The sequence below is a fragment of the Hyaena hyaena genome, unplaced genomic scaffold, assembly GCF_003009895.1.
Source record: "Hyaena hyaena isolate Hyena2069 unplaced genomic scaffold, ASM300989v1 scaffold_602, whole genome shotgun sequence".
NCBI classification, from domain to species: Eukaryota; Metazoa; Chordata; class Mammalia; order Carnivora; family Hyaenidae; genus Hyaena; species Hyaena hyaena.
Window position 1 is genome coordinate 194050 of NW_024081229.1, and position 71117 is coordinate 265166.

Consider the following 71117-nt stretch of genomic DNA (forward strand, 5'->3'; position numbering starts at 1 on the left):
CGCCCCCACGCGATGCCCACCTGGTACCTGGTCTGAGGAAGGGACCCGAACCCCAGAAGGATGTCAGGGTTGCTCTGAAGGGAGACTCTGCTCCAGCAGCCACCCGACAACCTGGCCAGCACCTTGCCAGCCAAGGTGGGCAAACACGGCCACCTAAATTTGAGCGAACGGTGTCCACAAAGTGAGGAGGCGGTTCCATTCCAGGATCCAGATTCAGCCAGAGAGCAAGGGGGAGGAGACCAGAGGGAGCCACCCCCACGGCCCGTGAGGCCTATGGGCCACGCGCAGACATGCGGAGGCTGAGTTATGCCAGGAGGGGCCCCGGGCCCGGGCTGAGCGTCCATGCACTGCCCGTGGCTGCAGGCTCCTCGGCCACTGCCTCGGCTGAGGCCCTTGTGCTCGGCCCACACTCTTCCAGGGTTTCCTGGCCTGCAGGAGCTGTCCCGGCCGCGCCCCCGGGGGGCGTCTCCGTCTCCGGGAGCCCCTGCGCCCACGGGCACGTCCGTCCTCTGGGAGTGGTGGGCCCCGCCTCGTGTCCTGCGGGCTCCTACGCCTCTGGCAGCCGCACAGCACAATGTTCCGCCTGCCCCAGTGGCCACTACTGTGTCCCAGGGCTGAGGCCCCAGCTGTGCCCGAGGGGTGAGTGTCCTGCCAATAGGCCGGCTGACTCAGCAAAGGGTCCAAAGCAAAGGGAGGCATGGGCGGGGCACTTAACCTGCCTGTTATCTTTCTCCGCTTCCCTCCGAGGCCTGGACTAGATATTCTAATAATAAGGTGGTAACTCCTGGATTTACAGAGCATTTTCATTTCCCGGGCAGGAGCCCTGAAGCAGAGATGCCAGCCTCCATGCTGGCCTCCAGTCCAGTGCCCAGAGCCCACCCGCCGCAGCTTCTTCCCATCCCCCGCCTCCTCAGGCCCTAATCTTGGCCCTGCTCCCTTCCCAGGTTTCTACTGCCCTGAAGGGACAGGGCTTGACTGGCAGCCCTGCCCCCCAGGCACCTACGGCCCCGAGCGGGGACTGGGCAGCCTGCCAGGGTGCCACGCCTGTGACAGGGGCAGTTTCTGCCCCAGTGCCAATGCTACAGAGGCCGGCGGACAGTGCTGGGAAGGCTTCTTCTGCTCCAGAGGGTCCACTCGGCCCAACCCGGAGGCTGGCACTGAAGGTACAGGGCCCTCCCGGCTGGACACTGACCCCCTACCCCTTTTTCTAAACCTCACATTGGGAGGTTGGGACCAGATTCAGATCTCTCCATCCATCTGTCAACCCAGAGAGGCTGATGAGCCTGTTCTCTCCGAGCGATCTCGGGTGCCTGTCATGGGCTCCCTGTGTTCCTGGACTCTCGCTCATGGTGGAGGGAGGGGGGCAGGGCAGGCAAGACATGGGTGCCAGCATAAACAGTGCTTTGGCGTTTGTCTCCACTACCCACTTTCCCTCCTTGACAGGACACCCCAGGAGCTCCTGTGCCCCCCGCACCCCAGGCCGCGGGCAAACACCAGGGCAGACCCGAGGAAGCTTACCTTGTGGGTCATGGGGAAATTCCCTTCAGCTGAGCCACGCATTTGAGCCAGCTGGCGCATAATGATACTGAGGTCGTGGGAGGGCCAGGCCATCAAATCTGAGATTGGTGGCGGCGGCCCATGCCACGTGTGGTCAATATGCCAATCCTCCCAAGTGGTTCTCATTGTATGGCCGAGAGACTATTCCAGTGGTTTTGATCTTTTGGGGGCTCAAGTCGTCTTTGGAATCCAGGGACACAGGGCAAAATCCCATGATCCAGTCCAATCCCTATTTCCGACAGAAGGAAAACTGAGGCTCAGGAAAACGGTCTGCTTTGCCTAAAGGCACACAGTCAGTAGCCAACTTGAGGGCTTAGGCCCACTGAGCCCGGTCTAGCTTTCTGTCACTCTGCAGCTGCCGTTGGGCCCTAAAGGTCACACATTCTCATGGAGGCCTAGATTCTGGTGAGGACATTGAGGCACAGCTCATCTCACCAGCTCCTGACCCTCCAGCTACAACACCCCTGTCTACTCAGCAACAGCCCAGAACTAGCTGGTTTCCATCTCCAGTCACCAGGTGCTCCTAGTGGCAGGCGTCTTGGAGCAGAGCCCACGTGGGTCAAGGGAGAGGAGACAAGACGCAGCTAGGCACCTCCAGAAACTAGACAAAGTGTTAAAATGCCAACCAGCATGAGAAGGTCTGCAGAGGCCTCTATAGCAAGAGCCGGAATGGGTGCTGGAAACCCTGCCTCAGTCTCAAAGGCTGTCTCTCCATCCCCTAGACCCCAGGGCTTAAGCCTTCCAGAAAGGCCCTGCCTCCCTCGGATGCCTGCTTCCTTCAAGAGCCCCTCCCACGTGCCACCGTCCCATGTCAGGAAACGCTTCCCCTGACCTCTTCCCGTCTGCAACAGCAGCACGGGGCTGGGGTGGCATAACCAGGCGCAGAGGGGGTGACTGGCAGGAGGGGACCCGCAGCCCAACTCCAGGGCCCCGAGCCTGTTCGAGGGATGCAGAAGGAGTTGTTTGGAGCTCCTGCTCCTCACCACTTCCCAGGGGCCAGGCTGGCTTGTTTCTTGGTTCCAGAGGAGGCTGGACCGTGTCCTCAGGGACACTACTGCCCCAGGGGTTCAGCCGTGCCCCAGCCCTGCCCACCTGGCACCTTCAGCGCGCGCATCAAGCTCACCTCAGAGGTAAGGAGACTCCCTCCAGCCTGGGAGGAGGCTCGGTATGGGAAGGGCCCTGTTTGGATCTGGCCAAACCTCGCGGCCGAAGGTTGTCATGGGGACTGAAGAACAGGGCCACCTGGCTGTCTCCTCCTTCCTTTGGGTCTGTACTTGAAAGTCGCTTTCAAGGGAGATCTTCCCTGGCCCTCCTGAGCACACACCTCAGTCTTCTATACCATTTTACTTACTGGCCTTATTTATTGTCTGTATTCTTCACTAAAATATAAGCACCACAAAGCCAGGGAGTTTTGTCTTTTGCTCACTACTCTACAGTCAGAATAGTGCCTGGCACAGAGCTGGCTCCCAGCGTGTACTTGTTGGCTGCCTGAATGACTGTTCAGGCTGACTTTGGAACCTCAGAGGGAGCAGCACCCCCTTGTGCCAGGTGCATGTTGGGGGTTGCAGGGAGAACAAGGAGGGTACGTAATGGGGGGGGGCAGAGGGAGGTTGGAGAGGGAATGAGGAGCCAGCGATGCAGCACCTGGTGCTTTCCTTGAGGATATGAGTGAGAGAGAGGCCAAAGTAGGGTCTGAGTAGAGGAGTGACATGAGACGTTACGCTGGGTGTTATGCTAAGCAAAATAAGTCAGGCAGAGACAGACAAAACCATATGTTTGCACGTATAGGAGGATTAGGAGGAACTTAACGGAGGACTGTAGGGGAGAAGAAGGGGAAAAATAGTTGGGAGAGAAGGAGAGAGGCAAACCATGAGAGACTCTGGAATGCTGAGAACAAACTGAGGGCTGATGGGGTGGGGGGAGGGGAAGGGGGTGATGGGCACGGAGGAGGGCACTTGTGGGGATGAGCACTGGGTGTTATATGGAAACCAACTTGACAATAAGCTATTTTTAAAAACTAATAATCCATAATTTATAAAGGGCCACCTAGGATGCACAAAATTCTATTTAAATTGCCAGATTCCAAAAGCAACTGTAATATCTGGCTCTCTTCACAAGCCCTTCCATCCAAATCACGGTTTGCAGTTCACCATTCTGAGACCCTCCTGTTGTTAGAGAAACATTCCTGGCTCGTGCAAAGGCTCAGGAATGCCAGCTCTCTGGACTGCCTGGTCCTCCTCACCCAAGTGAGCCGAGAGGCCGTCCCTGGAGGTAGAGCAGAAGGACAGACTTCTGCTGTTGTTACTGGTCAAACTACAAAAGAACATGGAAGTAAAGAGAAAAAAAGCAAGCAAGCAGAACAACATACCGACGCGTATGTTTTGGCGCGTTAAGCCCCGACTTAGGGAGTTTGTGCCCCACCTGGAGAAGGTGCAAGCAGAGTGGAGCAAGGCCTGTCGGGTCCCGTAGAGGAAGGCAGGTGAACCGGGACAAGAGTTGTCTGACCTGAGGCCCCTTCTGCTGCGGCCCCTGCCTCCCCGCCCTGGCTGGAGCTGGGAGCTGGCATCTTAACTGGGGCCGTGTCCCACAGGCGGCCTGCTCCCCGTGCCTGCCTGGCCACTACTGCGGCTCCGCAGGCCTCACCAGCCCTTCTGGGCCCTGCAGCGCAGGCTTCTTCTGCCGCCATGGGGCCGCCGTCCCCAACAGCCCCCTGGGAGACGGGACCAGTGGCCCTTGCCCTGCAGGTACCTCCAGGGGCCGGTCCGGGGAGGAGCCTGGGGAGGTGGGAAGGGAACAGGCTCCAGGGCCGCCACCCACACAGGGGCCAAGGGTGCCCTGGGCCCTGCAAGAACTGGGTTCAGGACGGGGCTCCTGTGGCTCTGACCTATTGGGTCTGCTCCCTTTCAGGGCACTTTTGCCCCCCAGGCACTGCTGCCCCAAGGCCATGCCCAGCAGGCACCCACAACAGCCTGGTCGCCCAGGGCCACTGCGAGTCTTGTCCTGAGGGGTGAGTGCTAGGAGGCCGTCCCGGGGGCTCACGGGTCCGGCCGGGCGGAGCGTGCACTCCTGCTACAGAAGGCGGCTGGACCCGATGCCGTCTAAGGCCTCTTGCGACCTGAGTTCCTGTGACTGTAAGAAGTCCCTGAGGAACTTCAGCACCGTCTAGCCACCTTCCTTTATGCCTCTTGATCGCTTTATTGGGTATCGCTGGGTCACTCCTAATTTCAAACCTAGGTCTCTTTTGCTGCAATTTAAGCCATTTAAGCCCAGCCACCACCCCCGCCTAGCCCCCTGTGCCTTGGCTGGAATGGAGCTGTGTCCCTAGTGGGGCAGTTACTCCCGGGGCCAATGATGGAAGGAGAGCCTAGGAGCCATCTTTGCCCCAGTTCACAGCCTTGTGAGCATCCTCCTCCCTGCTTGTCTTGCCTGTAGTTTCTTCTGCCCTGCAAGTACCTCCTCTGTGGTGGGGAACGAGTGTCCTGCTGGCCATTACTGCCCTGCCTCCACATCCTTTGCTTCTCAGTTCCCCTGCCCCCGGGGCACCTACAGGCCGCAGAGAGGGGGTGCCCGGCAGTCAGACTGCACACCCTGTGAGCCAGGTAAGGGGACGTAGCCCCACCCCAGCCGTGTTAGGCCACATCCTCCCCGACCAGGGACGGCAGGACTCAGCCCTGTCTCAGATGGGCGTGCTTTGCGCACAGCCCACAGTGCACACGAGGTCCGCCCACATCTGCTGGCTGGGGTGGAGGGTGCCCCGATCCCTCTGCTCCCCAAGCCTGAGGACCCTGTCTTTCCCTCTCTCCTGCAGGCTCCTACTGCCTCCTACCTGGGCTGGCAGCCGTGTCCGGGCCTTGTAGCGCAGGGTTCTACTGTATTCAGGCAGCAGCTGTTCCGAATCCCACTGATGGGATCACAGGAGACCTCTGTCCTCCAGGCCACTTCTGTCCCCAGGGTAGCCCCAAGCCTGCTCCATGCCCCCCAGGTGAGTTACTGATGGGGTGCGGTTGGTAACCAGCAGTGCACGGGTCTGCTCCAGACCCTTGACGGGGAAGGAACGGAGGTCCAGCCTCCGGGAGACATCTTGGGAAAGACCCAGAAGAAACCACCAAACTGTACTCAAAAGGCAATGTCCATCCTGCATGCACACTGCATGAGGCTTGGGGGTTGACTGATGAAAGGTGATGAAGAGCTTGGGCCCTGGCTCTCTGGGGGCGGCTTGAACAGGGAGGGGTGTAGACAGAGGCACAGCACGAAGGGAGTGATGCCTTGCAGCTCAAATGGGGGGATGAGATGAAGCTCAGCTGTGTCAGGGCCCAGACCTCCAGGCGACGAGGCAGCCCAGGAGGCTGGGGAGCCCTTCAGCCACCGGTCTATGAGGCTGAGCGGGCAGAGCAGGATCACGACTCAGTCTGACAGGCACCACCCTGAGTCTCCGTGTGAGAGAGAGGCCCCCTGGCGGTGGCCATGCAGTGTGTACCTGCAGGCTCCCTCCTACCCATCCCTGGAGCCGGGTCACCGGAGGACTGCCAGCCGTGCCCAGCTGGCTGGTTCTGCTCCAGGGCCGGCCTGAGCTTCCCGGAGGCCCCATGCGAAGGAGGCTGGTTCTGCCCCAGGGCCTCTGTCTCTGGGCATAGTCCAGGTAAGAGCGGTCCCTCCTCACCCTCTGGGTAAGGGAAGGGCATTATGGGACCCTTCGTGGGCTGGCCTGGAAGGAGACATGCCCGTGGGCTCGCCCTCTGTATTCAGCCTCCTGTGGCCCAAATGCAGTGAGACAGGCCCTTGTGATCTGGAACCTCCGTGGAAGGAGCTGAGAACACCAGGTGTTAGCAAGGCTCCTCGTGCATCCAGACAGCAAAAGGGGAGCAGGGAGACACTGGGGATGGGAGTCATAAGAAAAGGAAGAAACAAGAGGCCTTTTAAAAAAAATCGGTCAAAGATGGAGAATCTCCGTGGTTGGGAGAAGGAATAAAAATACTCTAGTGATGTGCTACCTGGGGTCCGGCAGACAGAAGAGGGAGAAGCTCAGACCCCTAGGACGAGGATGCGTTAGAGCTCCCCTTAGCAGAGCTGGCACAGTCCTGTCTTCCGGGGCCTCCGTCCTCAGCTGGGAACCAAACCCAGGTTGGTTGTAATCAGTTTTGGGATGTAAGTAATTATACGAAAGTATCGGTGTTTACATCAGGCTCCTTGTTTTGATTACATGGTGTTGAAAGTTGGCTCTCTCGCTTCATTACTCAGTTGCATTCTGACACTCTTTCCTGTGACAAAGGAAAGCAAGGTCAAGTCACTGCTAGTTCCTAGGAATTGTGCCTGGCCCTGAGAACTTTTAGCAAGTGTGCTATGCAAGCGAAGGTCAGCCACTAAATGCAAAAAAATGGGCCTGGCCAGGACACAATCTTTGCAGACCCACACCAATGGCCACCAGAATAACAATCAAAGAAATTTGGAGGGGCATTAAGGAATGCCTCCTAGGAGTGAGGATCATGTTTGCAGGGCCCAGGCCAGCTGTGAATGCAAAGGGACCACAGTACACATCAGGGCTCAAGGAAAGCTGCAAATCTAGGCAACTAAGTTTAAAAGATTAGATTTCTGTATAAGGCAAATAAAGCCCCTCTGAAGGCAGACCGAGCCTGCAGACCACTGGTCTGCGATCTCCATGTTAAAGCTCTTCCAACCAACAGCCACTGAGCACGACCTGTGTGTCAGGCACTGTCTGCAGACAACCAGGAGGCTCAAGTGCCTTGCTGTCACCGAGCTCACAAGCTGATAGCACTCAGTGGAAAGAAGCTCCTCACCGAGCAGGGAGGCTCCCTCTGATAATACAGGCTCGCGGGAGGGCCACCCCCTGTCCCCACCTGAGAGCTCTGGCTTCAGCATGGACACAGACCCAACCCCAAAGCACAACCTATTTAGGACAGTATCTCCAAAAAATTCATTAAATATCCCAAGAAATTAAAAAAGTGGATAAACAGTTTCATCCTCCAGAATATGAATAAAGAGCACAGGCTTCTGATCCTGCTCCATCTCTTCCCATGGCCTGTCTCCTAAATTAGCTCCCCTACAACCTGCCTCTCATGCCTTCATCAGTCAAAGGCCTGTGGGAAGCCAAGTTCATGAGCATGGACAGGCTTCCTTGTGCTTGTCAGTAATCTGTATGAGGAAGAGCACAGGGACCTCCAGGAGACTTAGTTGACGCAGCATTTCCCAGATTTATATGTCCAAAGAGCCTATGGTTTAAGAAACATCTCACAGGACTCGAACCCCTGGGAGCCTGGGGCTGCCTCAGGTACCGTATGAGGTTCCCAGCGCTAAGTCCCAGGCCGTGGAGAGAACTCTCAGTCCCGTCTCTACAGACCTGGCTCCTTCCCCACAAGGGACCACCACGGGACCACCTGGAGGTTCCTATGGCCTTCCACACAAGGCTCGTTGTCAGCTGGAGCCTCCCCTTTAGGCATCTATAGGACTAAGGCAGAAGGAGCCAGTCCTGGGAGTGTCATCCATCACGAGCACCATGAATCACATGCCGCACCCACTCAGCCACGCAGGGAGTAAGAATCACTCTGGGCTCTGGCTGGAAGGAGATGGGGAATCTCCCAAGAGGGAATGATTGTCTCCCATGGCTTTTCTAGGCACTCTCTGCCCCACTGGGCACTCATGCCCCCCAGGCAGCCTGGAGCCCCAGCTCTGCCCCCCAGGGCAGTATCAGGATGAGCCTGGACAGAGTCTCTGCAAGACATGCCCTGCTGGAAAGTGAGGAGCTGTTACTGGGGCTGGGGTTTCTCCTTTATCTGGGTGACACCTGACCTTTCCTGCTCTCTCTGAAAGTAGAGGGACTCAGACATGCTTCCGGGACTGGTGGCCATGGTACCGCAGGCACCGCTGCCTTGTAGAACCCGATGTAAATAAAACCCTAACAGCGATGCAGGGGCTGTGGAGGGCTGCAGACTTTGTGCGCGAGGCTCGTGAGACAGGAGGCTGTTTTCCTCCTTGACGCCCATTTCCTCTGACCGCAGATGGTCCCGGGGTGGCGGGGCGGGGGGGGTTCGCTTCTGCCCAGATCCTCCATGCCCCAGGAGCTTCCTTCCTCTGGACGATCCTCAATGCCTAGAAAACCTAGAGATATAGAAGGCCCTGACTCCTTCATTCCTGACCACCTACTGTCTGTTTCCACAGGTTCTGTTCCTTTGGGATTCCGAGGCCAAGCGCCAGCCCTATTTGGCCAATGGACTGTCCTGCTGGCTACTATTGCCCTTTGGGTACCTGGAGCCCCACCCAGCACCCATGCCCAAGGGGCACCTTCCGAGAGTGGCCTGGCGCCCGCAGTGCTGCGGATTGTAGGCCTTGTCCTGCAGGACAATTCTGCTCAGATTCAGGTGACAAGAGCCATCTCTCTGGGATTCTGAGAGGTCCTCTTAAGATCCATTTGTCCCAGAGGCACTTAGCCTGCCTGAGGGTGACACCTTAGGTCCCCTCCATCACATATGACCTGTGGTCCTACATAGGGGTTGCTACCTGAGGCCTGAACATGGGGATGGGATGGGAAGGCAGAGGTGACCTGGCTCTGACTCCTAAGAATTCACAGTGGGGAAGGGGATGGAAAGAGACAAACAGGAACATGAATCTCACAACCCAAGCATGCTGATTTCTGGCAGACGAGACGCTCTGGATGTCCTGGGCAGGGGAGGGGACATCGAACCCACAGGGGATTTGAAGGTAATGGCCCTGTTCAGGAAGCAGGGGGTTTCTGTCCAGAGCAGCAGGGGGCAGGACTTCCGGGGGACCCTGTCATGACTAAGTCAAAGGACTGGGGAGTAGACATAGCAATAACCATCTTGCAAAGAAGAGGAAGACAGCAGGTTTGCGTTTGTCAATTTTGGCTGTCGGCTCCATTTATGCAGAACTCGATATGATAGGGCAGCGAACAGACTAGCGCACGGTGCTAGGAAGCAGAAGCGAGGTGTGAATTCCCACAAATGGTCCCCTGAGGAATCTCCATAGGAGCATAGGTGTGTCACCCCAGAATAAGACTAGGGATGTGAGGCGTTGGCCCATCGCCCGCAGCCAGGGTGGCAGAGCCCTGCACGTCTCCAACTGCCACCGCAGGGCCTGTGTTTCTAGGATCCTAAGTGAGCACTCGTTCATTTTGGCTCTACATGATCCTGTGGGATGTGACCAGACAGGCCTTTTAAGCTCACTTATCATCACAATAGAGCTGCTATTTTACAGATGACAGACCTGAGTTGAAAGCGGCCTCCTGCATAGGGAGCGAGCAGCAGAGCTGGGAGGCGCTGCAGAGTCTGGCACCTTGAACTTCAGGGCACACTACACTTCCAAGCTTAGGCACAGCTCCAGGCACCCTTCCAGGTCCCTCTTTTCCCTTCTTTCTCGTCTGAAGCCAGGCTCGCTGTCACAGAGTCAGCCTGCCTTCACTCCCTCTCCATAGGATCCGGGAAACCCTTCCCAGATGGGCCGTGCTCAGCAGGTTACTTCTGTCCTCCTGGCCAGACTTCAGCAACCCCTACATCTTTCCGGTGCCCCCGTGGCTTCTACTGTCCGGAGGGATCTCCCCAGCCACGGGCCTGTGAGAATGGAACATTCCAGTCCCAGGAAGCCAAGGGGTCTTGTGAGCCCTGCCCTGCAGGATTCTACTGTGACGCCTCAGGCACAGGTGGGCTGATGAACACAAGGCCCCCACATGGTCCTGGGTCCCAGGGCAAGGTTCCAGTGGTTTGAGCCCCTATAGGAATGATGCCTGATGAGCAGGAGTTCCCCTCCCTTGTCAGAGAGAGAGGAGAGAGACTAACCTGAGGTGGTACAGCACATCAGCTCAGCACAAGAGACCCCTGGTACCCTCCCTTATGCATTCATTTGGGTTTGGTGTTAGAATGTATCTCAGGCATTCTTATGTCAGAAGCTTGGTTATAGTCATAGTGTTACGATCCACATAAAGCCCATGACAACTGGCATCAAAGTAGAGGGAAGGGGACCCTGAAACAGTCCAGGTACGAGGGAAAGGCAGGTCAGGGACTTAAACCAAGAGGAGGGGTTGCACGATGACTCATCAGGATGTGCCCAGCTCAGGACATACATGCAGGACAGGAAAATCTGAGATCTAGGGCCCTAGGATCTAGTTGGTCGTAGCCTGACTCAGTTTCCACACTTGAGATCATGCTATGGCCTTGTTCCTGTTTAGAAATACACAGGCGGCTACTGGCCCAGCAGAGAGGCCAGGAGCAAAGCGGTGGAGTCTGCAGACCACAGCAGGGGTGGTGGGCCTGGTTGTGCCCAGCACGGGCAAGTGCCACCTTCCAGAGAAAGAGAGTTTTATGTCGACAGTCAGCCTCAAGGCTGGAGATCTCAAGAGGCTACAGAGTTTCTTGGGCAATATACCTTCTACTGGGATGACAGATGGACAGCCGTTGAGGGTCCCCCTCTCAGCCAGCATGCCCAGGAATTAGACAAAGAATAAAGCACCTTCACTGAGCGGCTGGGCTAGGGCAGCCTCAGAGCTGGGGGGGGGGGGGGCGGTGCACGGGGGGAGCGGTCTCAAGTCTCTGACCAGGATGCTCAGAAGGTAGGGGTCCCACTGCAAGCTCAGGCCGACCCTGTTGTTGCCCCTTAGGTCGCACAGCCGGTGGCCCCAGCCTGTGCCTCCAGGGCTACTTCTGTCCCCTTGGCTCCCACTCAGGTACTGCCCACCCATGCCCTCGGGGGACATTCGGGCCCAGGCGAGGGGCCAGTGCAGAACTGGACTGTGAGCTGTGCCCAGCAGGTTTGTTGACTCTGGACAATTAGCCATCGGAAAGCCTAGACTAAAGGGCTGAGGAGAAAATAAGGAAAAGTAGAAGGAAGGCAGGCAAACAAATCTATGAGGGAAGGTGCCTTGGGCCCCTGGGCCCATATTGCCGTGGCAGCCCCTCACATGTCTAACAGCGGGGTCAAGGTAAGCAAAGCCAAGTCCAAACATGGGCCAGGGCCCCACCGGCCTCCTATAGGCCCACAGCCCCCATCATCCTTTGGATTCTCCAGGCCTCCTCACACCCTGTGCTTCAGCCCACTCAACATGCACCTCTAGGGCTCAGGGCAAGACCAACCCCATGCTTTCTTCAGAAGGTAGGGATGGAGAAAAGTACTGCCCTGATCAGGGCAGCTCCATGTCTCTCTAGCTCATTCTGCCGCTCACTCCTGACTCTGCCTGGCCGTCATGCCAACACCCTGTGCTAGTCTGAGAGCCTGGGGAGGGAGGAGACGTGGAGCATAGCCCAAGAGAGGCAGGGCTGGTGCCAGAGCCAGAGGGAGGTGGGGGGTGTTCTTCTGTCACCTGCCCCTTGGGTTTGCTTCTTCTAGGGATGTTCTGCTCATCAGAAGGACTGTCCCAGCCATCAGGGCTCTGTCACTCAGCCCACTACTGCACAGGAGGAGCAATGTCTCCCACCCCCCTCAAACACAAGGTATGTGACACTGGGCACATGCCCCAGACATGTGTCTTGAGTCTACCCTGGAACGGTGACTTTTTTCTTTTAAAGCATTTGCCTTCCAGTGTGATATCTTGGGTTTGATGGCATGTGACAAGAAGAGCAGTAACGTAATCAGAGCCTGTATTCGGTACTGGGCAGTGTTCTTGTGCTGTATACGTGTTGACTCAGCATTCCTCGCCAGACCTGTGGGAGAACTCAGGGTTACCCCACTTAAAAAAATTTTTTTTTTATGTTTTATTTATTTCTAGGAGAGAGAGAGAGACAGTGTGAGCAGGGGAGGGTCAGAGAGAGAGGGAGTCACAGACTGAAACAGGCTCCAGGCTCCGAGCTGGCAGTCAGCACAGAGCCCGACTCGGGGCTCGAACCCACGAACCGCGAGATCATGACCTAAGCGAAAGTCGGACGCTTAACCGACTAAGCCACCCAGGCGCCCCAGGGTTACCCCACTTTAGACATGAAGAAACGGAGAAGCATGTGGAGTAATAAATGTTCTCAAAGCCATGTGGTGAGAAGGCGACCATCAGTATGTTAGATTATTATACTGTAGAGCAGGGTAGTGGAGAGTAAGTTGGGTGGATGGACTCATGGACCTTCTTGGACAGACAGATGGGCAGATGTGTGTGGTTGTTAGTTGATTGTCTCTGGTTCTCATTTTGTTACTGACTTGTGGTGTGACCTTGGACACACCTGGCCCTTGCCCTCTCTGAACCCCAACTTCCATTTTAGAACATAGACTGCCCCTTTTGGAAGTCACCAATTCTACATTGATTCCACAGAGAAGAGACTAGGTCAGGGGATGAGGAAGAGAGGGGAGGGAAGCCAGCACTGTATTTAGGAAGGAAGAGACTACTCCAAGACCTCCTAGTTCATCCTCCATAGGCCCTTGGCTGGCACAGTTGGAAGCATATAGTAATGGGATGATTTTGCATGTAATGCTCTTATTTGAGGTCTCCCTGGCCCCAGGTGCCAGCAGAGGTATTTGCAACCTGAGACCACAGCTCTAATGTAAAGGCCTTTCTTCCTTCTCTCTGACTGACAGGTGGAGGGCCCAGGACTTTCTGGGAATGACATCTGCCCTCCTGGCTTCTTCTGCCCCAGGGGAACGGGCTCTCCAATGCCATGCCTGCCTGGGTTTTACTCCTCCGCCCCAGGCCTGACCAGCAAGGACCAGTGCCAGCCGTGCCCCCCAGGGCACTACTGCAGCCACCCTGGGCTGTCCCATGTCCCGGAGGCAGGCCTTTGCGATGCAGGGTGAGGGGCCCCTGACCCTGAACTCCTCAGGTGCGAGGAAGGGGGAGGGTCCCTGTCAGGCCTGACAGGGCCCCCAAGTTACAGAGTAATCCTAAATCCCATGGTCTCTCCTCAGCCCCTGGAGCCTGTCCCCCAGGATATAGGCTTCCAATGTGTGGCCCCTTTGATACAGGGCCTAACTGATACCGGGCCCTCCTAGCACTGACCTTCCAAGATGCAGGGAGTGCTGGTGTGCCAGGCCAGCTCTACGGTCCCGCTCAGTCCCAGGCAGCCTCCACAGCCCCTGTAGCCACTACCAGGCCTCGGTCTTGACCTCGCTGGCCAATAGCCAACTGGTCTCCGAGATTCCTGACAGGTGCATTTTCCCCCCACTGCTGAAAGGGCTGGACACTGGCCACCAGTAAGAAGGAAGTCCTGTCCCATCTGTTCACAGGCCGTGAGGACAGAAAAATCTTGGAGAGGGGAGCCGTGCTTATCCTGGAAAATGTTTGACTCTTGCCAACACTGCCTGAGCCCCTAGTGTGTAGTTTCCTATTACGGGGGCAGAGGCATGTTTTAGAGTCGAGGGCCAGGGGACCTCCTTCCATCCCAGGGATGACCCTTGGCTGTGGCCACACTGGACTTGCCCTCAACACAACTCTGATAACCTGGGGCTCCAAGGCTACCCCTTTCTCTCACCTTCTGCCTCTCCAGGACCCCATCATCATGCTGGAGGAGGTTTAGCCGTGGTTCTGTCTCCTCAGGTATGTCTGCCTGGGAGGCAGTGCTGTGCCCTCACCTTCTGATGGAACCCACGGATACAGATGCCCTCCTGGCTTCCGCTGTCCCCCAGGGGCTCACAGTGAGCAGCCCTGTGAACCTGGCACCTTCAGCCCATTGCCTGGGGCAGACACCTGCCTGCCCTGCCCAGGCGGCACCTACTGCCAAAAGGTTGCAACTGTGGAGCCCACTACCTGCCCAAAAGGTAATGAATGCCCTAGTGTCGGCCTCTGCCACCACTCTCAGGGGTAGAGGGACACTGGACATGACTGCAATGGACAGTGCACCTCCGGGTTCAATGTAGCTGACACCCCTGGCTCCCAAAGCTCGTCTCTGTCCTGGAACTGAAAGCTTGGTGGTGAAACCTCAGCCCTCCCCAGCATCCAGAAACCCACATATAAAATGAGGCTAATCGTGCAGCAGAAGGAGGACACGGGGTGGAGGTTGCTGAGGACTCAGGGCCTCCTTCACACGGTCCGTGACCGGCCTCATATGTCTGTCCCTTCCTATCACCGCAGGTTCCCAGTGGGTGCCCAGAAGGTGAGGGTGCATTTACCATGGAGGGAGGAGCACAGGTGTGAGAGGCCAGACATTCTGCTCAGTCTCCTCCTGATTCTAAGGTGCTGCTGTCCGCGGACAGCCACAACCTGACCGCAGAGTGAGAGCAGAGGACTTTGAGAACCCCACCCCGAGAGAGCCAAGTAACCCCCCTCCCGAGAAGGCTACAGCATGTCTCTTGTGAGACGTAACCAGGCTGCCTGTTGGCGTGCTCCTAGGGCAGCTATTTCTTGAGTGGGAATACTGGGGGGTGGGGGGTGTTTGAGGTGCACATGACCCCCCTTTCTCTAGCACAAGAACTCTTTCTCCCAGGCCTATTGAGACAGACCACACCTATTACTCATTCTGTCTACATAATGACTCCAGAAACAGTGCTGAAGTCCCCACGCACACAAACACATGCACGCACACACTCATACCTCTGCTGCCTGCACAGACCCCCAAAGTCCCCACCCCACGAGCATGGACCCTAACCCTCTCCGCCTTCTCCCACCACGCGGGCCAGTGTCCTCTTCCATGTGTCTCAGCCGTGCTCTCCGCACCCCTCCCAGGGCTTCCCTCACTTCTCTGCCATAAATGATGAGGTTGTAGGGCCTAGGGGGCGGCTGCGGGGTTGGGACCCTTAGTGTCCACTTACTCATACCTTCCCCACAGGTCACTATTGCCCAGAAGGGACACCCTCCGCTCTTCCCTGCCCAGAGGGAACCCGGAACCTTCGGGAAGGTGCTCTCTCCCCTAGGGCCTGTCAGCCCTGTCCTGCAGGGAGATTCTGCCCTGGTGAGGGCAGCGGGCAGACTGAGGGTAGGTAACAGCGACCCAGCAGGGCTCCGTCCCGGCCCCACTGCAGAGCTGCTCCCGTGCGCCCCTCGGCAGGGCCTCAGCGTGCGTCTGGGTCTGGCTGCCCACCTTCGTGTGGCCTCCTAACACTTCGTCCCTTCGTCACTGTTCCTCCCTCCCTCCCCCAAAAGTCCTCAGCCTTATGGCCAAGAGTAGGTTCTCATTCTAGCTCTGAACTTAGTGCAGGTGTGACCTTGGACAAGGCACTTAACCTTTCTGACCTGTCTCTTCCCCCTGTAAAATGGGGGTGATAACTGTACCCACCTCCCACAGTTGCTATGGGGGGTGTGGTCCCTACAAACATGAGCTCAGAACAGCGCCTGGCGAACAGTAAGTGCCCACACCTCACCCTAGATCCCATGTGGAAGCCGCCAGCTCAGGGCCACAGACACCATAGGTACTCAGTAATGCCTTGTTTCCCTGAGTTTTCCTTCCTTTTACTTTAATTTCCATGATTCTCTGGGGTTTAGGATAGCAGGCAGGGGCCAGGGAGGAGGCAAGATATGGGCCTTCCATAGCACAGGCAGCTGGTAAGGCTTCTGATGCTGCCCTAAAATTCTAGTCTTTCTGTATCCAAGGACCCTGCTCAGCTGGTTACTTCTGTGAAGGGGGAGCTGCCGGCCCCACTCCCCAGAGAAACTCTGCCTTCCCCCTCAATGGACCCTGCCCCCGAGGCCACTACTGCCCCCAGGGGACTCTGTACCCTGTGCCCTGCCCCATGGGGACAACGAGGAGCAGCCCAGGTGAGCATCTGCCCTGTGCTTTCCCATCCTCTCCCAGCTGTGGGCCCGTCCGTCTTCAAATCCCAGTGTTAGCGCCGTAGACACAAACAGCACAGCAGAAGTATCTGTTTGTCAGGATTTCTGGGGCTCCCACTAGGGTGGACATGAGGCTGGAAGACAGGCCGATGCTTAAGGGTGGATGTTAGGGCTTCCCACCCAGGACAAGGACTCCTTTAGTCTATGCCCAGCGCAGGGCTCTGTCTGCAGAATGCCAGGCTGCGCCTTTGGCCAACCAAGGCAGAGATGCCCTCAGCAAGGCTTTGATCAGAGGTTACTTCATTCTGAAGTATTGTGCTAGGCTCCATTCTAGTACTGGGAAGCGGCAGCAAGCCAAGCATGGAAAAGGTCCCATCCTCAGGAGCCGATATTCTAACATGGGGACTGAGCTTGTGAACTTTGACCTCCTTACCCAGGTGGCACCTCCAGGGGGAGCTGCAGGCCCTGCCCAGCAGGCTCCTTCTGCCCTGGCCTGGGCCTTAGCTCTCCTGTCAGCTCCTGTGTGGCTGGCTCTGAATGCCCCTGGGACGTCAGGACCTCCAGCCCCTTGGCTGTCCTCTGCCCTCAGGTACCTCCCCGGGAGCTGCAGAGGCAGCCCAGTCCCCAAGGCCTGGGGAACCAGGGATCCCCACCCAAGATTCAGGCTGGAGCCCCAGCTCTCGGTGCCTTGTAGGAGGGACCGCAACACTCCAATCTCCCAGGCCCCAATTCTTTTTCCAATGACCCACCCAGTCTCCTGGCGTCCTGTACTCCAGTCACCATGGCCTGAACCACCGGAATGTAGGATAACTCCATGACCTTTCTGAGCCCCTGAGCACTCAGCCATACCCAACCTGGCTCTCAGAGGTGCCATTTTGTGTCCAATGCCCAGGGTCACTTCTGCCAACAAGGATCTGCTTGGCCTGTCCCGTGTCACCAAGGGGAGTACCAGCCCTCCCTAGGCTCAGACACCTGCCTCCTGTGTCCACCTGGCTTTCACTGCCCGCGTCCTGGCACCGGAATATCCAGGCTCTGCCCAGCACACACCTACTGCCCAGCCGGTATGCCCAGGGACTCTCAAGTGCCCATGCACCCCAGGCCCTTATCATTCTCCCCAAGACCCTCATCTTCCTTCCTTCGTTCCTTCGTTCCTTCGTTCCTTCGTTCGTTCGTTCGTTCCTTCCTTCCTTCCTTCCTTCCTTCTCTCCCTCCATTCATTCATTCATTCAAACTCCATGGAGTGCCTACTGCGTGCCAGGCTGCTGCGTGCACTAGGAATGCCGATGGGGAAGAGCACCTGCACAGCTTGCATCCTCCCCTCACCCTACCCCACGCCCAACCTGCCCCACCCCACTGCTTTTCTTCTCTTCGGCTGTTGACTCACTCATGCTTAATGTCCTGCCTCTTCCTTACACTCAGCCTGGGGGCCCAGGGTGAGCACCTGGATCGGGATGATGGCAAACAGATGTCATTACCTGCGCCAGTCTGGGCCAACAATCTGGGAGCAGCTTCCTGAGCACAGCATGGAGAAGGGCTCTGTGGTGGTGCTGGGGCAGGAAGTGGAATCTGAGAATCAGAACGTGATGCCCCAGTGACCGCGAGTTTGCTCTCCTCAAGTTTGAGTCCAGTTATCCTGAACACACTGTGCATGAGCCCATGCTCACACAAATGTTTGCATGCACATGTGAATATATACCCACATGCACAAGTGTACATACACAGGCTCATGGTGCACACATACAAACTCACATGTGTGCACACACATACAGATGTGTACACAGTATATACAAATACATGAAAATGCACACACACACAGGCGTACACACATACATATGTTGTCCCCAGGCAGCCTGGCAGACAAATAGGTTTCCGTAAAAGTTCATAATCTTTGCCATATCTTACATAAATTTGGGGAAAATCTTCCTGACAATATTAGGAATTGTGAGTATGTTACCTTTGCAAGTATTTGATCCACAGGTGATCCATACATTTGTTCTTCCTTTATATATGTATTTATTTACATATACGTATACATTTAGTATATGTTTACTGTTTATTTAGTTTTTTTTTTAAATGTACCAAATTTCATCACTGTTTATTTAGTTTTTTTAAAAAAATTTTTAACATTTATTTATTATTGACAGACAGTGAGAGACAGAGCACGAGCAGGGGTGGGCAGAGAGAGAGGGAGACACAGAATCCGAAGCAGCTCTAGGTTCCGAGCTGTCAGCACAGAGCCCGACGCGGGGCTCGAACCCACAAACCGCGAGATCATGACCTGAGCCGAAGTCGGACGCTTAACCGACTGAGCCACCCAGGCGCCGCTGTTTATTTATTTTGAAAGACAGAGAGAAAGAGAATGAGCACAAGCAGAGGAGAGGCAGAGAGAATGGAAGAGAGAGAATCCCAAGCAGGCTCTACACTGTCAGCGCAGAGCCCAGTGCAGGGCTTGATCTCACGAACCTCGAGATCATGACCTGAGCTGAAATCAAGTCAGACACTTAACCGACTGAACCACCCAGGAGCCCCTACCTTTGTTCTTCCTGTGACTATGTTGTGAAAGGTCTATGTGTCCCTTTTAAATGAGTGACCTCTTACCCCAGAATATTTACATTTCAAGTTCAAAGAACTTGGCCTGTTGTTCCCGTGAGTACGGGTTGTATTAGTCACACACACACACACACACACACACACACACACCACACAGGAAGTACAGCTGCCCTATGGGAAAGAACTGTTCACCTGGCTACTCAGCCCACTCTTGCTGAAGTCCTGACTCTCTTACTTTAACATCCCCTAACCAAATTCCCACCTTTAGCTTTTTACTTCCTCTCTTGGTCAGAAATTTCTTTTCAGTAGATCCAGCCTCTTTCTTTAAACTTTTTCCCTGCAGGGGCGCTTCCTCTCTTTATTTCCCATCCCGGCTGTGTACCGGGGTGCACCTGGCACAAAGCAGCACAGCTCGCATACACAGGGAAATGCTGAGGTTGGCAAAGCCGGAGGATGGCGCCCAGGCCACTACAAGGGCCGCTGATGTAGTGCGGTTGGCGGGTGACCGAGTTAGAGAGGAGGGAGCCACAGCCAACCAGGCCAGGCGGTAGAGCACCATGGAGGCGGTGGCTAGGAGGGGAAGGCGGCTCCCAAGAGACAGATGTACTTAGTACGGACTGACTGGTTCCAGCTCAGTCCCAGAGAGCCCGGTGTGTGATACACAGAAGGCAACTCCCTGAGCCCATTGCCTAGATTAATAGCCCCTCGCCCTCAAATAAGCTTCACTGCCATGCGGAAATCCTTCGCTAGGGAGTTACTCTTTTGTAAGAGGACAATGATCCTATGGGGAGAGACTGAAGTCGCAGCCATTTCAGCACTTTGAAGACTCTGAGAAAGCAGGAAGAATAACTCAGCACCGTGGGGACTGCGGGATCCTGATGGGGGGGCATCACTAATTACCCCAGGTGTGGAGGAGGGGGGTCCACGGGCCCTGATGCGACTTGAGCCCTGAGCTGCCCATCTTCACTAGCTACCCTCTCCTCTCCAGGAACGTGGTCCCCTTTTCCATGTCCTCCAGGGACCTTCACTCCCCAAGATGCGTCAGGCCTCCGGGAAGAGGGCGACTGCTCCATCTGTCCCCCCGGTAACTACTGCAGGTCAGTGATAGTCCACAGTCATTCACCCCCTGTGCTGCCACCAAATTCCACCCTCCGGGTGAGGAGGCCCCCCTGGCCTGCCTCAAGGCCCCCACGTTATTCACGGGCAGCCCAGGTGTGAGGGCAGGGCAGTGTAAGACTACAGTCGCACCTGGCCCCCCAGGTCTGAACAGGGAGTCAAGCCTGACAATCAGGTGAAGAGAGCCAGGACAATGCACACAGACGTAGATTTTCTTCAAAAAATAATAAGTACATTCAGATTGAGCGTGGGTCGGTATGAAATGAAAATAGCTCTGCTCAGTCCTGCCTGAAAACATGGGGAAATTCCTTATGGGCAAAATTCTTTGTGCCTGTAGGTAATACCAGAGTTCTGCACATACACTCAGGGGAAAAGATGAACAATCCTTTCTATCTCTATCTCTGAATTTTCTACAATGTGAATAGCTTTTGTAATCGTTGGGGCTAGAAAGACAACGACTGGTACCCACAAACAGAATAGTCAGAGAGCAGACCTCAGGACACCCCAATTCTACCTGAATGTCCTACGCTTACTTGTTATGTGTGTATTTGTGCAGTAGCGGAAGAACTCTGTCCTTGGGATTCAGAGACTCACAGCCTCCAGGGCTGGGTAGGGGTTACTCAGCCTCCTCTGAGACCCTGGAGACAGGCCTCGTCACTCAAAGTGGCCCTCGGCCCAACTCCCCCTGCACAGCCAGACAAAAGGAGAGCACACTGAGAGTCTCTGATCCAGAGGAACTCCCAACTTTTGCTGAAAACACATACCTCCAATTTTCTGGGACTGGAAAGAGGGGTCGTCAAAAGAAGAGCTATTCCATTTCACGCAGAGATGAACCTGCTTCAGAACAGATTATTTTCTCCTGAAAAGGTGAAAGTGGAGAGTTCCTCAGAGGCTCTTTCTGGAGGATCGTCTCCCTCTACTCAGGAAGTTCACCCTTAGGTCTAGCCTAGCCTGCTTCCTGCTGGAGATCAGGCTGGTGGCTATCAAAGCTCGGCCCGGGCCCGGCGACCCGCCAGGCCCCAGGCGCTCCCTGGAGGCAACGCAGGAAGCAGCCAGGACACGCCTCCTCATCCCCACAGTGAGTGTGACGGGGGCACAAGTTTCCTCCAGAAGGAACCCGTCCTGCTACTGCAGCCCTGAGTCCTCGTCTTTATCCACCGAGCGCCACAAACTCCGTGGATAAGAGCATCCAGGAATCCGTCTCCTCCTGAAGGACGTGCGGGGGTGCTTCAAACCCCGCACTGGGTCCAGCACCCCTGGTCTGAGCCTCATGTCCTGTATCACATCCTGTTTCTGTCATAGATGGGGGTGTAGCCATGTGTTCTCCTGGGGCAGAGATTGGAAGCATGTCACACTGGGTCAGAATGAAACGGTCTGAAACAAGGGCCTGGGTCTCCCCTGGTCCTGGGTCATTGGGCTCAGATCAGCCCGCCCACCCTGACCTCACTCTTCTCCCCTCTCTGTGCTGTTAGAGGCGGACAGGTGTGGGGGAAATGTCCTGCTGGTTATTTCTGCCCCCCTGGGACCTCCGAACTGATGACACAAGATTCCAGGGAGTCTCAGAGCTCGTGTCCCCAGGGACAGCTGTGTGCCAAGCAGTGCCCACCAGGTAACAGCCCATTTCTTTTCCTTGGGGTGTGAAAGAGGCAGAGAGGACTACCAGACCCACTCAGGGAAAGGACTGGATTTTTTTTAGTCAAAAACAAACTCTAAAAATAGTTGACAGCCACACTGCCTATCTCAGTCAGTAGAGCATGCATGCGGCTCTTGATTTCAAGGTCGTGAGTTCAAGACCATGTTGGTCATAGAGCTTACGTTAACAAATCATAAAAAATAGTTGACCCCCAGTGTTATACACCTAATGTGTATCTGCATATGTGTGCGTATGTAATTACACACATCATATGCGTATAATATGAACGTGCACCTAATGTGACTCAGATGGTTAGTGACGTGACCAACATCTTGTGTGGAGCCCAGACTGGCATTCAGACTTCCCAATTCCTGGGCCAGTAGAAGCCCCCAGGCCACCCCTGGATACACGCTGTTGCCAACCTGCGGTGGTGGAGCAGCCTCCCTGCCCTCCACGAGATCCAGTGTGACCCCACGTGCTTCAGGTTTTTACTGTCCAGAGGGCAGTGGACAACCCACCTTGTGCCCACCTCACACCATGGCAGCTGCCCCGGGAGCCAAGCAGCAAGAGGAATGTGGGCCTTGCCCTGCAGGGCGTTGGTGCAAAGCCGGTGAGATACCTGCCCTGGGAGGGCGCTGGTCCTGAGCAGGACAGAGGGAGGCCCTCTGGGCAGGGGGAGAGGACAGCAAGTGGAAACCACCTTTTCTCTCCAGGAGACCCGGCCACCCACCCCTGCCCTGCTGGCCACTACTGCCCTGGAGGGAGTGAGACCAGCCCAGGACGCCCTCAGGCCTGCCCTGAGCATACCTACCTGGCTGCAGAAGGAGGCCAGAGTCTGGCAGAGTGCCTCCCCTGCCCTCCTGGCTACCTCTGCCCATCCCCAGGTGAGAGGCTACCCCTAGGCCAGAGGCTGAGACCTCTGTGGAGGAGAGATGAGAGGCCACCTGGAGCCCCATGGCAATGACTGCTGTTTTTGCCCCCAGGTCTCTCTTCCCTTGAAAACCACCTGTGTCCTCCAGGCTACTGGTGTCCAGGTGATCAGGGTGCCTTTCTCTGCCCACCTGGCACCTTTCGAACAAAACCAGGGGCATCATCAAAAGAAGACTGTGAGCTCTGTCCCCCTGGCCACTACTGCCCCCAGGCTGAGCTGAGGGGTCACGCAAATGTGTTTGCAATCCCCTGCAGAGCTGGATCTGAATGCCCTGCAGGTGACACTGCCTGGCCTGGCCCCCCCTCCCCAGCTGCTGCCCCCATCCCTTGTGCCCCCTGAGGCTTATGCCCCCTGAGGCTTAGGCCGGGTGCTCAGGCAGGTCTTATCAGCACAGGACGCATCACGCAGGCAAGGCATGGCCACCTGCTAGCTTTAGCAAGTCATTTGCCCAGACCCGTGGCCCACTCAGTCTTGGGTGGGTCTGTGCCTCCTGGGAACCCTCAAGACCAGGGTGCCCAGGTCTGCTCCTGTCTTCCTCAGGTGCTGTGGCTGAGGTCACCTGTAGGGCTGGCTCCTACTGCGAGGGCCAGACAGGGACCCCCCCACCTTGCCCAGCGGGCTATGCCTGCCCTGCTGGCTCCTCCACCTACACTGGCCCAGGGCAGCTGTGAGTACCCCCCCCCCCCCCCCGGTCTGTGTGTCTCCGGCCCTGGGATCTCCAGAGAAGAGTCAAAGCCCTGAGTCCCAAGGACCCAGAGACAAGTACTGGGTAACCCTTTGCGTGGACTTCCCAGCTACGGTGTCCACATGCCCCAGTCTCTGTCTCTGTCCTTAAAAAGGAAGGGAGGGCGAGGATGCAAATCCCACGGAGATGCCCTTCAGTAGTTTCCAGGCCCTTCTGTGTGGGGCGGCCGTGTTTGGTAAATAAAAATACAGGAAAGCCCAGTTAAGTATGAATTTCAAATAAACAACAAATTTTTAGGATAACTATGGCCCATGCAACACGTGAGAGTACTTATTCTCATTGTTTATTCATTGTTACTTAGCACTGTTTATCTGAAATTCAAATATGACTGGATGCAGTGTACTTCCGTTGGCAACCCCAATCCTGTGTCTAGGACTGACATTCCCAGCACCCCCACTGGGTCCCCGCCCCCACGCCCAGAACCAGTCAGATTAGTTCCCCTTATTCCTTTGCCCAGGGTGAGGTGGGCAGGGAGCACCCGTCTGCCCACTGCCCAACGGCCTGGCCAGTGGGTGTGGCTCTGCCTCCTCCAGGATAACACCTTGACCTACCTAGGCCTCATCGGACACACGGCCGTCCCACGACCCCATGTCTGGGATAGTATCAGAGCTGCCCCTCCCCCAGCCAGCTTAAGGCCCAAACATGGGGAATGTTGGTGGGGGGCTGAGGGGAACCTCGCTGGTGAGATGAGAGTAATAGCCACACAGCCCCGTCAACACGAAACTAGGGTCCTGGGCTCTGTGTCTCTGTGCAGCTGCCTGTTTCCCTCTTACTGCCCCCTGGGCAGTGCCTATCCACGTGCGTGCCCTGGGGGTTCTGAGGCACTGAACAAGACTGGCCTCAGGGTCTCAGAGGAGACTTGCTGCCGCCTCTGTGAAGCAGGCACCTACCGCGGCCCGGCTCTGGACACCCCAGCCTGCCAGCCCTGTCCCCCTGGATTCAGCTGCCATCAGGGTGAGCTTGGGAAGTCCGGATGTGAGCAAGAGAGGGGAGCTGGGGCCTCGAGTCAGCACTGGGCAGAGCCCAGTAAGGAGGGTCGAGGTGGCGGGTGGGGAGTTCCCACAGAGCCCCTGGGAGTGGGCAGAGGAACGGGCCTGTAGTTTTTCTCAGCGAGTCCAGCCACCTGATAGAGAAAGACCCAAGCACGCGGGGAAGACACAGGGGAAGGAGGGGAAAGTAGGTGCCACACCTGTCTTGGTGTTAATTTTGTAAAAATTACAGACTGTACATAACATCATGCAAATTAGTTGGAGCGAGTGGTCCAGGTGCTCTGGAAAACAGGGCAACTACTGCCCAGTGTGTCAGCAACGCTGGGTGTCCCGCTCTGTGTTTGCGAGAGGGATGCAAGTGCGTTCTGTGGTGCCCCAAGGTCAAGGAGGACTGTTTTGGGGGGAGGGGTCGATACAATAAAGCGCGGCGCCTCCACTGTCCTCCCTACAATCTGAATTCTGCTCTCAACAGTATTTGCCCTCCAGCTCTCTACCCCACCCAGACCCCGAGTTTATTCTTCCCCTGGACTCTGCCATTGCTAAGTCCCTGCCTGAGCTAGAGTCCCTGGCTCAGAACTCCGCCCCCCCCCCATTCCCCTCCAGGAGCAGAGAGCTACCACAGCCAGCCCTGCCCAGTGGGGCACTACTGTCCAGCCAGGACCCCCAGCCCCAGGCCCTGCCCGCCAGGAACCTTTAGGAACAGCAGCCGGGCAGGGGCAGCTGGAGAGTGCCTGCCATGCCCCGAAGGCACCTTCAGTGCGCGGCCTGGCCAGGCTGGCTGCCTCCCCTGCGGGAGCTCTGCTTTCTCTCCACCTGGTGAGTCTCCACCCGTGCCCACTGGCATAGTGCCCTGGTATCCAGATGTGGGCTCCAAATACGCCATTTCTCCTGCCCCCTGAAGTTTTGAGGGTCAGCAGCGTAAGGTTTCAGAAAACCACACTATCACCAAATACAGTTTTCTACGAAGCCGAAGTGAGAGAATGGGTGACGCTGTGACTCCCATGTCCCAGTGTAGTGTGTGTACATGCGTAAAATAAGCGTGTGCAGTGACTTCAACAAGCAAGTGAGTGAATGTGAGCGAACGAGCTCAGAGAGGTCAAGCAACTCGCCCCAGATGATCCATCTAATGGAAGAGCTGGGACCCTGTGCCGAGACTGGCTAGCTGGTTCTAATGTGCTGCACGTGCTTAAAGGGGGAGGGTGGGCAGCCACATCCAGTCCTCTCAAGCCCAGCCTTGTCTTAGGGTCTATGCAGGGGGATCAGGCACAGACATGAGCACAGCACTCAGCACTCAGCACACCCCTGGCTCCTTGCTGATACGTATCACCAATCCTCATTTCAGGGAAGTGATCTGCACATGGATTCTGCTGGGTGAAGCACTTGTGCATGACCCACAGTATAAGCAGATAATCCAATAGTGGGAAATTCAGTCATCAGAATCACCTATATTTAACCTCAGGTCTGACCCCAGATCTCCACATATGCCGGGTACCAGTGTAAGTGCCACCCTAATACCAAGCCTCGTGATCCTCATACCAACTCTGTTAAATAGGCTCAGCTACTATCATTCTTGTTTTACAAACATGTCAAGTAAACTGCAGGGAGTTTAAATAACTTGCCCACAGTCAGTTAGTGGCAGAAGCAGGATTTGAACCCAGTCTAGCTAACTCTCACATTCCTACTCTTAACCACCATGCGATGCCCTTTCAAATGGTGTGATTTGAGGTTTCTAGGGATTCTACCATCATTTCTTGTCTCTGGCATTCTATCTCCTAGGTGGCAGAAGCCTGAATCCAGTGATCCCCCTGGACCTGGAGATCAGGGGCTGAGTGAAGCAGATCTCAGTGTTTGTGTTGTCTAAATGCAGTACACTGGCTTCTACAGAACAATCTAGTACAATCCGTTGCTTTAGCTGTTGAGAAATATGTCTTAACTGGTTTATCTTGGAAAGATCGTGAGGAAATTAGAGCTACACCTTCTATGGACATGGGATTGTGATTTTTGTGGTAAGATGACCTGTAGGTCACACTACTTAAATTTTTTGGGGGCTGAAATTATTGCAGCCCTTCTCTGTGACATAGAACCCTGGGCTATGGTAGTCTCCTTAGGCTGCCATAGCAAAATACACAGACTTGGTGGCTTGAACAATAAAATTGTATTTTCTTACAGTTTCAGAATTAGAAGTCCAAGATTAAGGTTTGGGCAGATTTGGCCTCTTTTGAGGTCTCTCTCCTTGGCTCTCAGACTTCTCTGTGTCCCCACATGGCCTTTCCTCTGTGTGCAAGCATCCCCGGTATCCCTCTTGTGTGTCAAATTTCCCCCTCGTATAAATATACGACCCTAATGGCCTCACTTTAACTTAATCACCTTTTAAAGACCCCATCCCCAAATACGGTCACATTCTGAGATACTGGGAGTTCAAACCTTGAGAATTTGAGGGGACACAACTGAGCACAGAACAGGGGACTTGATCACCTCTAGGTTGAATATTGGAGTAAGCCAACATTCCCTTCACGGTTGTGTTCTGATTAGCCTTCTCAGCTTTTACATGAAGTAGTCTCACTCCAGTTAATATATTCTCCCTTTTTATTTTCTAAAAGTTGTGTTTACTTTTTGCGTAAGATATGAGTTAGGAGTCAAAATTCATCCCCCCCCCAAAAGAAAAATTCTATTGGAATGGCACCTTTATTGTCTACAGCCATACCACCCTGAATACACCTGATCTCATCTGATCTTGGAAGCTAAGCAGGTTCGGACCTGGTTAGTATTTGGATGGGAATGACACCTTTATTGAAAGACCACTCATATCTGTCATCAATCAAACATTCCATATATATGTGGGTTTATTTGGGAATTTCTATTCTGTTCCAGTGGTCTTTTATCCTATCCTTGTATAAATATCGTAAACCTTAATATCAATAGTCTTTGTCTTCCAACTTTGTTCTTTTTAAGACTGTATTAGCTCTTGTGGCCTTTGATTTCCATATAATCAGATCATATCCACAGAGATGCTTATTAGAATTTCTATTGGGTTGCATAGAAACACCAAATCCTTTGGGAGAGAAATGACATCTTTATTATATTGAGCTTTCTAGTCCTTGAACATGGCTTAGATTTCCTTTTATTTATGTCTTCTTTACTCTTATAAGACTTTTGTTTTACTTTTATTTCTGGGTAGAGAAATTTTTTTAATAAATTGAAGTTTGTGGCAACCCCGCCTTGAGAAAAATCTTTTGGTGCCATTTTTCCAACAGTGTTTGCTCACTTTGTGTCTCTGGGTCACATTTTGGTAATTCTCTCAGTATTTCAAGATTTTCATTAATATTGTATTTGTTATGATCTGTGATCAGTGATTATGACCTGCTGAAAACTCAGATTATGATTAGCATATTTTAGCAATAATGTATTTTTCATTAAGGCATATACTGTATATGTATTGTTTTTTAGACATAACGCTGTTGACACCTCATAGACTATAGTATAAACATAACTTTTTTAAGAGAAAGAGAGACAGAGCATGAGAAGGGGAAAGGGGTAGAGGGTAGAGGGAAAGAGAGAGAGAGAGAGAGAATCTTAAATAGTTTCCACATTCAGCACAGATCCCAACAAGGGGCTCGATCCCATGACCCTGGGATCATGACCTGAGCCAATATCAAGAGTCAGATGCTCAACTGACTGAGCCACCCAGGTGCACAAGGATACCAAAAAAATTCATTTGAATTGCTTTATTGCAATACTTGCTTTATTGCAGTGGTCTAGAACAGAACCCACATTGTCTTCAAGATATGTCTGAAGTTAACATATTTTGAGGTTATTGTAAATGCTATTAGGTTTTTCAAATTGCGTCTTCCAGTGTTTTGTTTGTCTTAAATTTCTTTTTCAGCTTATTCTTGAAACACATTTTAGCTAAACATAGAATTATAGCTTGATAGTTGGGGGTTTTTTTGTTTTTGTTTTTTGTTTTTTTTTTTTTAGCATCTCAAAGATAGACTTCCATGGCCTCTGCCTTTCATTATTTTTGTTAAGAAGTGTTACATAAGTCTCATATTTGCTTTTAGGAGGTAAATACCCTTTTCTCTCTGGTGCTTCTAAGATTTCCTCATTATTTTTCATTAAAAAATTTTTTTTATATTTTATTTATTTCTGAGAGAGTGAGAGAGAAAGTGAGAGCAAGCATGAGCAGGGGAGGGTCAGAGAAAGAGGGAGATACAGAATCTGGAACAGGCTCCAGTCTCTGAACTGTCAGCACAGAGCCCCACGCGGGGCTCAGACCCACAAACTGTGAGATCACGACCTGAGCCGGTCAGACGTTTAACTGACTGAGCCACCCAGGCGCCCTTACTTTTCATTTTTTGGAATATAACTACTATATTCCTATATAACTACTAAACTCCTATAGCTTTTCTTTGTATTTATCTTCTTTGATTTATTTTCTTTAGCACTTCTTGTATCTATGTTTTGATGCACTTCATCAGTGTGTGAAATTCTCAGCCATTACAGTTTTAACATTTTCCCTGTTCTACTCTCTTTTTTCCTTTTTGACTCTCCAATTACACGTTATCTCTTTTCACCACACACATGTCTCGTGCACCACTTTCTGCATTGCTCATCTTTTATTTTCTCTTTCTGAGATTCAGTCTGAGTTTTTTCAGATCTATATCCCACTTTATTAATTTTGTCTTCAGGTCCATACAATACGTTATTAAGTGCATCTATCAATATTTTTTTACTATTGAACCCATCAAATGTAGAATTTATATTAGTCTTTTATAATTCCCTGTTGAAATTCTCCTTTAATCTTGTCTTTTGATTTATCAAACATACTAATCACAGTTTAAAGTACATGACGTGTCTTAAAACTCCAATATTTGGATCTCTTGAGAGCTTGTAGCTAGCATCTGGGGTGTTGTTATTGTTCTCTCTCTCCCCTTTGATTTCTTAAAAATTCTTGCTGTTTTGCATGCCTGTTTTTTGTTTTGTATCTTTTGTTGGTTTTTTTTTTTAATTGAATGCTGCATACTGTGAGTGAAAACTATAGAGAAAATCTGAAATTCTGGATGTTGTTACCTTCCTCCATAGAAGAATTGCTTTCATTCTGGAGAGCATGAGTTCAGTTCATCAGAGATTCAGAACATTGGTGCTAGGTTCCAGGTATTGATAACGTTGGTTTCCTTACAGTCAGTCCACACTGAGCGCAGCCCTTCAGTGGTCCAAACTGAAAGCATATGATGTTTACCAGAGACCCTTATTCTTGGTGGGCCCAATTTTTGTCCCCTTAGCCTTATGAGACGTTCTGAAGCTATTGCTCATCTCAGCCTCTCAATGGCACTTTTGAAGTGATAAATGCCTTTTGGGAAAGCGTGGTGCCAAATGTGGGGCTTACCCCTTTGGATTTTCATTCTCTCCAAAATTGTTTTCTCCTAAGTCCCCAGTTAAGTTCTTCATTCCTTCGAACAGGTTTTCTATGTTTTTTTCTTGCTTTTCTAGTCATATAGGAAGATTGACTCAAAATAAGCTACTCTGCCGTTGCCAAAGGTAGAAAAAAAAGTCTTGTAAATATATGCATTTTTGTAAGCTGCCTTTTTCCCTTTGAGGATGAGGTAGGGAAGCTTTTTAGTTAATTTATTTTAGAGGTTAGCTCACAAACACCAGCCTCCAATTACTGTTGTTAGTGCCACAAAAACACTATATGAAGACAAATATAAAAGGAAGAAAGAAAAGAATATATAACAAATTGGCAGAAGCATCATGTGCCATAAGAAAGAAAAAAAACAAGGAAGCCTGGATAGTTCAAACTAAGAATTGCAGAATCAGGGAAACTTATGGGAAAGCTTGTATTTAAACAGGAACTCAAAAATAAGTAAAATCTTGTTGAGTTGAGATGGCTGGGGAACAATATTAAACAATGATTCTTTTAATACAGATCCATGATTATTTCTATAGTCATATATGCCAGGCCAAGAGTTTTTAAAAATAGTTTTTATTTAGGAAATTAATGTGTAACATTAAGCAAAAGCAGAGTAGCCCAGATTGAACAAAGGATGAGGTCTCACAGCTGCTCCCATTGAGTCACTCGTTCACCCAAGAAGTCCCCAAGGCTCCCCTGTGGAACTACAGGTTCCACAAAGCCAAGTGAAAGCCCAATGAGACATGGAAGACTCCTAGATCTGATCTGATAGTGCCAGGGAGTCAGCAGGGAGCTGGTCCAGATGAGCCAAAGAGGATACTGAAGTTCAGGATATTAGAGAGGATTTGACCATCTATAAACTCACTGGTGAGAGTTCTCTATGTCACTTCAGTATTGAGTAATTCCCTTCCTTCTCTACAGTAGAAATAACTATTTCTCTTGTCAATGGCCCCTAAATTAATTTGGGGAAAGAATATAACCAAGTCAGGAAAAAAAAAAAAGTCAACTTTCAATCCATTCAACAAGTTCTGCTGAGGGGTCTTTGGATTACTATGCAGTGTATGAATGATTATCTTCAGGAAGCTGCCATGTGCTAAACTTGCAATGAGTTTTTAATTCTTCCTGAGCAGATGACAGTCCCAACAGAGGCAAACAAGCTGGAATTGCAATGAACTCTAGTCAATTACAAGGTCCCAATCTCTACCTCTCCCCCAAGTGGCTCTCCCAGAAGAACGTTCGCCTAGACTCCTTTGGTTTCCCATATAAAACACGAACTTCCCCACTTATCACTTTCTCCTCTGCTGAGAATCCCTGTTCTCTTGGCTCTGTCTATCCAATCTAGACCATCCTTAAAGCTCCTTCAGAGGCCTTCAGTCTCTGCACCACCCTCTCTTTCTATTGTCTGCAGGTAGAGGCCTATGTCAGCCCTTTAGAATTGACCCCACAAGGCTTTGTGTAATAGAGAATAGGAACAACACTCTCCATGAGGTGTCAAGTGCTTTCAATTACCTCAGTAATTCTCAGTCCCACCTACACATTAAAGTACTCAATGGACTTTTTATTTTTATTTATTTTTTTTAATGTTTTATTTATTTCTAGGAGAGAGAGAGAGACAGCGTGAGCAGGGAGGGTCAGAGAGAGAGGGAGTCACAGACTGAAACAGGCTCCAGGCTCAGAGCTGGCAGACAGCACAGAGCCAGACGAAGGGCTCGAACCCACGAACAGCAAGATCATGACCTAAGCGAAAGTCGGACGCTTAACCGACTAAGCCACCCAGGCGCCCCATCAATGGACTTTTTAAAAAGTAGATGTTCTGGCTTCACTTCAGAGATTCTTATTTAATTTGCTTAAAGGAGACTTGGACATCAATGTTTCTCAAAGCTTCTCAAAGTCAGGGTGGAGAATCATTGACTCAGTAGATTTCATTAAATCCCCAGAAAGCCTCCTAAGGTCAGACTCTGGGAAAGGTGGGTATCTGATCTCCCTAACCCTAACCTTAATCCTAACCCTAACGCTAGTCAGATATCACCCTGTGGACAGGGAAAGAGAGGTTGCTCATATCTCTGGTTCACTGTTAGGTGCCTGTGATGGGCTATAGCGTTTCTCTATCTCCAGGTGCCTCCCACTGCACATGTCGGGGCCTGAACAGGGTCTTCCAGAAGTCAGATGGCTCCTGCATCTGCCAGGCAGGACATGAGTCCTACAGCAGGAGGGGCCTGGAAAGTGAGGAGAGCAACAGTGATGAGGACTGTCAGCCCCAGGTAACACCTCAGGCTTAGGAAAGGAAGGCTTGAGGAGAGTGAAGGGGAGGTAGCAGGTATGGGTCCCTCTGCGTGCCAGCCACTTTTCACTGGCTGTTGGTTAATGTTTACTCCTTTGTGCTGGATGGGTTACCTCCAATACGAATGAGAACACTTCAGAGAGCTCACATGGTAAGACACATTCCACCTTATCATAGACCCACAAGCTTCAGCATTCATTATAAAGGATCCTAGGAAAGCAATTCAATCATTCTACCCAGTCTCCCTAGAGCTGGACCTCCCGGTTACCACCCCCAGGCAGCAAACTTGTCTTCTCTTACTCCTGTAGGTCCCCTCTACCCTCAAGCCTAACCCTAGTCTTAGGCTGCTGACTAAATGACCTCTCAAAGGAGCCCGGTTCCCCAGAGGCCCTGCCATGGCCCTGGAATGTTCTCTGATACTGAGAGTGCCCCCACCCTGGGCCTGCAGGGGGTGCCAGAGCCAGGACTCTTCTCCCACACTCTCCTACAGGTGGCTGATCGCTGCTCAGCTGGAGAAGTACGCCTGGCCGCCACCCGCAAGTGTGTGTCCCCCCAGCTTCACAACTGCTCCTCTGTCTGCCACCCAGTGGATGGGAAGCTCAACGGTGAACTGGGCATGTGAGTGACAAAAAAAAACTGCTGAGAACAGGAAATTCACCATCTCCAGATAGGTCCTGACTGTCCCCAGAGAACCCGTCCAGAAAGGTTGGGCAGGACCCAGCTCTGATGGGAGACTGAGCCAAATACAAGCTCCTTCCAGAAGCGGCCAGGTCAGCATTTCCCAAGAAAGGGAACCAGGCCAACCCCAGCCGAGGCAAGCAGCCCAGAGCTGAGGAGGTACCGGCAGCAAGGCAGAGCGTGCCACACCCCATGTCCCTGAGCCAACTGTTCAGGTGACCCTGGTGATGCCAAGCTGAGAGGGGCTCTGGTTTTGTCTGGCACTACAGTCCCCCACCTGGCCTGTGGACTGAATGGTCTCCCCCAGCAGGCGGGGCCAGGGAGCCATTGTGCTAGGAGGTCCACTGAATAGACCATTCCAGGCTGAACAACTCTCTCCTCACCCTTGCCTCAGCAGGATGCCCAAAACAAAAATGCTGAGCTTGTCAGCTAGGATCTGTCCCAGGCACTGCTCCCATTCTGGAAGATGCCTCGCTGGCACAGAAGCAGGGGCCAGAGAGAGTGCATTTTAATGAGTCATCATGGACCTCCATTGAAAGTGCAGTCACTGCACAGGAAGCCTAGGCAGTTCAGATCCTTTTGGAGGGACCTATACTGGTGGAGGGGTGTCCGGAAGGGCAGCTGCTCCATACCCACCAGGGCAGACCTCCCATCCTCTCCTCTCCTGCAGCTGCCAGTGCCAGGAATACGTTTCAGCAGAAGAGCTCTGTGATGCCCAGTGTCTGGCTAAGGCCCCCCAACTTTCCCTGGCCTGGGGTTCCAACAGGGAGCTGATCCTCAGCGTGAAGGGCAAGGCTGGAGACAGTGACCAAAGGGTGAGCTCACCTCAGGGAAGGGCTGGGATAGAAGGGTAGCCTCTGCCTGCTGGGGACAAGGGGAAAGAAGCCAGGCACCCTGGCTGCAGAAACCAGGCAGCAGAAGAGGGAGCACCATCTGGGTGGCTCAGTCAGTTAAGCATCCGAGTGTTGATTTTGGCTCAGGTCGTGATCTCATGTGAGAGTGACCCTCACATCAGGCTCTGCGCTGACAGTGTGGAGCCTGCTGGGGATCTCTCTCTCCCCCCAGCTCTGCTCCTCCCCTGCTCATGCTCTGACTCTGTCTCTGTCTCTGTCTCTCTCTCTCAAAATAAACTTAAAAAAAAAAAGGGAGGGGTACCTGGGTGACTCAGTGGGTTAAGTGTCCGACTTTGGCTGAGGTCATGATCTCACAGTTTGTGAGTTCAAGTCCCATGTTGGGCTCTGTGCTGAAAGCTCAGAGCCTGGAGCTGCTTCATTTTCTGTGTCTCCCTCTCTCTGCCCCTTTCCTGCTCACACTCAGTCTCTTCCTCTCCCTCCCTCAAAAATAAATAAACGTTAATATAATAGTAATTAATAATAATAATTTTTAAAAAAGAAAGTCCATTTGATAACCAATCTTTCCTAGTCTGTTGCTATCTGCATGAATTTCCATTCTGTAGCCTGGAGAGAAAGGCAGAAAGGAAGTAAGAAGTGGTATTTCTTATGTTGATAACGTCAACCACCCGCTTTGAATGCCATAAGAGTGCCGAGAAAGCAACAGCTTGACTTTACAGAGTGCAAAGTGAGGCTCGGGGGCATGAAGCCACTCACTGTGGTCTCAGAAATGGTGTGAGCCTGAGCCTCTCACAAAGGCCAGACTCTGGCCACAGGCAAGGCCTTCTCTTGGCCACAACAGTGTTGGCTGAGGCTGTCTTCTGGGTCTTGATGCTTCATCAGAGTGGGAGGGGCAGAAGACCAGGGCCCAGATGCAACATAGGTCCCGCTCACCCTGATGTTGGCCTACCAGAAGGTTCCAGGTGGCTCTGTCTGTTTGCCACTGGAAGGGTAGGGAGGGTCACTGGTGTGACACTGGACAGCAAATTTGCGGTGATAGAAAGATGATTGTTCTGAAGAAGTTGTTCTGTTCGTAGGACTTTGTGAATAGAGAGAAAAGGGGCAAACGATGACCTAGGACAGAGACAAGAGTTGAATCAGGGGTGTTTTTTGAAGATAAGAGCCCTGGGCATAGGAGGCCACCTGGGCAAGTCTCAGTAAGGAAGGAAACATACTCTGAGAGGTAGTTGGTGTCCCTGAACTCAGCATCACCAAGGGCTGTGCCAAAGGGCTCAGTCTGGGTTTCTGGTCATCCGTCTCTGCAAGCTTTGCTGCCCCTCTGGCCCTCCCCAAGTACATAATGCCGTGCTGTATGTTCTCAGGAAGTATCGAGCACTCTGGGCCCAGACCAGTTCTTCCAAGAGAATGCCAGGGTCCATCTGGTCCAGTGTGGCCCCCATGGCATCTTCGGCTTTGTCATCTCCAGAGTGGACATGCTTGGCGCCTTCCTCTTTGGTAAGCAGAGGAGGAATACCAAGCCCAGACTTTCCTAGAGAGAGTGAAGGGCGGTAAAGGACATGGATGTGTTCTTCCAATAAGGGATGGGGAGCTGAAGACCCCACCTGTGGCCCCTCAGAAACTTCTCAGCCCTGTCTTGGTGTTCAGGAGGTGAGAGTCAGGCAGGAATCACAGAAGGTCATATAGGAAGACACTCTTTGGGGAGATGAGGGCCCCGGAAGAGCTGAAACTGCTCTGAAAAGGGAGTGGAGACAGGACGGGACTAGTCGGCAGGTGGGTGAACCTCCCCAGACAAGCCCAGGTCCCTCAGAATTCCTTCCCCAACTCTCCCAGAGCCACCTGTATCCAGCCGCTGGCTGCAAAGGCATCATCGGACTACAGGCCTGGAGCACCCTGTCCCTCAGGACCCTGGCATCCGTCTCCGTATTCCAAACCCAGTGATCTGCCTGACAGAGGGTGATGTGATTCTTTTCCAGCTTCATATTCTTCCCCACAGTGAGTCCCCACTGCAGTACCTTGGACCTTCCCTCAGGCCCTGGCTCTTTCACCCCTCCCCTGCCTGGCTTTTCTGTGACATCACATATAGACTGCACCTTTGAAGTAGCAAGTCACAGGCCTGTGCTGTCCCCTGCTCCCAACCTGATTGGTCACTTACTGGGGACCTCTCTTCACTTACTGGAGCAGCTGCTGTGGCTCCAACATTTTGCTACGATTCCCTGCAGCCCATGGGTGTCAGACTTTTGTGCTTTGGGTGGAGGCAGGGACTCACCAAAATGACCTCTGCTCTCAGCCGGCCATCCTGCATGTCTGCTCTGTGCCACACAGTCATCCTTTCAGGGCCTGAAGCCCCCCAGAGGCAGACTCCTCAACTTCTCCTGGTAGCCCCATCCATCTTGAGAAATGTTGGTTTATAAGGATTGTTTTCCTTGCAACGAGCAGAAGTCAGTCTCCCTGTGACTCCTGTCCCTGAGAACCTTACAGAACAGGACTGAGTCTTCCGCCATGAGACAGCCTTCACGTATAGAAGTGGGTCTCATCCCCTCCATGTTCAGCATCCACCTTCCATGCATTGTGTGCAGTCCAGGCCTTCAGGAGATCTTCATTCCCTCCCATTCTCCTGCCTGGGCTTCCCCAGGGTGTGGCTGTGGGGGGGATGGGCATCCCCCCTGCACGCCCAGCCCACCTGCTCACACGCAGATGGCAGATGGCATAGTGCTGCCCCACTCACACGTCCCAGGACACCAGGTGGCTAGGCTGAAACAGGTTCAGGTCTGCAGCTCTAAAGACGTGAGAGAGACGAGAGAGCAGCCAGCTCCAGGCCAGTGTGGGTTGGGGCATTTCCCCCTCCGACAGGTGGTGGTGGTTTTTTTTTTTTTTTTTTTTGAAAGGAATGGATTTTGAGGAGGAAAAATATGGAGCAGAGAGGTGTGGAATAGAAGATAAGTGCCAAAGTAGGCTGATTTGCTAATTGTTTTATAACCGTAATAAATTAGTACAGAGAATGCCCTGTACAAACAACACACTAAAGGTTCAAAGATTAAAGTGCTCCCTCAGGCAAAGCTGAAGATACCAGTATCTAGTATTGGAATTTATGTCTCAGTCTTTGGTCTTAGATGGATCACTGGATGTGTGGCATACTTTTAACCTGATTTACACAGGAGGATGGCCACTTGGCCCAAGTAGATGAAGTGTTTCCCTTTCATGTGTCACGCAACTACCGAAGCTCCTCCCCACAAAGCAGTGCCAAGGCGAAACGGAGGGGGAGACAAATCCCGGACGGTGAACTCAAGCATTGGTGCCCCGGTGTCCGGCCAGGTCTCCCGTAAAGCCATCAGGACCTGGGACAACCTCCGTCCTCTCTCAGCCCTGCTGTTTGTGAAGTGAATGCAGTTGCGCCCCCTCCTCCACATGGTGGGGGAAGTGAGATCAGAGCTGCGCCTTTCAGGAGGGTTAAGGGTGCTCGGGAAGAAGAGCTGACACCTGTCATAGGAACAGACTTTCTGTGAAGAGGGACGTGCCTGGCTGGGCCCACCTGTGTTCCCGGGTGCCCCGTCTACCCCCTTAGCTGCTCACTCTCCCAGCCACCCCACAGCACGTACAGCCTGTCAGGGGCACAAAGGGGAGCAGGTCCCAGCTCCGACAGTGCCAGGGCATCTGGCGGTGCTCGCCCCCAAAGGGCGTCAGGGGCGGGGCTCTGCCATGTGCTGGCGGGCTCACTCTGTAGGCTGAGGGGAAAGGGGTCTTGTCTTGGCACCAAGATTGTTAAATGTGTCATCATACATGTGAAAGGACAAAACATGTCATTTCATTGAAAACCATGCCTCCTCAGTTTCCTCACTGTCTTGAAGACAGACCCGGAGTTGCCTGGACGCGGGCTGCCCAGGGCTGGGGCCGAGGGGCCCCGGGAAGCCAGCCCCACACAGGTTTATTCCCCAGGTCGCTCCGCGAGTCACTACCCTGTGTACCAGAGGCAGCATTTGTTCAACAGCAACCCCACCTGGGACTTTGGGACCTTCAGGAGACTCGGCCACCTAGTGCGAGAGACTCACCTCAACTTCTCGAGGTAATCTCCGCTGAGCTGCCTGGGAACCTGGAGGGGCCATGGCTCCTCACGTGTAGGTCACAGCTAGGGAGGCACCAGGAAGACACAGAGGAGGATGTGAGGCTGTCAGCCGAGTGGGAGGTGAGGCCGGAAAAGACCAAGGGCAGGTGAAGCTTCCTGAATGCATGGATGGGAGGGGATTGACAGTCATGGGCAGCTTCCTAGACCACGTTATTCCTGTGCGTGGGGAGGAGCCCACACCCTCCGCCCGGTATGAGCAGCCCAGCAAAGCTGATGCTCCCATTTTCTGGCCCTTCCTTCCCCAGGTTTGCCCACCAGTTCCTAGATCCGGGCACGTATGTGTTTCGAGACAACGGGCTGCCTGAGAGCACCATCGTGGTGCTGGTGAAGAAGAGAGGAGTGGCCTGCGACCCCGGCCTGTCCCCCGTGCAGCCCTCCTCCCCGTATCAGCTGGCCAGGCACGGGGTCCTCAGGCACAGCCTGCCAAACCTGGGCCCAGACTGGACGGTGATCACAGGTACTGACCCTGGGCCCGAGTAGCCATGACCCAGAGGGGCGGTGGGAGGAGCTCGCACAGCAGGACCCTCAGGGGCGTGTGCAGCCCTGTCTGCGACTCTGGGCATGGCCCCAAAGACTTCAGGTGGGCACGAGGACAGCCTGAACTGGGGCTTCATTTGCCAGGTGAAGAATACTTAATTTCCCTCTTGGGGTCCTTCCCTTTCTTCCCACCTCTCAAGCCCCTCAGTTTTGGGACTTGTCCTTGTGAACAGGGTCTCATGGTCAACAGGGTCGCTGCCTGGAGTCATAGGCTCACCGAGATGCCCATTCCAACCTCCTCTGTGTTCTCCGTCCATCTTCTTTCCCTCCTATCTTTATGCGCCAGCAACCTCACCTAGCTTTCCAGGCTGAGCCTAGGACAGCAGGTCTGCCGTGGCTCCTTGGCCAGGTGGGCGGGAAGAAGGCCGCCCCGCAGCGGCTGAGGCATAAAGCCCGCGGAGGCTCTGAGTGGCCATCATGTGGCCTCTGCCTCTCTGTCCTAACCTTGCAGGGGTGCTGCTGGCTGTTGGCTCTGCAACCGTGCTGCTCACAGGCCTGGGCCTTGTGCTGAGACCCTCCCTGGCCCAGGCCTGCCCCGTAAGGGCTTGGAAGCCCCAGTGGAGGGGCCTTGGGGAGCCTCATGTGCCTGCTGAGTATGTGCCTCTCAGGGACAGGTGAGTCCCCTTCCACCCTTCACTCCTTTCCCAGCCTAGGGGCCACAGCATGTGTGGCCCCTCCCCACCCTGGCCCTGCCCACACTCATGACCCCAGTGGTATCCCTGGAGACTCAGGAAAGAGCACCTTCTTCTTTTTTTTTTTTTTTAATATTTATTTATTTTTGAGAGAGAGACAAAGACAGAGCATGAGTGGGGGAGGGGCAGAGAGAGAGGGAGACACAGAATCCGAAGCAGGCTCCAGGCTCTGAGCTGCAGCACAGAGCCCGACGCGGGGCTTGAACGCATGAGCCGTGAGGTCATGACCTGAGCTGCAGCTGGATGCCTGAGCCCCCCGGGCGCCCCAAGAACGCCTTCTTGAGCTGGCCTGTGATGTTCAGCGCTGGCACGCCTGGTCCCGGTGAGCTCTGTGCCACCTGGATATGGGTGCTTCTTTCCAGCCTGCTGTTCTATGAAGACCTCGGTCCGCAGTTCTCTAGGGAAGGAGCTGATTCCGAGGAGAAAGCCGTTACCTGGGACACAGGTACCACTCGTATGCAGCAACTCCCCTTCTACTCTCACCTGCCCTCCACCCCCACCTGCGCCCCAGGTACACACTCTGGGGAACATCTCATATTTCTATAGCACTGACGGTTTATAAGACGCCTCATGCTGTCCATCTGATCCTCACAATGGCACCAAGAAGCGGGTGTTTTGAGATGGTGTACCATCCCCATTTTATAGGCAAAGAGACTGAGGCTCAAGGAAATGTGAGTGGCTTCCCAAAGGTCCCCAAGTGACAGGGCTAGAAGGTAGGTGCGGCTGGGCTTGAAGCAAGAATTCTCTAATCTTTCCTGTGCTGGTCAGGAGTTCTTGGGAACCCAAGGGCAATACTTCAATCTCATGGCTACCTTTCCCTAGCGCACCACAGGGGCAGAAATGAAGCTTGCTGCACAGAATTCCTTTACAGGATCCCTCACCTGCCCTGGTCAGTTCCTCTTCTCACCTGGAGATCAGGACATCAGCTTGGTTCTCATGAGGACCTAGAGGGGGCCACACCTTCCACCGCATCCCCACTCGGCCCCCAGCACCTACTGTGAGGAGGAAGTGTGTGCGGAGGGGCATGGAGAGGAGGCTCTGCCAGTTCCCTTCATCTGTTTGGGAATAACGATTGCCTCACTTTAGACATAAACAAAGGGACAAAGGGAGGGCTCTGTAAGCTCTCACCGATGTGGGTTCACACAGCGTAGAGTCTGCCTCCGGCTGTAGTCCTTAACTACAGCGTTGCAGAGACCCCAGGAAGCGTTGAGCGCACAAGGGAGGAGGCAGTGAAGTGAGTGGTTACAAAGGACAGTCATGGGACTAGACCAGCCCTGGAGTCTTGCTGGTTTCGAACCTGAACACAGGCCTCCTCACACCACACACACACACATGCACACACGCACGCACACACGCACCATCCAAGGCAGGACTAGCTCTGTGCTGTCCCGACTCTGACTCTGCCTGGTGCTCAGAGGCTAATCATCTCTTACCTGATGATGAATCTGGACAGTGAGGAAAGTACCTCCCTGATGCAGGCAAAGAGAACTGAGTCCAGGACAAATCTATCCCCCCCCCAACCCCAGGCACCCCTATGGGGTGATCAGCAGGGTGGGCTGTGCAAAGCGTGTATGTGGACACAGGGAAGGGTACACAGAGTCAGGGATCAATCCCAGGATTTTAACCCTCAAAGGAAGCCTCCATTAAGGCTCGGGGCTGAGGGTGGAGTGTCCGTTGCTGAGACCTCCCACAGGAAGAGGTGCTGGCACAAGACTCTTCTGGTTCGAGGACTGGCCCTCTAGGGGAGGGTGAAGTGCCCTATATAGTGGGGTGTGTGATGGCCACAAGAGGCTTGACGGTGTAAGAGGTCTGGAAAGCTGCCTTCACACCGCCTGAGTGGCTGGTAGCTCAGGGGACAGACCCTAACCAGGCTGCAGAAAGGAAAGGAAGGCAAAGTTGGCCATGTAGGGGCCAGGCCCACATTTGTTGCCCAGAACAAGAACTCCCACATCACTTTGCATGAATGGGGCCACCTTTTCCCCCTCAAGCACCCACCAAGCCTGGGAAAGAGAAATGTATGGCCTGGCAGCAGATACTCACTCAGCTTCATGTTCACACTACTGAGGCCACTCTCTGAGCAAGCCCCGGGCCAGCATGGGAGAAACACCACTTCGCTTCCTTCTTCCTTCTTCCTTCAAGACCCAGCTCCATGGGGGAAAGGCTGTCAGAAAGGGGCCCCCTTCTGACACGTGTCCTAGCAGAGCAGAGTGGGCTTGAGGGAGAAGGAGGTCAAGGGGTTTAAGATCCTTGGCAAAGGGAGGTTCCTTCAGGGTGTGAGAGAACCCTTCTGGGGCCCAGAAACCTCAGTGAAGTTGTCTGACTCACTCCCCTGGGCTCAGCCCGGGTCACACTCAGCCAGAAGCCCAGAGGAGGCACCTCAGCCAGACGAGCACTTAGTGACCTTCTGCTGTCTGCCGGGCCCTGTGGGACACCTGACGCTAAATAGGAGTCCACAGAGCCGTGGGGACAGGTGGGGCGAGAGCCGTCGAAGGGGAGCACAGGGTGGTTAAGGGGACATGGGGACAGTGAGATGAGTTCAAGTGGAGGAAAGGGACAAAGGTTATTCAGCCAAATGTGGACTGGAGGGCCCAGAAAACAGCCTCCTCAAGGAGCTGTTGGCTTTTCCAGGCCAGTGAGACCCACCCTCAACCAAAGGGAGGCACTGCCCACCACGCAAGTCGGTGTGACACCAAGCCAGACGGACAGAGGCTGCAGGGCCCCTGGTCTGTCCCCCTCACACAGAAGTTCCCTCCACAGCCACTGCTGCCTCCCGCATGGGAAGGTCTGCTGCCGCCTCCCTTGCCTTCCCCCCCCCACCCCCCGCACAACCCTCCCCCTGCACATGCCTCCTCTGTTCGCATTTGTCCGTGCATCCAGCCTGCAAAACCCTGGAAGGGAGGGGGGAGCTGCGCAGCCACGCCCATCTCCTGCCCCATCCCAGTCTTGCTCTAAGCCTCCTTCCTACAGGAGAACCACTCTCCTTGGAGACTCTGGAGGACTTCAGCGTCCGTACTCTCTACGACAAGCTAGAGGACCAGAGCCTACACGTGGCAGCCCAGCTGAGCAAGCACAGGAGCGAGGCACTGGCCTTCTACAGGGGCGCCAGCCAGCAGCTCCAGGGGCTCCAGGTCAGCCGTAATTCCCAAACAACCAAGCCACCCTCATCCCTACCGCCCCGGAACACAGGGGCCCCACTCACCCACTTCTGGAAACAGCTTTAACCAAGAAAGACACTCATAACCTGTAGACTGACCCAGCCCTGGTTCTTCCAGGACTTTCTGCAGCACCTTGGCACAACTGAGCGGCAAGCACTGGGCAAGGATGGAGACCCTGAGGTGGAGGCCAAAGCTGCCGCCAGAACAGACACCGAGCAGAGTGAGGAATTGTGGGGCCTCCACGCTGCAACTTCACCCAGGGGGCCCTGGCAGCTTCCTCTAGGTGAGAGGCAGGTGCCCAGGTGCGGGACCGTGATGGCAGGTGGAAAGTCATAATAGGAACTCTAACTTTGTATAGCACCTAACTGGGCATCTCACTTGGCATTTAGCACCCCTGTGTCATACCTGGACAGCATATTCGGATGACAGAAGATGGTCCTGGGCCCAGGAAGGGACCTGATTTGCCAGAGGAGAAGGAGACTCAGATAACACATGGCAGAGCAATGTCTGTCCAGCTTTCCTTCTGGCCATGTCCACCACTGTTTTAGGGCTGGCCTTGTGTAGGGTACCAGGGTAACAAAGGCCCTACAGCTTTTGAGAGTCTCCCTGGTTTATACCTTTATCTGTATTTTTCTAAATGGCGTATGTAATACATGCTCCTCGCAAAAGTTCCATCTGTTCAAAAAAGTAAGCTATGGGAAGCTAAAGTCCACTTGCCCCAAATCCCAGCAGCCTCCCAAGTCTGTGGGTGAAAATGCATTTGCTCTTCTGTGGACCCCGTGGAAGCCCCTCTCATGACAGCCCATTCTCTGAAATACTCCCGCCACCCCCAAGAGTCTAAACTCTTGTAAAGCCTTCTTCCTTTAGGACCTGGGTGTTGAGCTTTACTGCAAAGAAACATGTGTTCAGTTTCCATCTGGACTCTGAGTCCTCAGGCAGGCCTTGAGGGTGGAGGGACTTCCCTGGGCCTCACTACATGCTCTGACTTAGAGCCACACTCAGATATCAGAGAGCCCGAAACTGAGCATGGTCCTGGGTCTAGCAGATGGCAGCTCTGGGTATGTGGTCTCCAAGCTACCCTTGAATGGCCCTGATGTCCCTGTGTTTGGGCTACTAAGTAAAACACAGCTCTAGCTGCCATGGTGGGTGACCCTGCCTCCATGTTATAAGTGGCAAGTGTTGATGTCCCTTCGCTCCTGGCCCCTCTCCCTCCCTGTGAGTGCCCAGGGGAGGCCAGTCTAGGTAAGAAGGGGGCCACCAGGCTGTTTTCTGCAAGGCTGTATCACTTGTTTACTTTTTCCATGATGGCAGCCCTAGAATAAGAGAGCCATCTGTCCTCAATGGCACTAGGGAAGAGGAGTCGGGGAGCAGGTCAGACAGATGCCAGAACCCCCCCTGGTGTGCTTGCTGCATATGTGGTCTATGAAACCCCAGGGATGGAGCAGTGTTATTAAGAGCTTTCCTTGACCTTCTCTGAAACCATTCCCTCTTCTTAAACTTCTGGGCTGGGACATCTGGCCAACTGATCATGAGAATGAGAAAGACAAAATCTGAAATTTGCCTGAGACAAAGCTGTAAAACCCCATGTCCCAAAGATCCTCTCCGAGGGCACTGGTAGGAGCTGAGTGCAGAAGTTAGCTATTGCTAACTGAAGGTAGAGGCTTGCACTATTTTTGATGAGGAACGCTTTTTTTCTAAAAAATTATGTGATGAGAGTTTAGCAAATTCCAAAGAAGAAAACAATTAAATAATACTTTGGCAAAACTATCCTGTAGCCTATCAGGTTCCCTGTGGGTGGCTATTTCAGCAAGTCATAGTGCAGTTCTTGGAGACTGCAGGCTGTGAGCCCCAACATAGCGTGGGGCTTGGCAGTGGGTGTCCTAAGTGGCCCAGGGGACCCACAAGCGAAACACAACACTTAGAAGTGTTCAAGCAGTCAGAAGTAACAGAGTAGATATGGTGATAAAAGGTATACCTTTGAACATTTCTGAATTTAAAATCAATACGTGGCACATCTTAAACTTACGGTGTTACGCTAATGACAACACAGTAAAGCTAGAAAACAAAAAATAAAAGAAAAAAAAAGAAGATGTATAAGGAGGGAAGAGATTATGGATAAAAATTTAACTACTCACATGTAAAAAACCACAATGTGTCCTTCAAGGTTCAATCTGCATATATTAGCACATTGGAGAGACTGCCTGAAGGAAGGAGAGACAGAAGCAGGTGCTGGGATGAAAGGTAAAAGTGGATAAAAAGGCAAAAAGCTCACACACAAGGCTTCAAAACGGAGAAAAGTCAAGGAAATGTGAAGTGGGATGTCTGTGGTCGGATGAGATGATTGTGTCTGAGGCTGTTCTCTATGTTCTCCTTCCCCAGGCTGCACCCCCAGCGTCACACCCCTGGGCTTTCAGCCCGAGCTTGACAGAGCGATTGTGGCACTGGCTTCGGCGCTCTCTCATGCACATGCGCAACCATCTGGGGCCAGCAGAAAGGTGAACGCTCACCAGGGCAACAGAGCGTAGCTGTGTGTTCAGACAGCTTCACTGTCACCCCCACCTCGCGGAGACTCATTTGCCACGCGCACACACACACACACGCGCACACCCCACAGCCGCACACATGTGCACATTTACACACACAAAACACCAGTCACAGACGCACACATACATGCACACATCACACACATGCGCACATTCATACTTACATACTACACACGCTCATGCGTACACGCACATGCACATACACCACACACACGTATACACTTGGGCCTCACACTCTTCGGGTGGCTCTGCACTCTGCTAGAAAACCAGAGTGTGCTGCCTGTGCTCCTGGGTTTACCCCTGTTTTCAGCTATTTATCTCCACCAAGATATGTGTCAGAGACAATCTCCCCAGGCCCTTGTTGATCTGGCCTCTTACACAGAGCTTAGAAGGGAAGCACGATTCATGGATCCTACCCCGAGAGCAGCAGGGAAGAGCCCATCACAGTGACGTGTGTTCCTGAGGCGCCTGTAAGGGCACAGAGAAGGGAGACCATGGTATCTATCAGGTGTTACCTGCTACTGAGCAGACCCTTGGGGCCCCCGGGAGCACCATGCAGTCACTGGTACCTGGCCACACCCAGACACAGAATCCCACGCTCAGATCACTGCAGGTGCTCATATCTCAGTTCAGCAATGATGCCCTTGTCCATTACTGTTCTTTACTGAGCCTGGAACTGAAGGAAAGTTACAGGACTATTTGTTCTTCTAAGGTCTCTGTTCAGGTTGGTGAAGAGCCTCTTCCTACCTGTCAGCAAAACCTTCAACTGGCAAGTAACATGCCCCTGAAGCCACAGCCTCCCCCCTTGGATGAGGAGCACCAAAGTACAAGGTGGGGACAGACATCAGCTCCAAAGCTTACACACAGCAGCTACATTCTGTGGGTGTGGCTCTTAGCTCCTAATACTGAGAATCTTATTTTTCATAACCAACACCTGATTTAAAGCCTTAACCACTCAAATCCAGCTGAAGGCTTCAGGACGCTCTGCCCATAATAATTTCCCCCATTGCTTCAGCTACCTTGGTTTACCAAGAGGTTCACTGATTTGAGTCAACTCATCAGAACTCATGTCATTTACTGGGTTTGTTCCCACCCATGGGAATGAGGTCACATTCACTCTGGCTGACCCTAGAGTTTAAGGGTCACCTCCTTCCAACACTCCCTCTGATATACCGTCTCTTCTGGGGTGTACTCACGTGGGCTCCTTGTTCTTCCTCTAAGTTGACCAAGAGGCTAAGATGGACTTATTTGCTTGTGTAGACTTGATTTCTCTCCATGAATTTGGATTCATGGTCTGTTCCTCCTTTCATCCCCTTTTAATAACAATTGGTAGTAGTCATATTGAATGCTTTGTATATACTGCTCCTAAGGCAAGCACTTTATCTGCTATCTAAGTTAATCCTCACAATAACTTTATGAGGTAGATACTATTGCTAGCTCCGTTTTACTTTTATTTTTTAAGTTTGTTTATTTATTGAGGGGGGAGAGAGAGAAAGAGAGAGAGAGAGAGAGGTGGGGGAAGGGTCAGAAAGAGAGAGACAGAGAATCCCAAGCAGGCTCCACACTGTCATTGCATAACCTGATGCCAGGCTCAAAATCACAAACTGTGAGATCATGAGCTAAGCCAAAATCAAAAGTCAATTACTTAAACGACTGAGCCATCCAGGCACCCATACCTCCATTTTAAACATGAGAGAACTGGGTTTCAGAGAGGCTAACTTACATGATAGAGCTGGGATATCAGTGCAGGAGATCTGAGTCTCAGAGACCACCCTGCAATAACCTCCCCATTAATCCCTCTACAGTTGTAGGAAAGCTACAACAGTCTTTCCTTCCAGAAACTTCCATTGATTTCCTTATTTAGGTTGTTAGGTTGCCTAGAACACTTACAAATAGTCTCTTGTCAGGCAAGGGGACAGGAATCTTGACTCTCCTGCTAAAGTCATGGGGCCTGGGTTCCTAAAGGATCAGGGACTCCAGAAAGAAGGATCATACAAAGGCAAATTAGTGAAGGTGCCAAGGGCAACTGCTGCCCCAAAATAGGCCACTCTGGCATGAAGATCACTTTGACTTAGAAGCAATCAAAATGCAGCAGACTCAGGAAAAGCTCTTTTCTTCTCTTTCTACTGCCTAAAAGAATGTAATATGTACATGTAGTACACAGTATTGTAATATGAACTAGGTATGGTAGACAGGGAGGAGCCTAGCAAGGCCTATTTGATCAAAGTCTTCTATGTTTCATTGTTTCTGTGGGCCCAACAAACATTTGTTTACCAAACGTTTAGTCCCATTCCTCCTGTGAATTGCTTTCTTTCCCTTCAAAGTCCCAGACCCTTACCACTTCTCCTTAGTTTAGGAGGACACATATACCTCACTTTCCCTGCGTTGGAATCTCATGTCTGTGTGGATTCTCTGTGCATATAAAACTAAATTTGATTTTCTCCTGTTAATCTGTCTCATGTCAATTTGATTTAGTCCAGCTAGAAGGACCTTGAAGGACAGAGGAAATTCTTCCTCCCCATCTTTTGGAATCCAGGGACCTGTATTCTAGACTGGGCTTGGGGCATCTGGGTGGCTCAGTCGGTCAAGTGTCCGACTTTGGCTCAGGTCATAATCTCACAGTTCATGGGTTCGAGCCCCGTGTTGGGCTCTGTGCTGACAGCTAGCTCGGAGTCTGGAGCCTGTTTTGGATTCTGTACCTCCCTCTCTTTCTGACCCTCCCCTGCTCACACTGTCTCTCTCTCTCAGAAATAAATTAAAAAAAAAGAAAATTAGACTGGGCTCTTCCCTGCAAGTAGTGGCTCTTTTTTTTTTTAAGTGGTCTTCACACCCAGTGCAGAGTCCAACATGGGGCCTGAACTTGCAACCCTGAGATCAAAAGTTGTATGCTTAACTGACTGAGCCACCCAGGCTTTCCAGCCAGTGTCATGACCTACAACCTGAGGATAGTTTCACTCAACAGATATTTATTGCCATCTTTGATACAGAGCTGAAGGAATCAAGAAGAACAAGTGATTGTGATAAAAGGCTGTAGAGGTTTAAAGATGTCTGCAAGGTTGTGTGATGATGTATCCTTTAAAATAGGCTTTAAAATAATGGTAGGGTCCTAACTGGCAGAGGCATTGAGGAAGGATGTTCCTGGAGAACAGTGTTGACAAAAACATGGAGGTGAGAAAGCTCAGATATGGCTCATGAACTGCAACCAGTCCCAGAGGCCCAAAGGCTCACTGGAGACAGTCCACCCCCCTCATTTCAAGGAACAGAAACTGAGATTGAGAATTGGGTTTCCCAAAGGGAATGTGAACTGTATAGCAGTGTATTGACCAGGATCCCAAAAGGAAGCAGACACCTTCTAAATGGAAAATTTGAGAGGAATGTAATAAGGGAGGATATATAAAGGTATGGGCAGATACATGTTACCACAAAGGCTAACACAGTTCCCTGGAGCAGTAGTACTGGGCCAACATCTCCCCATCCCAGGCCTGAAGGGTGAGGGCACAAGGCAGTTACTGGGCCACAGAAGGAACGCCGGTTAGGGAGGCCCTAACAGACACAGCCCTCACAGGGCACAACCAGCCTGCTAGAGGGAAAGAAAAAAATTCCTTTCTTCTACCAAACTTAGGTTCTTGGCTGGAGCCCAGTAAATTAAACTAGCAAAAGATGAGCATTAACATGCACATGGCAATACACATGAAAGCACTCAGCGAGGAGTAAAGGAAGGTACAGTGTTGAGAACTTGGGCTTACACAGCATCTTAATAAAATAATGATAAATTTTTAGAGAGGCTACAAGACAAAAGAAATTATCTTTGAATTTCTAGGGTGTCAAATTGTGAGAAGGTAAATATAATATATTGATTACATATTATAATATATAAGTTGTGGTGGTTGATAAGGGCTGGTTTTAGCAAGGCTTTTGTGTAAATTCCTTTGGTGCCAACTCCAGGCTGATAAAAATCTAGAGCTACCTTGGTGATTAGCTTCTGTCCTTCCTAGAGAAGGGAGGAAGACACCTTTAAAATGTATGTCCTGCTTTTAGGCAAATAAGGTAAGGGAAGAGATCTTTCCTTGTGTCTGCTTCTTCTCGATTGCCTTCAGCTCAAAATAATCAATATGCCAAGTTGGAATGTTTCTGGGTGGCATATTCTGTACCTGTCACTGAGAAGTCACTTACCTGCTGAGGCAGGGATGGCTGTGTGGGTACAGCTTCAGGGAGTCTATCAGTTTCTCTGTCATGTCAATAATCTCATTCTTCTCTAATCCCAGACTCCTCAGGGAGGAGTTAAGGGTGGCCAATATGTTCTTTTTCTCTAGTTGGGGAGATGTACTATTGGGCAGCAGAGGCCTAAATAGGTGTCTCTCATTCCGTTTTCCCAGCCTCCAGCAGGACCTGGGGCCAGGACAGCTTCCCCAGCACGCTGCCGAAGAAGGGGGTACAGAGGGCCCAGGCTCTAGGCTGTGGATCCTTGGGGCTGGACACAGACATGAAGCCTTTCCCGAGATGCAGGTAGGATCCTGGCTCTGTGACCAAGGTCCTCTTCACCTCAGGGAGTGCTACGGACCACCACCTCCTCCAGCCTCTCATTGCCACCTCCAAGAATTCTGAGCTGTCCGATCGTCCCATTTTTCAACCCTGCTTATTACCTACACTCTGTATGTGATTCTGGAGTCCAGAAATCAAATACAGGGGTGGAGAAAACATGACTAGAAGTGATATTTTGTAGAAAAAGAAATTAGAATTAGAGAATGCTGGCCAAGAAAATCACTCACTAAGTATTCACTGATTGTCCAAGTAGGGGAGGATATCATTTTTTTCTCTGTCTTTCAAGACTCTTCTAGCTGGACTAAGAATTAAATTGACATGAGAGATTAACAGAGAAAATCAACTTTGATTTCATATGTATGGGGAATCCACACAGACATGAGATTGTAAAGTCAGTCAGACAAAATGAGGTATGTCCTGAACTAAGGAGAAGAAGGTAGGGAATTCAAAGGAAGAAATGCAATTCACAGGAAGATGAAAAAGAGTAAATGTTCAGTCAATAAATGTTTGCTGGGTCATCCAGAAACAATAGGACACAGAGAGGACTTTGATCAAACAGGCCTTGCACCATTCATCCCTGACCACCACACCCAGCTCATATCACAATGTAGTTTTCTATGATGACATCTCTCTTCCTGGAGCAGGTCCTCTATCTAAATTATTTTGGGTGGTTGTGGGGGAGGGTCAAGTCCTTAGAGCCTTGATTTTTTTTAAACTTGGCATAATCTGCATGCAAACATGGCCTGTCTTGGTAGGGGAGGGGTGCTGTCCCAGGCCCTTGCATCTATAATATTCACAAGGGCAAGAGGTAGAAGCCTGTGAAGGTTCAAAAGAGTCTTCAAAACAATGGTAAAAAAAAAAAAATCTCAAAGGAAAGCAACATAGGTATGATCACATAATAATATAAAACAGGATTCTCTAGGTCAAAATTTATCATCAACAGATACTTTTGCTATATGAGGGGAAAAAATGTGTAAATGGCCCTAAGAGAAAGAAAATACAGACATGTGAAATTATATGAAAAATGTTCAAAGAATCAGAGAAATATTAATTAAACTAGATGCACTTATTTAAATCTACCTAAAACATTTAACTAAAGTACTAAGTGTTTGTGAGAATCAAAGAGATAGTCACTCTCACATCCAGCTGGTTGAGGGTAAAAACTTAAAACCTTCCTGGGAAGCAATCTGTCAGTTTGTGTCAAAAGTCTTTAAAATATTCGTTCCATTTGACTCAGTATCTCCAATCCTACGAATCTCTCTAAAGGGAAAAATTGTTAAATACAGGCAAATATGAGGAAACAAGGACATTGAAATTTTTTACAATATAAAAATAAATGGAGATAATCTAAATTTCTGATAATCTAAGGGTTTGCCTGAATTCTGGTAGAGCTCTATCAGAAATACTAATGCCTTTATAAAAAATACAGTTATAGAGGATTTTCAATGTTATTAAGGTAAAAGATGAAAATAGAGAATTGCACATATGGCATGATTTCATATGTGGGTGTACATATTCTTAAAAAGGCACATGGGAAACAGAGAGGGACATAAAAGTAGGAGTGAGAGCAGCTTGGGGGAAGAGAGAGAAACTGAAATGAGAAGACCTGGAATGTAGAATGATTGCTGAGTATCGGTTCCTCTTGCTGCAGGACCAGTAACACAAATTCTCCACAGCGGATGTCTGGGGGCTCAGCTGATCCGGTCTGGGCCCACCCCACAGTTCTGGGGGTCTGCATTTCACCTGAGTCCCAGCTCCAGACTGGGCTTGCTTGAGACCCTGTTTGGGGGCAGCTGTGCATCCAAAGTCTCTCCTCCTCCTCCCAGGGCCAGCGGGCTAGCCTGGACATGTCCTTCTTTTTTTCTTTTATGTTTATTATTTACCTATTTATTTATTTATTTATTTTGAGAGAGACAGAGAGACAAAGTGTGAGTGACGAGGGTCTCAAACTCACAGGCCGTGAGATCATGACCTGAGCCAAAGTTGGACACCCAACTGACTGAGCCCCCAGGTGCCACGGACATGTCCTTCTTAAGGTGTTGGCAGAATCACAAAAGGCCTCTTGAGTCCCAGGCTCAAAACTGTCATCAGGTGACTTCTGCCTATCTTAATGGCCAAAGGAGATCAGCTTCAAATTGTGAGAAAAATGTCCACCCACCATGAGAGGGCATGGCAGAAGAACATGACGAAGGGCCCAAGCCCAGAGGGTGTAAAGTAGGGCCTTCGATGCAGTCCACCTCAGCGGGTTATCATGATATTAATGTACTTGTTTATATATTTAAATGTTATATTTACTAATAGTCTACACTGAACCAGGGATACCTTTCACAATGAGAAAAACAAAAGTTGGGAGGTGTTTTTGTTCTGACATACTTCTGACTTCTTCTTTTCTTTTTAAATTATTATTTAATAAAATAATAGTGTTGCTATAAACATTGGGGTGCATGTGCCCCTTCGAATCTGTATTTTTGTATCCTTTGGGTAAATACCCATTAGTGCAATTGCTGGGATACAGGGTAGGTCTATTTTTAACTTTTTGAGGAACTTCCACACTGCTTTCCAGAGTGGTTGCACCAGTTTGCACTCCCACCAATGGTGGAAAAGTGTTCCCCTTTCTCTGCATCCTTGACATTGGTTGTTTCCTGAGTTGTTATTTTTAGCCATTCTGGGGGGTGTGAGGTGGCATCTGATTGTGTTTTGATTTGTACTTCCCTGATGATGAATGATATTGAGTCTGTTAGCCATCTGGATGTCCTCTTTAGAAAAGTGTCTATTCATGTCTTCTGCCCACTTCTTCACTGAATTATTTGTTTTTTTGGGTGTTGAGTTTGATAAGTTCTTATAGGTTTTGGATACTGACCCTTTATCTGATGTCATTTGCAAATATGTTTTTCATTTCTTTTTAATCAAAAGATACTAGGGCTGATCTGATAGTAATGGGAATGGAAATGGGGGAAAAAAGCCTACGAAACATAGCGTTTTGTCCATGGAATCTCCTCAAAAATTCCAGTTTCTGATCACTCACTTAAAACAAGTGACACCAGTATAGAGGTAGTTTTTACTGGCACGAGTCCCTCATACAAACCAGGGTGGGGACAGACTGGGAAATTCTTTATATAGAGGGATGTTTTTTTCCCTTTCCTTCTTCATGAAGGTGAAATAGCAGATATGATGACAGTCCATGACACAATGGAGCTATAGGACATGGGAAACCATCGGTATCCAAAATGGATAGTAACGATTTTACCCATCATCCCCATGCATATCAGTGCCCAAGAGGGGCAGACAGAAAAGGTGTTATTTGTTAGATCTTCCTGTGAGCCAGACCTGTGCTGGTCGCTTTCACACATGCATTTGAACCTCACAGCAGCCTTCTGAGACAGACATTGATTCTTCACCTGTGGAAACTGAACCTCAGAGAGGAGGGTAACTTTGTCCAAGAGTGTGAAATCCCATTCTGTCCACTTGCGCTTTTTCTTCTGTATTATGCTGCCTGACCTAGTTCAGAAGCATGAATGAGGAAAGGGAAGGAGATCCTCATCCTTTTCAACCCAGCATTTATAGGAGACAAGCTGAGTGTGAGGGAGCTGGGGATCCACAGACATGACAAACTCAACCCCTGCTCAAGCAACTGACAGTTCATGAAGGCATCTTGGTGTCCAATAAGATGGCAAAATGAACACACTATATAGACACTTGGAAAAATGTATAGGCAAAACCACCATCTATCTATTAATGGATTTTGCTATGCAACATTTAAAATTTCTACCTCTGTATTTCTTCATTTCTCCTTTATGTTTCCTACCTCTTTGCCTCTCAGTTCCACATTCCAGGTGATTTCCTCATAAGTTTCTACAAACTCACTACAACTGGGTCTGTACGTAAGTCATCAATCACGTTATTCTCTTCATATGTTTTCATTTCTAGATTTCTTTTTCTGTATAATGTTCCTGTGCTTGCTTTATGGATTCTATTCTTTCATCTTCCTTCTCATGCTTATATGACAGTCATGCTCAGATCTCACTGTTATTTCCAGTTTCTCGGGGGTATTTTCATCAGGTCAGCTAGTTCTTGTGCCATTGGATTACCTTCCATATTTTGTGTTTTCATTTCACAAGCATCTTCAGGGGAATTTTCCTCTATGTAGGCCTCCCTGTGGGGCAACTGTGATCGTCTCCACTTGCATACTTGGGGGTTGCTTCTTCCAGTACTCTTGAGAGGTTAGCTTCCTAGCCCCCCGGCCCAATCTGGCCTCCTAATAGTGTGCTCAGCCCTATGGTTCTAATTTCTCATATCGTATCTTTTCCAACCTCAGCTCTGAGCAACAAGCCTGCTCAGCAATGGGCCATGTGCTCAAGTCAGATGCAGGTTTTTAATTCAAGTGCAGAGAATAGAGAGCCACTTCCTGAGTCCAGACTTTACTCAGGCAAATGGGGACCACTTCCCACCATAAATGGCCTCATGACCTCAACACCCACCCAAGGTAGCAGTTAACACCTCAGCCTTTAAGGAAAAATACTCACATGCCACATACAGGAAGATGAAAGGGGGCAGGCTGACCAAGTCAGATCTCTTTTTATTTTTATTATTTTATTTTTAAAAGTTTATTAATTTATTTATTGAGGGGGGAGGGAGAGTATGAGCACAGGAGAGGCAGAGACAGAGGGAGAGAGAGAATCCCAAGCAGGCTCTGCTGTCAGCAGAGAGCCCAATGTGAGGCTTGATCCCACAGATCATGAGATCATGACAGCTGAAATCAAGAGTTGACGCTTACTGACTGAACCACCGAGGCACTCTAAAGCCAACTCTCTTTTTAAAGATGTTTTCTAGAACTCATTCTTTCAGCAATTTTCTTTTACATCTCACTGGCCAAAATGTGTTCATATGGTAATCTCAATCTACAAGAGTCTGAAAATAAGCTGTTTTTCAGCTGGGCTAACTGGCACTCTCTAAAAATCAAATACTGTTAATAAGAAAGCCTCTGCCATTGTAGCTGCGACCAGCACACAAGGCCCTTTGTGTACCACTCTCTCTAGCTCCCACATTACCTCCATTTCTCCAGCATCACCTCCTTCCACTTTTCCAAACAAATTCCATGCTACAACCAAACTAAGCTTTGACTACTTCCATAGCAACCTTCACACAGCAACCCATAGGTAATACTCATCACTCATAATTCCCTGTTTTTGGTTTGCCATTCTTGATAGACTGTAAACCCCAAGGAAGTTCACTAATGGAATTTTAGAACTAATTATTGGCTTGACACATACCGAATGATCAATAAGGCTTTCTTTACTTATGAGTGGATGGACACATGGATGGACTGACGGATGAATGTTCCCTGTTCTCTCTCATATCTCTATGTTTTCATACATGCTGTTCCCTTTGCCTAGCATGCCTTTCTTCCATTGTCCACCCAGATAATTCTTGTTAATCAGTAACACTTAGCCGAGATATGCCCTCTTTAAGAAAGTTCTCCCTGGTCATACCTACCTGAATTAGGCATCCTGATTCTTGCTCCTGTGGCCCCATCCACGACAGCCTTTATTCTATTGGATTGTACACCTGAGTTTACTGGCCTTTAGATCTTAGCTCTTTGAGAGAAGACCTGACTTCAACTCTGTATGTCCGGTATTAATCCCACTGCCTGTCATGGAACAGGAGCTCAATGGATTTGCAATGAAATAAGAATAAAAGTGAAAGTAATGAAGCCCATGTGTCCCTTGTTTATAGAGAAAGATATGGCAGGTGGAAGACACTTTGGATGAGCTGAATGAGGAGTTCTTCCAGCTCACTGCTCACGCCCTAGAACTCCAGAAGGAAAAGGACAAACCAGGCCAACCGCCCCCAAGCGAAGGCAGGACGTTTGTGGTAAGCTCAGCAGACTACTGCCTCACCTCCTGAGGGGCCTACAGATAGCTGGGTCTCACAGTGTGGGACCCACGGAGTCACAGGGCCGCACAGGAGAGGTTGGGACCAGAAAGCCCACCAGCCAAAGTCTGGTTTTGCCTGCTTGGTTTGGTAAGTACTTCTAGAAACAGGGAAGACCTGTTAAATTGATAGCCTGGAAAGACTGAGGAAGAGCATGAAAAGGGAGCACAAAAGTAGCTGTTTAGATGTAGCGTAACTAGTGGTACATGGTTCTGGAACAAGGACTTTTCCATGAGATTCAGCTAGATTGCTTCCCCATCCTAATTTGAGTCTCTGAAGGTATCAATATAGGGAAGGGTGGAGGGGACAAAGACAAGAGACAAAAGGGAATAATCCAGTTGTATCTGCACTGAGCTCAATAAAACTCTATTCACCAAAGCAGGCAGCCAGCTTGTGGGCCTTAGTTTGCTACTTGGAGATTTTTAATACTGTGTTAAAATATCATTTCTCTTGACTTGACTTTTTTGGTATACTCTTAACTTTTGCACCTAGCCAGTGCCTCCTTCATCTCACCCTACTCCCTGCCTTGCTGCGTTGCTACACACAGGCAGGACCCTGGGTGGTGGAAAAGCATGCAGAGACACCTTCTCTCTCCGGGTTTCCCAGCGTGGGCATCTGTGTGCCAGGATGCCTGTGTCACCAGGGAATCCCCTCTTCACAACTAGGAGAGTCTCTGGGTGTGACGGCCCAAGAGGACCCTACTGTTCCTTCTCTGAGCTCTTCCCCAAAAAGTCACACTGAGCTGTGGGGTCTCTAAGCAGCCACCCTCCATTTCAGATCGGAAGCTGTGACACTGTGGAAGGACCATGCAAAGGGACCATCATTGACTGCATTGAGGGGCTCAGGTGATTTGGTGAGGATAAGGTAACAGGGCAACCTCAGGCTCAAAAAGACATTACATAAATATCTCTGGTATTAAGGAAGGAAAAAACAGGGTGAGCTGAGGGGCTATAAAATACAGCAAGATTTAATTATTCAGTAATTATTCCAAATTATTAACCATGATGATTGTGAAACGATATAATTAGTTGTTGTGCATTAATGTAGCAACATAAACTCAGGAAACACTATGTCTTTGTTAGTTAGCTGTGAGGTCAGTCCCTGGAGGTAAGTTGTTGGCATCTTCTCAAGTATTTGGTTGGGTGTTAATGCCTAGAGACTGTCAGAGTGACGGGAGTGATCCCAGTATCACATGGTGCGTGCAGGAAAGAGTGAACTTACAACTCTCCGGAGTCACATCTCCTTTTCCTGTTTGTGTCCTTTTCAGGAGGTTCCCAACATCTTCCCTGGCGTGAGGCAAGAAGACAGACCCTACCCGGCAGAGGCCGGTGGCCCGGATGGAGAGAATCTGGGGACCTGGGCCTTGAAGAGAGAGGAGGCCCTGATGCTGGAAGTGAGAAGAGCCCACCTGGCTCAGAGGATTGAAGACCTGGAATGGGAGCTGTCTCTGCTCCTCCAGGTGGCAGATGGCAGCAGGTGTACAGAAGGGAGTCGGCCCGGCCTGGGGACCCGCTGAGTCACACGAGATGCTGCAGTGGCCATTTGCAGGAGTGCCTTCTCCATGGAGAGCACAACCAGGTTAACCCATTCACTCCTGGTAGGAAGGAGTGGGTGTCTCAGGGGCCACCGGGGCCTGAAACATGTGCTCAGATTTATGACATGGTCCTTTTGGGCAACACCCAGATTTCTTTCAGAGCCTGGACCTTGGCTTGTGCTGATTTCTGTCTGATATACTTTGGGGTGAGGGAAAATAAAGTCATACAAATCAAGAAAACTGGTGCATGTTCCCATCACTGAGCCTGCCCTCATTCTCAGCACTGGGTGCTGTGGTCTAGGTTGGATGCCCCCACAGCTTCACTGGGGCACTGGCTTCAGGAATGAGAAGTGCTTGGGGTGGGGACCATGAGAACTCAGGTGCAGCCACAGCACAGAGCTTCCACACTCATCTTCCACCACTACCAAGTCCTCATGGGCATCCCCAGTCGGCCACATTCCCTGCCTGGTTCTGGTGACCTCCTGGAGCACATAGAAACAGGCCAGGCTGTGCTGGCCCAGCCCCCTGTGCCACACTGAGGGCCTCAGGCCCAGAGGAAACGGTGCTTCCCCAGGACAGCCTATGCTTTCTGCCCTCTGTGCCGTTGCACAAGCAGCTCTCTTCCCAAAAGGTCCCTCCTGCCTCCAGTGCTCATTCTAGATGAAGCTCCCTGCACCCCCCAAGACCTACTCCAGGGGTCCCTGGCTCGATGCAGCTCTTCCCACCCCTTCCCAATCTTCTTCTCCTTTGAATCCTTATGTCTTGTGTCTACCATTTGTCATATTTCCACTTCAGTCATTTGTGACATGATTTATCCTTCCTCCCAGACTTTAAGTCATTAAAGGCAAAGTACGTTACACACACACACACACACACACGCGCGCGCACGCACACATGTACACACACACTACTCACACACTGTTATGCATGTACAGGGTACCAGGTGAGCCAGGAATGCTTCATGAGTGTAACTGACTACACACAGAGAGCCACTGACCCTGAGGTCACACAGTCATGTCAGAGCCACACCAGCACATGGGAAATGGAACACCACTAGGACAGAGGGAGGCACTCAGAGGCAAAGAAGTGAAGCTCCAGGGCTAGAGCCCGTGGAATAAGTTCAAGGAAGGGCTAGGACTTGAATCAAGAGTTCAACAGTGTGAAACATGGATGGTGGCTAAGGGGCCTGGAAAAGGGAGAGCATTTCTGCCTGGTTAGGTGGCTGGTAAAAGAGAGACATGAGAGAGAAAAGCATGCAAAGTATTGACCAAAAGGAATCAGGACAGAATCCATTTAGGAAGAGGAAATCACAGGGGGAAGGAGAGGGGGAGAGAATGTCCTAAGCCCCAGGAATCCTTGGCTCCTGGGGCTCGCCTCCCCATTCCCAGCTAGTGCTCTTTGGCCCATAGCCAAGCTGTGGCTGATGCTGCCAGGCCAGGCCATAGAACTGTATCCAGCGATTTCTGGCAGCCAGTGTTGGGTTGAGCTCCTTAGCCCTCATAGCAGCTACATGGAGCCACACCTGGACTCCAATGTCTTGTCAACTTCATCAAACGTGTGCAGGCCTGTCTCCCCATGGACCTGTGTTCCAGGCAGGGAACCCAGGGGTCCCAAGCAGATGTTCACACAGGCCCTGGAGGAACAGACCTTCCTCTGCTGTTCATTGAGTCTGTCAAGGTGGCCATGCACACTGTGCCTCAAACACTTCAGGAGGGAGCTTTTTCAGGTGACTATCCCCTCATCAAGAGCCGCCATTGTCATAGGAGGTGTAAGTTTCCAAGTCTCTTCTGCCTGGGAGATCCTACTGTTCAGAGCTCCAGTCCACTGGGGAGAGACCAGCTGCTACGGGGCCCAGAGTCCCCTGTCAAGTTCTCACTAGGGCATGGGATGAGAGGATGTACTTTGCTGACTGCCAGCTGGTTTTTGCTTTTCCGGTTGGTTCCAAAATGTTGATCCCATTCTCTATAGAGGTGAGTGACTGCTATCCATTTTAGTAGCAGTAAGCCCCTGGGCTAGAAGGAAGGTCACTCCCCACTTAGGTTAAAAAAGTAAAATCCTCAATGATACTGTATTTCCACTGCCCCCTGGGCCTCCAGGCAGCTATCCATGTATTCAAACTGCTTCCCAGTGTGGCTTCTGGGATTGACATTGCTGACCCCGAGGCACTAGAAATCCTTTTCTGCCACCATCAGACACCAAAACACAGCCCAAATGTCTGTCTGTCTGATAGTATTCATTGATGGATACATGGTTCAGGGTGGACCAAGGCTGAGAACTGAGATGTGAGCAAGAGGCGTGGGGGTCCTTACTAGCCACGTGTCTATGGGAGGGTTCCTGCCCATGGGTCTGCCTGGAAAAAGTCAACATGGGGGCTCATTAACAGGAGTGGGAAGCCTGTCTACCCAGATCTGAGCCCAGAGCTCCCTCTTGTAGATGCTAAATCAACCATCTGAATAGCCAGACATTTAACTACCCTTCATTCACAGAAAGGGATCCAGGTGGGGGAGAGACTGGGGTCCAGGCTTTCATAGTGCTGGGTATCTTATGCTGGGAGAAGCACAACCCTTGAGGAGGTCAGCATGAGGTGGGCTCAGTGCATTTCAAACAGTACATGCAGGAAAATTGCCAGGAATCTTATTGAAAAGCAGCTTCTGATTCTAGAGGGGCAGAGTGTCTGCATTTCTAACAAGCTCCAGGAGAGACACCTGGTCTGTGGACTTCATTTTGAGTCCAAGGTCATAGGTCCTGGTAAGGAAAGCTGATACTCTTTTAAGGTCATTAACCAGGAGAATAATATGATCTGGGGGTACACAGCATTAAGAGGGATGGGATCCTAAATTCTGTTTGTTCCTTGAGTTTCAGCTGCTACTAGACACACAAATTCACTATACACTGTACATGTGAGTCTGGAGCTCGGGGGACACGTGAGCTGGTATAGGAGAGCCTCTAAAGGATACTGATGTCCTGGAGTCCACACAGCACTCAGCCCTTGGCAGCCCCACTCTCCTTCAAAAGTACTTTGTAAATGCCAAAGCCTGGGCTGAGAGCTTTAAATACATACTCTCATTTCATCCCCACAGGAATCATGCTGCTTAGGTGACACCACTTCCCTTCTACAGATGAGGAAATGAAGGGCAGAGAAACAGTGACTTATAGAAACTACTAAGTGGCAGCGTTCCTATTCAGACCCAGGTCTCTCCGACAACAGAACCCATGTTCTGACCACCATACTACAGTGCTGCCTACGCATGAGGTCACCAGTGAAGTTTCCGAAATCTGCTGGCGGTTAGTAATGAACAGCCCAGCACATACCCACAAAATCCAAAATGAAGGACATCTTTGACTTGCCTGAGCCAGTGACGCCAAATGAAGCTCCTGAGAATCATATGGGTCTTTTAGTTTAAGTGTAATTTAACTACTCTAAAACTGAAAATAAAGAAAATACATTCAAAGATGTAACTGGCGGGGCACTTGGGTGGCTCAGTCGGTTAAGCGTCCGACTGCGGCTCAGGTCATGATCTCGCGGTTTGTGGGTTCGAGCCCTGTGTCGGGCTCTGTGCTGACAGTTCAGAGCCCGGAGCTGCTTCAGATTCTGTGTCTCCCTCTCTCTCTGACCCTCCCCTACTCACACGATGTCTCTCTGTCTCAGAAATAAATAAAAACATTAAAAACAAAAAAACAAAAAACAAAGATATAGCTGCCAACATAAAAATCGTTGGAAACCGCCGAAGTCTCAACTGCCAGGTCAGTGTGTTTTAAGGTGGACTCCAAAAATAAATCTGTCCTCTTAATTTTAAAATATCTTGAAATTGCAAAGCAAGACATTTTTCGGTTTTTGGAATTTGTAACAGTTGATATGTATGAACCCAGATTTTTCTCAGTAATATGTCATAGAATAACATAGATAAGTGAAACATTGGCTTGCACATATGTCAACAAAAGCCATACATGCCTCCCATTAAAATGTTTGTATTTTTCAGAAAAGCCTCATTGTTGGCAAATTATAAGAGACTGTCAAATACAGAGAACGAACTGAGGGTTGCTGGAGGGATTTGGGGAGGGGGATGGGCTAAATGGGTGATGGGCATTAGGGAGGGCACTTGGATGAATCACGAAATTCTACTCCTAAAACCATTCTTACACTATATGTTAACTAACTTGGGTTTAAATTTAAAAAGAAAAGAAATTTCACTAAGTATCTAACAAAAAAATAAAACAAAATAAAATACATAGAAAATTAAAAAAAAGGCTTTAAAAACAAAAACAAAAAAATAAACGAGGGGAATACTCCCTGCCCCCCCAAAAAAGAGAAAAGCAATGTTTTCACTGACCAGTTTACAATTCGTTAATTTATTCGATTTGAATCTACAACATAACTTACACTACTAAAAGTTGGCCCTTTTATGTTCTACTTCATATACTGCCTCATAAGGGTTGCTTTTTGTTTTTGGGGTTTTTTGGGGCAGTAATATTCCCCTCCTTAAAGAGAGCCTCTGCGTGCCTGGGGTCACTTCCGAGCCCCCCCCCCGAGGCTCTGGGGCTTAGCAGAGGGACCCACCCTGCCCCCCGCAGGGAAGCCCTGGGCCTCCGCCATCTTTATTAAGAAGGCCTGTCACTTCCCTGGCGTAGGCAGCGTCTCTGGGGAAAACACCTCGACATTTCCGTGTCTGGTGGCGCTCCGAGCCCCGGTCCGTCCCCACCACGAGAGAGGGCCGGCCCCCAGAACTCAGGAGAGCCTCAGGTCACCGCCCTGCGCCATCCCGCCCTGCAGTCCTTCCTTCCAGTGCTGTTGACGGCGATAACGCTCAGCGCTGGCGCGCCAAGGGCCGTCTGCCTCCCAGCCTGCGCCCCCTTTCCACGCACTGCTAGCGCCTTGGGAAGGTCAGAGAACAGAGGCGAAGACGTGCCGTCTTCTCAATCATTGCAAAGCACCGTCAGCTCAGGAGTAGGGGGTGGTCAGTCCCTGCAGCTCCTGCATTGGCTTTACCTGAAGGGAGAGGAGCTGCTAGAGCAGAGAGACGCTTACTGGGCCTGTGCGGCCCAAGACAGTTAAGCTCCAGTCTGGGACACGCGCCAGGGAGAGACGCAGCTGCACGTCACGCACAGCTGGAGCTGGGACCGAATGAAGACTCTCCGCAGAGACAGAGCCATAGCTCCCCCTTCCACAGCAAAATGCGGCAGCCTGGGATGGCGCCCTGCTTACGGCCCCTGCTTGCCTCCTGGTAAAGCAACAGTGAGCAAGCTGCTTACACGCAGTACTTCAGGTTCCCTGTCAGAAAAACAGGGGTGATGGCAGCACTTGCTATGCAGGGTTGCTGTAGGAGTTAGAAATACTGTGCATTAAGATCTGATGTGTGGCTGGCATTCTATAGATGGGAAGCTTGTTAGTTTACCTTTTTCAGTCTGAGCAGGTTCTGAGACTGTGGTGTAGGGGCCAAGCCTGAGCCAAACCAAAGTGTGCCACTTTCACAAGCAGATTATTTCAAGCTGAACACAATCAAGTCCCGAAAGACTCAGGAAGAAACTTTCACCTTCCCCCTACCTGCTTGAAAGAGTTTAGGGGCGCCTGGGTGGCTCAGTCGGTTAAGCATCTGACTTCGGCTCGGGTCATGATCTCACAGTTCGTGGGTTCGAGCCCCGCGTCGGGCTCTGTGCTGACTGCCAGCTCGGAGCCTGGAGCCTGCCTCAGATTCTGTATCTCCTTCTCTCTCTGACCCTCCCCTGCTCACGCTGTCTCTCTCTCTCTCTCTCAGAAATAAATAAAACATTAAAAAAAAAGAATTTAGATGGAGGACCTGCTCCAGGTAGAGCGCTATCCCCACAGCAAACCGTATTATACCATGACCCACGTATGGCACACAGGAGGAACCTCGAAAGACCTGCCGCATCAACGTCCTCTCGATGTCCTATCGATCCTGGGTGGCCCACCAAACATTTGTTTACCAGTTACTCTTTTTCATCTTCCTGTGAATTGATTTCCCTCCCTTTGAAGTCCCAAGCCCCTGCGCTTCTCTTTAGTTCGGGATGACATATATACCTGATTTTGCCTGACTGTCTTTGGAATCCTGTGTCTATGTGAATTCCTTGGACATATGTGATTAAATCTGATTTGCTCCTGTTTATCTGTCTCCCGTCAATTTAATTCTTAGACCAAGTCAAAACACCTGGAAGGGCAGGGGGAGATTTTTCCTCGCTGACTGTAGAAAATAAAGGAGTCTTCCTCTAAGATGGAAGCTGGGGCCGCATAGCCGGGGAGAGAGACAGGAGGAACCTGGGTTGAGGTGACATTCAACTCCTCCCAGGATTTGGATAGAGGCTTGTGAGTGTCCACCACCCATTCATGATGAAGTGTCTGTGGTTTGGAGAACCCTCAGCAAGACACAGGTCACCTCAAACCCCCAACTCCACATACATGAGCTTTTTTTTTTTTTTCTTTTTTTTTTTGGATATTGTCAAGGAGGAAGAATTTCCTCTGCCCTTAAAGATCTTCCTAGCTGCAGTAAGAATCACATTGACGTGATACAGATTTACAGGGGAAAATAAAATTTAATTTCACGCATACGAGGAATCTACACAGAAATGGAAATTCCAAAGACAGTCAGACAAAATGAGTTGTGTGTGTCATCCTCAACTAAGAAGAAGGGATAAGGAATTCAAAGGGAGAAATGCAATTCACAGAAAGATGAAAAAGAGTCAATGGTTGGTCAACAAATGTTTTCTGGGCCATCCAGAATCAATAGGACATAGAGAGGACTTTGATCAACAGGCCTTGCTCCATCTCTCCCTGTCCATCACACCCAGTTCAAATGACCATGTTGTTTTCTATGGTGACAGCTCTCTTCCTGGAGCAGGTCTTCCATCTGAATTCTTTTAGGCAGTAGAGGGAGGAGGTAAAGAGCCTTTCCTGCATCTGCTGGGTTTTGACTGCGTTTAACTCAAAATAATCTTCATGCTGGGGTGGCCCGACTTGGGGAGGCCAGCCCTGGGCCCCTACAGCTTGTTACTTGACCTCTCCAAGTTTCAGTTTCCCCATCTGTAAAGGGATAATAATTCATAAATCACTAGGTCACATCAGGATTACGTGAAATATTTTGTTATTTTCTTAATGCCTTAGCTCGAAGATCCACACATAGTAAACATTCAGTACGAAGTAGCCTCTGTCATCCCATTTCTTGTTCTCTCAATTGAGGATAGTAATCATAACTACCATGCTGTTGTTTTGAGGATTAAATGGATAATGAAGCAGAAGAAAAAATTTTCCTTGGGCCAAGCTTCTTCTAGCTAGACTAAGAATTAAATTTTCATGAGACAGATTAACAGGAGAAAAAAAGTTTTATTACAAGAGCACAGAGACCCAACAATAAAATTGAGAGCTAAAAAAATAACCAAGGAAGGCAGTTTTGATACTTTTTAGACAAAGTGACAATATATCTATGAGGAATTGACAGGACAAAGAAAACAACTTCAGGAGCTTCCATTAGGGAGGAATTCTAAACAGAATTTGGGCTGGGGAAAAAAATTAGGAAAAAGTAATGAGGGTTGTTTATATAGTCTTCTCGGCTCTAAATTTCCTATCTATGGTGATAAAGATGCCTCTTTATCTCCTGGTACACAGAGGGCACCTTTCACATGGAGGTTTAGTTTCAGCTTGAAGGGGGTCAGGAGATGATCTGAGTGTATTTCCTGCATAGGCTGTCTCTTAAATAATTTTATTTAAAATAACCAATACACCAAAGTGGCACATTTGGTGGACTACCCTTGACTCCTACAGTAAACGTACACAAAGTCTTTAGAAAAGCTTTGACTTTTCTAAAGTACTTCAGAAGTGTTCACTATTAAAATAGTATTTCATTATTACTGTCATCTATTGCAGACCAAGATAACTATTGGTAACCCAGACTACAAGCTTCCTTCTCCTTTCTTTAGGAAATCTTAAAATGGTTTACCCACAGCCCATGTTACAGAGAAGAGGTCCTGCCTGGAGAATCTACCTCACCATTCCCATTACCCCCAAAAGAACAACACAAAAAGTGATGTTTGATTTTTATTAAATGTGACGAGCATACTGTCGAATCATGCTGTAAGTTCCTGACATCTTCAGAAGTGTTAAGTGGTTCAGAAAATCAGGCTTTCCTAATTCCCTCTGTAGGAGGCATGGGCGGAGAGGAAAGGGATGGAGTGGTGCCTCAGCCTGTTCTTTAAGACCCAGTGCTCTGAGCTGCTCCCCTGTCTCCCACTGGGGTCTTCACAGAGGGACTTTTATTGTCAGAGGCTACATTTCCTAGAAGCAGACTCTGAGACAGAATCTAAGGTGCAAGATGTTTCCTAAGGAACCACCCCTATGAAGGGAAGGGGTGGGAGCCAGGACTAGGCAGAGGAAGAAATGGAACAGCCCTGACACCAGGGAGCTCTGAACAGAGTCACACAGCAGAGTGCCCGTCTTCCCCCTCCACTCAGGCCTGAGGTGCTGCCTCGGGAGTTGGCTGGAGCCAACGCTCGGGTGGCACTTGCCTGGCTCTTGTGGTCAGTGCACGTCCCTCCTGAAGGGTGTCTCATAGGTACAGAGAGTTTTAGGGAAGCCGTTTGGGGGGTCCTTAACCTTCACAAGTAGTGTGTTCTGAAGCCCATCTGCTTGAGAACAGGGCCTGGGGACAGATGTCCTGTGGGCGTCCTGCACCCTGACCCTGGGTGCCAACCACACTTCCACAATAGGTTAATGTTGTTTCAATCAAATATATCCTATAATGCTTCTAATGGTATATTAATCTAAAAAGAAATGTTTTATCACTTAGAAGCTCATAGTCACAGGAAAAAATCATTTCAATCTGTATATATATACAAATTGTGTATACAGACACGCACACATTCCTCAAAGATATATAATAGGGTGATTGATATATTTATTGCAAGTATTTAGATCTAAAAATGAAAATGTTCACATATCAACTTAAACGTCCAGGAGAGCACATCATTTTTCAAAATTCTGTTAGGGAATATGTGAGGACAAAAGCCTAGAAAACATCACTTAGACTAAGCACTTAGGTATGCATATTCCTTTCCTCAGAGAGGCTCTCATTCACTGTGTGATCCTCATACCAGAAACTAGAACAAACCAGAAGAGTCAGTGCCACGAGCCAAAGCCCAGACCAAAGTAAAGGGAACCAGAAACTCATTTTCTCAAAGTAAATTGTTATATTGTTTATACCAAAAGTGCACTATGCTAGGGGATTAAGGGTGTACTCATCTTGAGGAACACTGAGTAATATATAGAACTGTTGAATCACTATATTATATACTTGAAACGAATAAAGCACTGTATGTTAACTATAGTGGAATTAAAATTTAAAAAAAACTTAAAAGCGCATTATGCTGCTACACTACAATGGGAAAATATTCTTCATGTCAAGCCTGGAGTTGACCAATATTTCAAGCATCCAGAGTCTATTTTTCATCAACAAGCTGAAGAAAACTGCTCTTGCCTTCTAAATTATATTATAAAGAAGTTTTCATTAGTCTGGAAATAACCACTCCTCTGCTTACCTAGGGAGAATAATAAAAATGCTGATTTTGTTGCCTGAGCTCTGATCCCTTGTGCTAAAGAGCAGGTGGCTAAGGATATTTATAGTTAATTTTTCTATAATAATCTTTCCCTGTATCTGTATGGATAATGTTACCTCTTAATTTGATTTTTTACCTATATAGTACTGGAGCAACATATTGTAACTTGATGAACCATTCTCTTTTTATTCTCTATTTGATTTTTCTAGTTTGTGAATAGTGCTATGACGAATGTCTTTACAAAGCATAGATATTTTTTTCTTCTCATTTATTTTATTGTAATACGTTTTTCTAAAATGGCATTACTAGGTCAAAAGGTTTGTGTGGCTTTTTGGCTTTGGTTATATTATTAGGTTACTTTCCAAAATTATTGTCCCTAATTATGCATGCCACTTGAACCTATATTGGAACTGCCCCCCTCCCACCTGAGTTAGAACAGCCAAAATGCTGCTCTGAAGAGATCATGGTGTGCAAACAACCCTTACCAACTGGGCCCTCTCTACACCAGGGATCAGGCACTCAATGGGAGCTTCGTTTATTCTATTTTTATGTGTATCTTCTCAACCTAGCTCCTTGGCGAAAGAAGGAAAATAAAATTGAGTGTCTATGAAAGGCAGTGCTTCATATTTCCAAAAAAGGAGGTCACTCTCATCCCCATTTCTGAAAAATGAAAACACTGAAGTCCATACATATTTAATAACTTGCCACAGGCCCCAGAGGCGGCAAAGGACTGGGTGGAAATCTGTTAGTCAAGTTTATCTGAATCCATCCTAGTTCTCTATCTCTCCGCAAAGGTCTGAAAACAATGATGCCAGCGCTGAAGATGGTGGCAAGAGGAGAAGCAGTGGTGTTGGTGGCACTGGGCATCCTTAGCTGTTGGCACAGTGTGAGCTGTGTCTCTCAATTAGGAATCACTGACTATAGCAATTGATTTCCAGACCCCTCATCTTTAATACCGATATTTGCATCATTCCATGGGCTATGATAAACAGGGAAAACGTACAAAAGATGGGACATTATGAACTGCACTTCGGTAATGTTTTTAAGATTTTATTTTTAAGCAATCTTTACACCGAACATGGGGCTCAAACTAACAACCCCAAGATCAAGAGTCACATGTTCCTCCCACTGAGTCAGCCAGGAGCCTCCTGAACTGTCTTTTGGAACTTTTATAGAGGCAGGGATTTGCTGAAATTGTTTTTGGACTTCTAAAACCCTTTTTAGTTTTATTTTTTCAAACCAGCTAAAAGCATCAGTAGATCAGTTTCCTGTGAAAGATTGTGAATCTTGATTCATCTACATCTACATAAATAAGTTTTTAGACTGGAGCTGCAGTGATGATTTAAGACACAAAGGCCATTAACAAAGTGTAAACACCTCATGTCAAAGAAAATCATGCTGTGTTCTCTCCCAGCACCAACCCTACCCACCTCCCGTTTATCAAATGCCATAGTTTCCCTGCTTGGTTGTTATTCAAGCTATTCTTTTTTTTTTTTTTTTTTAAGTTGTCAGCAGAATTTATTTTTTTAAGTGTTTTATTTATTTCTAGGAGAGAGAGAGAGAGAGACAGCGTGAGCAGGGGAGGATCAGAGAAAGGGAGTCACAGACTGAAACAGGCTCCAGGCTCTGAGCTGGCAGTCAGCACAGAGCCCGACGCGGGGCTCGAACCCACGAACCGTGAGATCACGACCTAAGCGAAAGTCGGACGCTTAACCGACTAAGCCACCCAGGAGCCCCTATTCAAGCTATTCTTGAAAAGCTTAGTGTGTACAGAGAATCTGTGGGGAAAATGAAGAAATGGAGAAGTAATAGAAAGTAAGCAGCTTGAGGGAGTTGTCAAGGGATGAAAATTCCCAGACAGACAGTGTGGTACTGACATAAAAATACACACATAGATCAATGGAACAGAGTTGAGAGAATAGAAATAAGGCCACACTTATATGGTCAGTTAATCTATGACAAAGGAGGCAAGAATATGCAATGGGAAAATAAGAGTTTCTTCAATAAATGGTGTCAGAAAAATGGGACCACTTTCTTACAACAAACCTAAAAATAAACTCAAAATGGATTAGAGACCTAGATGTAAGACCTGAAACCATAAAAATCCTAGAGAACAAAGCAGTAATTTCTGATATTGGTCATAGCAACATTTTTCTAGATACGTTTCCTGAGGCAAGAGAAAGAAAAGCAAACATAAACTATTGAGACTATACCAAAATAAAAAAAATTCTGCACAACAAAAGGAACAACCAACAAAACAAAAAGACAACCTACTAAATGGGAGAGGATAGTGAATGACATATCCAATAAGGGGTAAGTATCCAAAATACAGAAAGAATTTATAGACCAAAAGTAACAAAGACTAGAAGGGATCAGGGAACATCACCAAAAACACTAACTTTACAGGTAGCACAATGACACTAAATTCATATCTTTCAATAATTCCTCTAAGTGTAAATGGATTAAATGCTTCAATCAAGACATATGGGGGAAGGAGGCAAGATGGCGGAGAGGTAGGGAGCTCCCTGCATTTCGCCTGCACCATCTCTCAACCAGAGAAGGCCTGAAGCCGCAGGACACTGAGCCCCAGGAGTCTGGGAAGAGAAAGAGGCAGAGCACACTGGGGAGGCAACCTCATGGGTGCGTGAGTGCGAACTGGGGGAGATACGAGCGGGACGGGACCCAGAGACGGGGGGCGCCCGGCTCGCGTGCAGCTGCGGGGACGGATAAGCCGGCGAGTGGGGCGAGCTGCCGCGAGTCCCGGGGAAAGGACAGAAGAGTGAGATTGCTCACAGAACCGTCCCTGGGGAAGAGAAAAACCTCGGCTCGGAAAGACAGGGCTTTTAGCTCTGGCTGCGGTGCTGACGTTAAACTAGGCGTCCCGGTCCCAGAGGCGCCAGGGAAACTGCCCTGCCTCGCGCCCGGCTCCGTCCATGGCGGCGGCGGCGGCCGGTGAAGCAGAGGAAACGCCTGCGGAGCGGTCCCGGCACCGGCTGCGCGGCAGTGGCGGTGCGACATCGGCCCGCTGAAGCGGCGGCGGCGGCGGCGACCCGGTGACACGGCGGCTGCGTGACGGAAGTGGCCTGCGGAAGCGGCGGCGGCCGCTAAGGCGGCTGCGGCGGGTGAGGCGACGCGGACTCTGCGGACCTGGAGTTGCTCCGATCCCCACACGCGCTCGGGCTGTATGGCTGCTTGACCCCGCGGACCTGCGGCTGCGGCACTTCCCCCACCTCCTCTCACCCCCCCCCCCCCCCCCCCCCCCCCCCCCCCCCCCCCCCCCCCGCAACAGGGAAGCAGCGACCCGCGGGACTGTTAATGGCGGTATAACAAAGCCTCTCAGGAGTAATCAGACTAGTTTCTCTGGATAACACCAGCGGCCTTCTCTCACCTCTCCAGCCATAGTCCACCCTTTAGCTCTTTGAGAAAAGCTTCTTATCCCTTCTGCCCGTTCATTCTATTTCCAATTTTGCCTCATCCCCGCCCTGTCTTCTCTCTCTGTCTCTATGCTCTTCAACCAGCACTGCATACAACAGGCTATTTAATTATAGCTGGGAAAACCAGTTATAAGCTATAAACCAATCTTTGTCCATTGGTATTCTTCTTTTTTCCTTTTCTTTTCTTCTTTTTGACCTTTTTATGTATTTTTAATTTTCTATCATTCGCCTTCCCTCCTCCATCTTTCCTCGTTACTTTTTAGGTTTCCCTCTTGGTTAGCATGATTGTTGGATTTGTCTGTGCGTTTGTGTCCCTCTGTTCCCTGTGTGTTTGTCTGTCTGTTTTCTTCTCCAGGGCTACCTCAAGAAACAAGTCAAAGTACACATGGTGGAGAGTCCCAAATATCACTATGAGTAGGAAAATAAAATAACCAAGGACTCAACAAGGGAGACCAAGACATACCATTCAAAGAACACTTTCTGAAAGGATAGGCCCTGGACAGTCAGAGAGTCTTCTTGGGTACAGCAGCATTCTCAGGTGCAGAGTACATAACAAGTCTTTAAAACTAACAAGAGACAGAAAGCTAACCAAAATGATGAAACGAAAGAGCTCTCCTCCAAAGAAATTCCAAGAAGAATTGACAGCTAATGAACTGCTCAAAACAGATATAAGCAGCAAAACTGAACAAGATTTTAGAACCATAACCGTAAAATTAATCGCTGGGTTTGCAAAAAGCATAGACGACCTCAAAGAAACTATGGCTACAACCAACATGGAGAACAAAAATAGGCATGATGAATTAAAAAATGCGATAAATGAAAAACATAATAAACTGGAGGTGTCCAATGCACGGATTGAAGAGGCAAAAAAGAGAATAAGTGATTTAGAAGACACCATTATAGAAAAACAAGAAGCTGACAAAAAAAAAAAAAGAGAGAGAGAGAGAGACAAACTGAACCAGGAACATGAAAGAAGAGTTCGAGAGCTCAGCAATATGGTCAAATGCAACATATCCGTACCATAGGAATCCCAGAGGAGGAAGAGAGAGGGAAAGGTGCTGAAGGAGTCCTGGAACAAATTATAGCTGAGGACTTCCCCAACCTGGGGAAGGAAGTAAACGTTGAAATACAAGAGGCACAGAGAACTCTCCTTAGACGTAATTTGAATCGATCTTCTGCATGACATATCATAGTGAAAATGGCAAAATATAAGGACAAAGAGAGAATTTTGAAAGCAGCTAGGGAGAAAAGGGCCCTAACTTACAAAGGGAAACCTATCAGAGTGGTGACAGACCTATCTACTGAAACTTGGCAGGCCAGAAAGGAATGGCAGGAGATCTTCAATATGATGAACGGAAAAAATATGCAGCCAGGAGTCCTCTATCCAGCAAGCCTGTCACTCAGAACAGAAGGAGAGATAAAAGTCTTTCCAAATAAACAGAAATTGAAAGAATTTGTCACCACCAAGCCAGTCCTACAAGAAATCCTGAGGGGGACTCTATGAGGGAAGTATTGAAAGGAACGAAGACACCAGAGACACCACCACAAGCATGAACCCCACAAAGGACGCAATGATTCTAAACCCACATATTTCAATAATAACACTGAATGTAAATAGGATGAATGCTACAATCAAAAGACATAGGGTAGCAGAATGGATAAAAAAACAAAATCCATCTATTTGCTGTCTAC

The 71117-nt window shown here is 50.3% G+C and overlaps 1 protein-coding gene across 1 annotated transcript; it reads left to right on the forward strand.

Annotated features, from left to right (window-relative positions):
• The first annotated feature begins 21357 nt into the window (after positions 1-21357).
• On the forward strand, positions 21358-56649 carry LOC120248569. Its single transcript, XM_039256936.1, has 22 exons — positions 21358-21473; positions 21999-22107; positions 22211-22381; positions 22969-23095; positions 24018-24127; positions 24766-24978; positions 31648-31830; positions 32341-32468; positions 33199-33343; positions 34741-34873; positions 35210-35371; positions 37313-37439; positions 37745-37956; positions 38488-38650; positions 39091-39173; positions 41696-41856; positions 42001-42166; positions 44263-44378; positions 45139-45257; positions 48803-48932; positions 54702-54839; positions 56167-56649. Exons 1-22 carry the CDS (start codon positions 21358-21360, stop codon positions 56413-56415), a joined length of 3261 nt encoding a protein of 1086 aa, XP_039112867.1. The 3' UTR covers positions 56416-56649.
• The last annotated feature ends 14468 nt before the right edge of the window (positions 56650-71117 follow it).

Coding starts and splice junctions, on each gene's coding strand:
- LOC120248569 (XM_039256936.1), top strand. CDS start 21,358: ATGTCCTGCTGGTTATTTCTGCCCCCCTGGGACCTCCGAACTGATGAC. Junction 22,108..22,210: donor AGGGCGTTGGTGCAAAGCCG/GTGAGATACCTG, acceptor TTTTCTCTCCAG/GAGACCCGGCCACCCACCCC. Junction 34,874..35,209: donor GCTTGGCGCCTTCCTCTTTG/GTAAGCAGAGGA, acceptor CAACTCTCCCAG/AGCCACCTGTATCCAGCCGC.